The following is a 72,089-nucleotide window of genomic DNA, read 5'->3' as shown; positions in this document are numbered from 1 at the left end:
GCCTTGCAATAACAGTGCGTGGTAAGGGCCGATTTACGCTCAAGCCCCACGCTACACCACCGGCCTGCCCACACGCATGTGATCGGGTGAGAATTTGCACATTTCGCAGACTGGTACACATATTTCGGTTTACACTGCGTGTGTGAGCCCAGTGTATACCAAAATTTGTGAACCAGTGGGCGAAATGTGCAGTTTTCCGCATGACCGTACGCGAGCGGCAAGCGCGGGCTGGCACGGCTTAAGAGGAAGCTTTAGCTGGGGGTGCTCCTATCGAAATACAGGTAAAAAGAGTGTTGGTTTTTCTCGGCGACTACTGCACCAAATTTGACGAGGTTTCTTGCATTTAAATGAAAAACTTAAGATCTAGCTACTGTTGGTTGCGAATTTTTGAGTTAGGCTGTCAATGGTTTACTAAAGATTGGCAAAAATCTAAAATTTTCAAAAACGAAACTATCAAGTTTTCAACTCTAACTCCACAACGAAAAGTGAAAATACAATTATGTGAATTGCATCTAATAGCACATCTAAACCGGACGAAATTGATATGTTACACATGATTGTAAAAAAAAATTTCGCAATGTGGAAATACAGCTTTTGCAGAACCCTTGCAAACACTGAGATGTACTGTGGGGCTGATAAGACACCAAGGGGGTATCGATGGTTTAGATGCAGCGGTGAAGCCAGAGGGAAGTTTGTCGTTGTACTTGTTGATAGTTTTAGAGAATGATGATTGGTGCCTGTCTGAAGATAGTGCTGCAAGGTGGTGATAGGGGGCACGTGCAAAATGCCTGATGTGCGTTCTCAGGGCTTCCACCATAATGTGAGTTCGCATTGGATGGTCCCGAGCAATCGCAAGAGTTGCCTCTGTTGACGTGCATCTGGGCAAACCAAGGCAGACTCTGAGTGCTTGAGCTTGTACTGCCTGCAGAACACGAATATTTGTCTTGCAGGTGTTGTTCAGTACAGGTAGACTGTATCCCGAGAAAGAGAGCTCTGTAGAGTTTAAGCATTGCGCCTGACCTGTCGTCGCCTTTGCTGAAACAACTGTCTCTGCTTCTTCTGCACGAGAGGTACGCGGACAGTGAACACATTTATACTGATGGTTCCACAAACATCCAGTGTTCGTCCGGTGCTGTGGTTGTCCCAGCAAAAGCTATTACCATCAGCTTTAGGACTGACCACCCGACAACATCGACATCTGCTGAACTAGCTGCTCTTCGCGCTGCACTCCGTTTCGTCAGTCGGTAGCCACCTCGACAATGGTCCATCTTCAGCGACTCAAAGGCAGCCCTACAATCTGTACTATCAGCTCTGCGTCGGGGGCCATTCGAACAGTTCGTATTCGATATTAGATGCCTACTCCATACATCACAGGAGAAAGGACACCACGTGACGTTTCAGTGGCTGCCAAGTCACTGCGGCGTCACTGGAAACGAAGACGCCGATAATGCCGCTCGGGCAGCTTTTGAAGGCGCACAAGAAGAGGCCATACCGCTTTCACGATCCGACGCAGCTAGCAGACTTCGAGTGCTTGCACAGGAGATCACGCTCTCTTTGTGGTGCACACCAAACAGCCAGACCAACCAGAGCAACCGTCAATACCACCTGCCCTCTTTGATGCATCTCTATATGCCAACTGGACTCCGCCGAAGCGAGGCGACTCTGCTTTATCGCTTATGGTTAGGGGTGGCTTTCATGAAATCTTACTCATTCTGCATTGGAATGGCCGACAACGCTCTCTGCAATGTCTGTCCTTGCGAGGAGACGCTGAAACACATTCTGTGCGACTGTCCTGAATATAATGTTCAGCGACAGTCCCTGGCATCCGTTCTCGCGCACCTTGACACTAGACCATTGTCCCTCGACACGATTTTCACATGCCGCCGACAGAAGACATCGCAGGTGAAGGCGACGAAGGGACTACTTCGGTTTTTGAAAGAGACGGGATTGGACAAGCGGCTGTGACAGTGATATCACGTACAATGCCAGATTGATGGACTCTAACGGACGATGTGTGTGTGCTGTGCTATGTGCTCTCTCTCTCTCCCCTTCCCCATCTTTCATCACCCCCATCCCTCTCCCATGTGTAGGGTAGCAAACCGGTTACGCTAAACTGGTTAACCTCCCTGCCTTTCCTTCTCCATTTTTTCCTTCCTTCCTTGTAAACAACGTAACAAGTTCACGTAAGATGTAAAATGACGTATCTAATTTGTCCGCTTTGAATGATCTAATGGATGCCTTTTACCGAACCGCGATATCTTTTCTTGATTCAGAGCTATGAATTTGTAAACTTCGTGCTTCTATTTCTTTCAAACTGTCGAATATTTGAAAATCTTTTAAACAAAATTCAAACCCTAAATCGAAATTCCGCTTCCAACGGTCGTTAGAATTTAACTTTCTCTCTCAACGGCAACAAATGCCATTAAAATCTGTCGAGGGGTTATCTCAGAAAAAGGTTTTTGCGTTTTACATGTATTTGAATAGGCCGCGTCGGAGGTGGGCCCGAGCTAAAGCTTCCCCTTAAGCGTAAATCGGCCTTTAGTTACCAGCCCTGAAGCCGGGATAAAGCTGTCGAACTGGTGCGCGGCCTGCAGAGTACTCCGCTATCACACCGGTCAGGTGGCGTAGCGCAAGCAAATTTTCTAGAAGTGTGCTAACATCAGCGCATGCTCACGTAGTCCAGTAGAACCTTTAAAAAGATTAGTTCGAACAGTTAACCAACATATTTCTTTAAACATTTTAGTGGCACTCCGTCAACAATCCGCAATCGACTTGGATTGAAACTGTGATTTAAAACAAAGAGCTTGTTTCCTGAGTATGTCGTATATCGGCATTAATGTGTGTTGGAAAAATTTATCAATAACTCTCAAGTTACTTCCCATTCTGAATATTTTTCGCCAAACAGTACGAGCTGTGGACATACTGAGGATACATGGCCGTCAGAACAAAAATATTTTGATGATGTATAGTAAAACATTCTTGACACAAAAGCAACGAGCCTTTTGACGGAGTACTAAAGTTGTTATTTAAACAAAAGCTAAGAAGATATGTTAACGGGGCACTTAAATATTATATATATAAAAGTTAGTCTTTTAACGGTGTATTTGAAACATTCTTTACACTAAAGTAGGAAGAAAGTCTTTTCATGGTGTAGTTAAAATGTTCTTTATACAAAAGCAAGAAGGACGTCTTTAACAGCGTATTTAAAACATTCTTTACACAAAAGTAAGAAGAAAGTCTGCTAACGGTGTATTGTAAATATTCTTTATACAAAAGTAAGAAGGAAGTATTTTGACCGTGTATAAACAAATGTTACTAGAATGTAAATGTAAATAGACTGTCATTAATGTAGATAGAAAGTTGGTAGGAATTTCAAAGAATCTTAATGGGCATTTTTATAAGGGTTGTTATATAGGTTTACAGGCTAAGAAACTTAGTCACAAACTTATTGGAACGATATTTTTGCGCACTTGATTAGCTGTGGACGGGCAAGAACTGTTTATACTTAAGAGGTGTAATCATTCACAGGAAGGTATGCAACTGGCTGACTTCACTGCAGTTTTGATTTGCTTTTCTTTAGCATGTCGTCTCCTACTGTTTTACCTACACAAGAACAGGCTGTTTGCCTGCTTATCGCATTATTTGCACGAGTTTTAAATGATGTTGCGGGAGGCTGCATTGTGACTGTGCCACTATAGCAAGCCATAATTGTTATTTAACTCTATAGTTGATTGCCGCTCGAAGCAAGGGTTAATACAGGTGCAGTAAGGAGACAAAGTCCGCAACATATTTAAGGTTTATTGGTTTCTGTGCGGCAAAAAAAAAAAATAAAAGAAAAGAAAACGTGAATTATCCGTCTTAGAAGAGACAGCCTAGCGTGAAGGAAATAATCAAAAAGAAATTGACGACGCTGTTTATTCAAGCCACGGAGTCAACTATGCTTTCGTAGAAAATTCATTACGATAGCCTGCACGTTTGGCATGTCAAATGTAATAAGCAGGTGAGGCAAGGTAACCTTTCAAAATTCAACGGGAAATTTACGCGCGACAATAAAAGAATGAAACTAAATGGTGGCGTGTTCCCCGCAACGTTGAAACTTCCGGTACCTGGCGGTCTTGTCATATGCCCTTGCCGAGGTTGCAATTATTTAAACTTCTCCGCAGGCGCGATTTTTGTCTCCTACACAACAATTAAAATTGTGACGACCCCAAAAGGCCATTATGTCTCGTGGCGATCGAACACCTCGTAGTAATGGCAACTCGCAAAGGTGTGTAGTAAGTAATAGATCTATAATATACGAAGCAAACGTGAAAATGCACCTAATTTGCTAAGTTGCGTGTCAATGAACGCACAGAAATGTGAGAACGGAATCTGCGGTGCAAGATTTTTATTCTGCCTTCGCGTGTAGGCGTTACGTACCAGATTCTGCAATCTGGAGATCTCTGCGCATTGCACTTGTTGAGCGTGACGCCGTTCCCAGAAACAAAGCACGAATAATGTCTTGACCCAATTTACATGAAAAATCGCAGCGAAGAGCGATCGCTGCGATTCGTGCGACGTGCGACCAGCCGGTTGGTCGCAGTTGAAAAGGGGGAGGAGGGTCGGAACTGCTACTGCGATTTCCGTCTTATGCGACGGAAATAGCACGTTCGGTTTGATGAAAATCCCATCATTTGAAACAGGTTGAGAACCTCACCCAGTAGGGTGAGGTTCCCAGGAAAGCTGCAGATGAATACGAGCCCGCGGCCACATATTTTTATGATTCTCGTGTTTTACATCATTCGTTCAGGCTAAACGCAGTCGCAATCCTTCTCTGTGTCCACTGGGTGCACCGTGAATGCTGGTCGAGAACCTCGCGACATGGAAAAGTGCATCATGAGTACTGATATTGTTGCGAAAGGTGAGAAGAGACATTATGATTTCCGAAAAATTTCGCCTCGTTTTCTAAATATCATACCAGTATCCTGAATTTCATTTTTCCCAATAGCTTTCCAGGCGTTGAGTATAACGAAATAATGTTCCTTACTTGCCATAACGCATTCCGGTTTTGAGAATATGAATGAATATGATGTCCATCCATGAGCTCAAGAAGCACCCTCTGCTCATGACTAAGAAGTGAGGTCGAGTAATATTTGGAGGTGGTCTCCAGCCAGCAGTCAGCACACAGCAGTATGCAGAAGACAGCAGTCAGCAGCGAGCAGCCAGTGGCACATAACCTGTGGAAGAAGTTGTATATTCGCCAAGACAGCAGCACCTAGCACCCGAGAAGCGGGGAACAGCCATGCGTTAAAAAGCAGATGGCTTTATTCGTTCTTTAACAGTTCTGCTTCCTCTTCTTTTCTGGCTTTATCCTCGAGTCTTTTTTCCCTCCTGTCAAATTCATTGCATGGTTCCCTTGTATCTGTCATATCGTACATATAAGGCGTGCATGACGTCTTCAGGGTCCTGAAGCATACATTCTCATTTTCGTTTACATCGTCTGCCAGTCCCCACAATATGCACTTACGCTTTCCTGAAAAACAAAAAAGGGAACGGACGTGGCTGTGAGCTCAATAAAAAAGGAGAAGAAATCTATTTCTCCTCAGGGAGTGGCGCATTCTATGCACCTTAAGTGGATTTTTAAAATTTAACTCGTGGTTCATGCTAGTGAATCTGTACGCCAGGTGAATAGTTTCGTCAGTCTGCCAGCACACTGAGTTCTACTTTTCATCTAGTTACTCTTATTGAAAGCGACCTCTTGCAAAGATGAAAGCCAAAATCTGACCTGACCTGACGTCCAGAGGTCAAGAAGTATTGAGCCACAAATGAATATGGCTTATTCTGAAAATATTTTGTGCCAGACAAAAATATAGAAAAAGGACGGCATAAAAAAGCTACAAACGCTAATCTTCAACATCAGCCACTTTATTTGTAACAAAGTTTTCAGCGCCAATTTTCAGCTAAACATGAATGGCAGAGTGATACCCACGCGCCTAGAAGTATAAAATACAACGAGATGTATTTTATGCCGGCTGCAATAAACAAACCAGCACGTCTAAACGGCAGCAATAATCTTAACGTGTATTTAAATTTATTTTTGTACACCTTGTAAGTGTGCTGAACTGTCATGCTAAAAATATAAAATACAATATATAAATAAAATATAAAATATAAAAAAGAAACTCTACCTGGGAGCTTGACTATGGCTGGAAATCCCTTATTTAAATACATGGGACGTAAGAAGTCGTTTGACTCGGCAACCGCTGCACCGGTTTGGAGGAGGTTCCTTCCATTTGCGATTAATTTAAGAAGCTATGAAATGTACGAATTGGATATATTATTTAGGCAATCTATATTTCATAAAGAAGTAAGTTGCCACAACATTAAAAATATATACTGAGGAAAGGAACTAAGAACCCTATAGGTAAACAATAAATACGGAAACGACCATTCTGTATAGAGCATACCAGGTATTCAAAATTAAGCTTCATGGTTTTCTTAAAACTAGGCCCTGGGAGGCACGCGAAGACCCACTGTGCAAGTAAGTTATGTGGCGAGGGGTATACGAAGTGAGATGATAATTATCGGTGTCAGCTGCCGAATTAACTAAAATTAAATAATTAACTTTTTGTTGACTGCAGTAAGTGTGGGTATGTTTGCATAGAAAATTTGGAGGCAGTCGTGTTTCTACACAGTATCAGATGGAAGAATCCTAGCGTGTTTGTGCGCCAAATTTTAATTATCGTTCGGATGATTACGCATGCAAGAGAGTGAGGATCGGCGCAAAGCTCCTCTCTAGTGTGGCGCGGTTGTTGCATGCGGCGTTTAGTCTGACAAGGGGTGGACGCATAGGCAAAGATAACGATTCCCCTTCCCCCCTCGGCTGGTGAAATCAAGATATGACAGCGCGATCTGCCGTGCAGTTGTGGCTCTTGATTTCAATAAAACGTAAATAAATTATGGTGTTTTACGCGCCAAAACCACTCTCTGATTATGAAGCACGCCGTAGTGGAGGACTCTGGAAATTTCGACCACCTGGGGTTCTTTAACGTGCACCTGAATCTACCGAGTACTCACGTACGGGGCAGAAACCTGGAGGCTTACGAAAAGAGTTCTACTTAAACTGAGGACGGCGCAACGAGCTATGGAAAGAAGAATGATGGATCTAACGTTAAGGGATAAGAAAACAGCAGATTGGGTGAGGGAACAAACGCGAGTTAATTACATCTTAGTTGAAATCAAGGAAAATAAATGGGCATGGCAGGACATGTAATGGGGAGGGAAGATAACCGATGGTCATTAAGGGTTACGGACTGGATTCCAAGGGAAGGGAAGCGTAGCAGGGGGCGGCAGAAAGTTAGGTGGGCGGATGAGATTAAGAAGTTTGCAGGGACAACATGGTCACAATTAGTACATGACCAGGGTAGCTGGAGAAGTATAGAAGAGGCCCTTGCCCTGCTGTGGGCGTAACCAGACTGATGATGATGATGAATCTAAGGACACGGATGTTTTCGCCCCCTTCGAAACGCGGCCGCCGTTGCCGGGATTCGATACCGCGACCTCGTGCTCAGCAGCCCAGCCCCATAGCCCCTGACCAACCACGGCGGTTTCAATAAAACTTACAATAGTTGGCAATATCAGCAGCGACTTTATTTGCGTAGCCCCGGCAAAGACCATTCACGCTCGTGTAGTCACCATTAAGCACGCGCACTGCCCTCCGGCTCCTCTGCTCGCGTTCTTATCTCGGCATGGAAGCTGCCACCATCGTGGCAGGCTGCGCGGTCGCGTGTTACGACAGCGGTTCCGGGTTCTTCGATTTTTTATTTCGCCAGCCGAGAGTGCAAGGAGGACAGTTCTCATCGGGTATTCTACTCTCTCTTAGAAGGGCAGAGTGAACATTTCCCTCTCTCCTTGCTGACCGACTGAACAATGCATTTCACTCCACTCGACATTTTGAGAGAGCAAAACAAGGCTTTGAAGATAAATCGGCCCCTTTACTCCTGTGATACGCTCCCTAGTTTTTAGAGTGCTCTTGCGGCGCAGATTTCATGGTCAAGCAGTAGACATTAATCGCCCTCGATGACGTCTTCTACGTATGGCGGTGTTTCGGTGCCAGCGGAAATGATGATGTTAGAGCGAGCCGGGATGTTGACTTGGTTTTTAAGTATTCTCAAGGAACGCTGATTGTAGGTTCTCTCGGGCTGTGTCACTTGGTCTGTGGACATCCTTATCAACTTCGACTTTAGGCGAATGATTGCGCCGTGTTGATTCAGAAAGTTCATGCCGAGAATTACGTCGTGCGAGCACTCTTTAAGGATAACGAAGGTCGCAGTGTAAGTCCGGTCACGCACTGTAACTCTTGCTGTGCAGCTTCCAGACGGAGATACAAGTGTTCTCCAACTGGTCGAATATGAGAACCGTACCATGTAGTCTTGATTTTCTTCAGCTTGGCGGCGAAGGGTCCACTGATGACGGAGTAGTCCGCTGTTGTGTCTACTAGAGCTGTGATGATTGCGACTATGTGACCTTTATAACATTGGCAACTGAAACAGCGTTCGGAACAAAAGACATGGCCACACAGTTTCCTCGCGTGAGCAGGCGAATCATGTAGTTAAAAACATTGGCTTTGAGTATCCGCCGATGCACTTTTATAATTTGCCGAACGACTTATTTTTATCTTCGGAAATCTTTGCTATCTCCAACAGTCTTGACGGATTTTAGTTCGCTTGAGAACAAGCTGTTTGTTCACATAAGCTGGTGGAGGCCGCAGAAATATTGAGCTTTTTCTCAGATTCTGTGCTCCGTAAAATTTTGTGGTTGACTGTACGTGTTCATAAGGGTCTTGAGGGCAACACTGCAGTTTCTTTAGGAGCAGCTGCAAAATTGAAAGTAAGAACATTTTGGTTTCTTGTCAATGATTAGTGCGGATACCAGTACGGCCATTTCATAATCTATTTGCGACTAAAATTTTTGGTGAACTAATTTGGCCAGTGATCCTTTGATTTCACTGCCAGGAAGGAGAAACTATAAATGTTCCAAGATCCACTTAACGGTGATGTGGATGCACCTCCAGGTTCGTTTTACAGAAGTTATTGAAGTACAGTCAAACGACGTCTTAAAAGACAAGAAAAAGTTAAAAAAAGGTTTTATATATTATTAGGCTCTGAGCAGTTCCCAAGCTGCGACTGAGGATACATGTCAATTTTCGCCACTGCGTGTACCTCTGTAAGCAATCTTCCTCAAGGTTGAAAATGGGAACTAGATATGCAAGGCTAATTTATTTGACTAGCACCTGATTAGCCTGCTTGCTCTTGGCTCATCAGGCCTGGTACCACAGTTGACAAAACTAATTATTGATAATTTTTTGTTTGTTACACAGTGCAGTCAAACATGTGGCTATAGCAGGAGCAGGAAAGAGCAATGGCTATCACATATACATCAAAACTATTAAATAACAGTAAGGCATTCATCTAAAGGGCATTCGCGTACATTCCCGGGCGAAGAAGTCTAGCACTGAATAAATATGTAATAAATATGTAATAAATATGCACTGAAAAAATATGTACAAAAACAAGTCTGAACGAGAACAATATTTAGAGCATAATATTGACGATTATTTGAGGAGGCTGCAAATGAAATATAGTCCTGTGATGAACAACGTGGTGAATTTACATAATTGTGGAAAAACTTGAAACAATCAAAGCGGCGACGTTTCTGGAGTGTGATTAAGTTCAGGTTAGAAAGGTTGGAAGAAGGTAAAAAATACTTATCATGACGACGACAGATAGACCTAACAGCTTTTTTCTGTACTGATTCCAACAATTTGACGTCTTTTTTATGATGGGAATGCCATGTGATAGAGGGGTAGTCCAATATTGGATGCACTAGGATAATATAGATTAACAGTCTAGTGAGTTTTAGTGCGGATTGGAGCTGGCGCTGCAAATAACCGAGGCGTCGAAGAGCTTTTTTGCATGTTGAATGCACGAAGACCATGACATATCGTGCCGAAATAAAGTTTAATCATAAGGTCCACCGCTTACATTAGCCCTTATCCTAGGTCTCGGCAAGGGTTCGCCATTTCCATCCATTTTCATGCAGTTGTGGTTAGCGCATTTGCAGTAATATAAAGTGATGGGGAACGTTTGAACTTTGTTTTGGTCGTCGACCAGTAGGGAAACGTGCAGTGGTCACTGATTTTCAATTCTCTATCGCCACGACGTAGCACAAGACTGCCAAAAATAAGTTTTCGGGTACTGGAACAGCGAAATACTATCAAGTTGGCTTTGTTCGCAAATATTTTTTACGGAGTGCCTTGTTATGCGGATACGTTTACCGGTGCCCCCGGAGCTCGAAAAATTAGCCAATGACTGTAGTTAGGCGTTATTAGTAGCCAAATTACTGGCTTTAGAAAATTAGCTTGCTCATTTCTTTTTAACAGGGCAGTGCACCAAATTCAGCACCTCAGTGCTGAATGAAGTTGATTGTAACAATGATCCAATCGGCCGTTGGTGCAGATCAGGAGCCAAAAGCACGGTTGCTTTTTCCATCCACTGCAACGTGAAAATTTTGTCTGCTCAACATGGAAAAGCTGCTGTTAAGCGCCATGAAGGCATGAAAAAGCACCTTGAGGCGACAGCAAAGAAGACAGACTCAAATTGTGTGTTAGTAGCGCCGAAGGCAGAGCAAACCACAATAGATTTCTCACAGGGGAAGCCTCATGCCTCATTACAAGATCAAGTCTGTGAAGCTGAAGCCTTTTTTCGATGTCTGTTGTAACAAAGAGCATCCCGTACTGATGGGGCAACATTGCAACAAACATTTATACTATGTTTCCTGACAGTGACATTGCAAAAAATTTCAACTGTGGAAGGGCAAAGCTTTCTTATGTCACCTCAGATTGCCTGGGGTCTTACTTCGAATCAAAGCTTCTAACAGAGTTCTGTCCTCCAAATGTGTTTTTTTTTCTTTAATGATTGACGAAACTCCAAAGGCTGAGCAGCATGTGCAGAAGCTCGATTTGCTTATGAGATATTTCTCCGAAAGCATTCAACAGGCTGCTATTGAAGACGAACTCTTTTCACCTCGTCCGTGCCACTGGATATATTATTGTACAAGGCATATATGATGTCTTAACAGAGCTGCCAAGACAAGGGTTACCTTGTTTTTTCAGCGATGGCACAACTGTCATGAATAGTGTGAAGTCCAAGCTGAAGGAGAAGATGAACATAAATCTAGTCGATGTAGGGGAATGCACTCTGCAGAAAGTGCATAATGCATTTTCAAAGGGTTGGGACTCATTTTGTTCTGATGTTGAAGAAATTGCGCGGGATGTTTATTACTATTTTAAGCTGCCTGTACGTGCCGAGGGCCTCAAAGAACACAAAGAAACCCTTGGTAGAGCACCAAGTCTCTAACCGTTGGCTGACTTCACAGCACTCGCTAGCCCGCGTGGAGGAACAGTTTACTGCCTTGTAGTCCTTTTTTGTGGAAAATAGCACTGTTAGGCGGCGACCAGGTTCCCGGATCCAGCACGATAGACTTGCCGCCGGTTTTAGCAGGAAGGCCCTTTATGCAAAGGTGCTGTTCCTAAGAAATGTTGCAGAGCTCGTTGCCGGGTTCCAGAACTCCTTCCAGAGGAAAAAGCCACCCATACATATCTTTCATGATGAGATTCTGCGATTGGTACGACGAGTCATAGGTCGCGTTTTACGAAGTGAGGTGTTTTGCAACAAGAATGCAGAAGACTTGACCAAGCTCGACCTGGACGCGGGAACCCTCTGGAAGGTGCGGCGGAAAATTGGCTTGGACACAGAGAAACCAATGGAAGGTTGGGAAGCCACTGAGAAAAATATGTTCCGGCTTGGAGGTCGAGCATTCTACCTCGCTTGTTCGAAGGCACTCCTTCAGAACCTCCCTCTCACAAACAAAGTGAGCATGCATGCAGGGTTTCTTGCCTTACAGTGTGAAAATGCTGAACCGAAGGTTCGGTCCCTGTGCTATATTGCAAGGTAGCTGCCTCAGGTTCTAGGTGATGATCATGTGTCGTCTGTTGTTGATGAATGCCTCATGCTGGAGTGTGATGGTGATGACAGTGCTCTGCATTTGGAAGAAAGGGTGAATGACTATTGAGCAAGGATATTTTGCCTGAAGGTAACAACAAGTGAACAGAGATGCCCCTTGCTTTCTAAGCTCATAAAAAAAGAACTGCGTTCTCTACACAATCGCAATGCCGACCTAGAATGAACCTTCAAGGAAATCAAGCACCTCATAGATGGACGGAGCTCACTGAGCATTGCCAGTATCAATGGAATGCGTCATGTTAAAGTTTCCTATGACCATGATGTCACTAAGGTTACTCTAAGCCTTGACCTTTTGACGAGTGTGAATCAGTCACGAATAAAGTATGCACAGAGGATGAGTGCTGAAGAAAGCACAATCAAGCGGAAAGTGACAGAAGATGCTGCCTGCTAGGAGTCGGATTCCAGAATAATAAGAATATAGCTGGCAACATACAGGAATTCTATATGATTAACGAGAGGGTGCCAGGTCTTGTGAAACTTCAGAAGAGGTAAAAATTGAAGGTCGTACCGGTCTACGCCTCTACATCCAGTCATGATGACCAGGAAGTCGAAAGCTTATATGATGACGTGGAATTGGCGATGAGTAAAGTCAAAACAAAATACACTATACTGATGGGCGACTTCAATGCCAAGGTAGGCAAGAAGCAGGCTGGAGATAAGTCAGTGGGGGAATACGGCATAGGCACTAGAAATAGCAGGGTAGAGTTATGAGTAGAGTTTGCAGAACAGAATAATATGCGAATAATGAATACCTTCTTCCGCAAGCGGGATAGCCGAAAGTGGACGTGGAGAAGCCCGAATGACGAGACTAGAAATGAAATAGACCTTATACTCTGCGCTAACCCTGGCATCATACAAGATGTGGACGTGCTCGGCAAGGTGCGCTGCGGTGACCATAGGTAGGTAAGAACTCGAATTAGCCTAGACTTTAGGAGGGTTCTACTTAAATTAAGGACGACGCAACGAGCTATGGAAAGAAGAATGATGGGTGTAACGTTAAGGGATAAGAAAAGAGCAGATTGGGTGAGGGAACAAACGCGAGTTAATGACATCTTAGTTGAAATCAAGAAAAATAAATGGGCATGGGCAGGACATGTAATGAGGAGGGAAGATAACCGATGGTCTTTAAGGATCACGAACTGGATTCCAAGGGAAGGAAAGCGTAGCAGGGGGCGGCAGAAAGTTAGGTGGGTGGATGAGATTAAGAAGTTTACAGGGACGACATGGCCACAATTAGTACATGACCGGGGTAGTTGGAGAAGTATGGGAGAAGCCTTTGCCCTGCAGTCAATTTAGATTGCGAGGAACCGCTGGGAGGTCGCCTCGACTTGAGCTTCGGCTTCTTTTTCTTCTTCTTTTTGACCTTTATTCTGGGCTCTGGTGGTGGAGCTCGGGGCTGGGGTTGGGATGCGCGATACCGGGCCTTGCACACACGATACCCGATGACATGGGGACCAGCACACAATGGACACCTCGGTGCGCACTCATGGGGCGTGCGCACGCCGTCGACGAGTTTCGCGGGTGAGCCGCAAAGTCCGCACACGTCGGCTTTGGGGCCAGGGCAGGCGTCTGGGCGGTGGCCGATTGAGCCACAGAGTACGCAGGCTGGCACGGCCTTCTTATATTACTGGAAGGGAATCAGCATGGCGTCGTACTGGACGCATCGGGGCTTGACCTTGCTGGCAAAGGTCAGCCGCGCCTTGTTGGAGATGCCCAATTTCCGTATGGTAATTATTTCGCCGTCCCGCCAGAAGAGGCAATACCGAAGGGTGGCTTCAGTGCCGATGCTACGCACTGTGACTACGCAGAAAAACGAGTCAATTGCCATCAGCACGTAGGTGCCGGAATAGGGGCAGCGCACCGACCGGAGAATTCCCCGCATAATCTCCGATGATCTTATCCGCTGCTTGCGGTTCAGCGGTGTAAACTAGAAAAAGATTTTGCTCGCTTACAGGGACGATGGTGACGGTGCGGGCAGCCGCCGGCCCAAGGTGGGCGACAAGCGCCCGTCCCAGGCTGTTGTCCGGGAACGCAGCCGTAAATAAGAATGTCGTCTTGGGCTTCAGGACCACGACAAAGTCCTTTGGAGCCGGTTTCGGCAGGGGAAGCGCCTTCCAGGCCACCAGCTTTTTCCCTTAAGCGCCCGCTGAGCGCGTTGCAGGCGGGAGCAGGCTTTCTTGCGGAGTGGCGATGGCGTCTGCGGCCGGAGAGGCCGCGTTGGCGGACGCCACCATCACGGCGTTGTCGCCCCTTGCTCGGCAAGCCACCGTGCTAGCGAGCGCGGGGCTCTTGAAGGCTTGCTGCGGATCCGGCGTGCCAATCGCGGCCGATATGGTCGCCCACATCATACCTTGGGGGTCGTAACCCCTCGCATCGGAATTTCCTGTCGCCATCGGACGGAGATCGGTGCGGAACCGAGCACCCGCTTCGCCGCGGAGCCTCCGCGTCCGTGAGGCTTAGCGGCACCGCCAGCGTTATCGGGAGGTAAATTGCCCGGGAACAGTTTCAAAGGGCCCACCTTCTCAAGAAAGGTATCAACGGGGACCGGAATACATTCCGGAGCCGATGGGTTCGATTTCGTGAGGGTCCGATGAGGCAGTTCGGTGATCCTATCGAAAACCGACGAAACTGATGTGCTGCACGTCCGATCCGGTCGCGCTTTCGCCGCGCCATCTCCTGTCCGTAGAACAGACTACTTTGATTGTTTATTGAGTAAATCGGACCGAGCTGTCATTATAGAGGTGGTGATTACATCTTTATTGAAATTAATGGTGGGATATCAGGGTGGCGCCTGTTGGGGGCGACTACCACTGCCCAAGTGACGATATTCAGTTCTTTCCCGAGCTCCGCGGAAGTCCTAAGTAAGGCCTCCAAGGTAAATTTAGATGGGGCGGGCAAGAGCGCTGTTGGGGGAGGTGAATCCCTACATCCCCAGATGATGTGGTCTTGTTTTGCCAATTCGTTCAGGTTACACACGACTATGGCAAAATATGCGGTATGTCTCCGCGTTGCTTTCTGCCCCATAATTATTTCGTCTAGTGTTACTGTCTTAATTTCACATTACTGTTATCTCATTTGATGTTGTAATAGTTATGTATCTATATTTGCCTCTCTGTGTTGTTAATATTTATTTTCCTTCGTTTCGCTAATGTTCGCTATCTGCCAGGCGCTGCCACTCAAGCCCTTGGTGAGGCTTTGGTAGGCTTGATTTCGGTGTACGAAAATTTATGTAAATAAAAGTACTATCTACTACCTATCTACAATTGTGACATATGGGGTTAAATTTGCCAGTGGTGATTGCCAATGGGAAATTACAGGGGACCTTAGTTCAGACCATATAACGTGGGGTTACCGCTCAGATACGAGTGGTGAACTCCTGGGGTCATGGTCATCATCAAAAGATGTTCGCTGCTGCAATAGACGGGCAATTTAGGCGCCGAGACTCAAGGTCTCTGATAGACCTAAAACTGGCAGCTGCTGGAGGGAGCGTGACATCGACATCCCTAGATAGTAGGACCCCCCCCCCCCCCCTTTTTCAGTGATCAATTCCCTATCCTTTTTCCTATCATGTGTTTCCTGAGAAAGGTCAGCGATAAAACGTTGAAATTTGTCAACAGCGGTACATGTAAAGAGATTGTGAAATCTGCTGTTAACTCATTAACTTCGTCTGATAGGGCTGAGCGCGTGGGGCAGGTTCTAAAACGCCTGATTGCAACAGTTCACATTTACTATAGGAGTTTCTACTAGAAATAAAAAAAAAGTTTTCCGTGGTGGTCTGAATAATGTGAAAAGACATATCCTCTTAAGAAAGCAGTACGGAAGAGCCTTCCTCATAACCAGAGCCCCCTAAATAGGATTAACTATAAATTTTATGCGCTCTCCTTTAAGCGAACATCTGAGAAAGCTAAGGCTGATTATAACGCTAATGCAAACACTTACTTGTCGGACCCAAAAAGCATGAAAGCCCTACATAGTTCCATGTAGCACAACAAGAAACCTTTTGTCAGCCATATTTCAAACTCCGTTGTACTGACCCCGGTAAATGCAGACTATTCTTTTTTGCATAGCAAGTGGCCCTGCATTACGATTCCAGGCGCATTGCTCGGATGTGTTTAGAATGCCATCACAGTAGAATCACTTCGAAGATGTCAACTCTTCAGAACTTTTATCTTTCCTTGCTTGTGTGAGAAAGGCTGTTGCGGGTCATGATGCTATATCTGTTAGCATGCTCAAATTCTTTGGAAATAACTTTACGGGAGAGTTGCTAAATATTGTGAACACTTCCCTTGAGAAAACATGGCTTCCTGACGAGTGGAAGATAGCTAAAGTTATCTTGCTTCTAAAGAATGCCGGAAAGGGGTTTGATTTGGGCATTTGGCCAATTGCGGTAACTTCTAATATGGTAAACTTAATTGAAAGATATGCTTATAACCTTCTATTAGAGCTCATTGCTAAAGTAAAGCACAACTCAGATTGCATTTCGCAGTGGTTGCTCTACTTGATCCGCGCATCTCGATTTAGAAAGTAAAATACGGTTACCTAAAAGAAAGGAGTTTCGGCCCTCTTAACAATAAATGTTGCAAAAGCTTATGACAGCATTGGATATAGCATTCTACTGAATAAACTTGCTGCCATAAACTCTCGATCGTATATATCGCTTGGATCAAGGATTTGTTGCAGGCAAGAACATTTGTCTGCACACATGGACAACATCATTCTGAGTGGTTCTCCCAGACCAGAGGTGTGCCTCAGCGTTCAGTGCATTCCCCACTATTGGTTATTACACTAATCTGTGATATTCCACTTATGCAGGATGTCACGCTGTTTGTGTATGCGGAAGATATTGCATTCTTGCCCTTAGCGAAAGCTGCGATCGTATTTAAATGTTCTTCTGCTCTGGCTAAATAGCTTGTGCATGGTCCTTAACATTAACAAAAGTGCCATTCTTGTATTCCCTACGCATCAATCGGTTTCCTTATCCCTTGTGTATCAGAATCGATTTATTCCGCAAGTAGACACTAAAAGGTCTTGGGAGTCATTTACAATCCTGACCTAGATTGGCGTCCTCATACAAAAAACCTTGTGAGAAAAGGTGATATCGCTCTTGTCCGATTGACGAGAAAATGCAACAGGAAATTTGGTATGCGTATAGGGATGCTCTACTTTTTATTTATCGCGTTTGTGTGAGAGCCATTCTTGAATTAAGTTGTGTGCTGATATCTGGCTTTCCAAATTATAAGCTGCAGCCTTTATTTACGATAGAGAGACGGGCCCTATGTCAGTGTCTTGGCATTCCTAAGTTTGCTGCGAACTCAGTGCAGTATTTAGAATAAGATATTCCAGATTATGCGTCGAGACTTCAGCTGCTAACAGTAAGAACTTTTATTAGAGCATACAAGCATGTTCCTGGGACAAGTTACCCAGTGTTTGTCGCACAACGATCACTAATTTTCGATTATATGAGGCCAAGATACAAGCTCCCACAAGTAGTTTTTACGCAGAGTCTTTTAGCAAATATAAACGTTCACTTACCATTAGTTCAATGTGTCACTTCAATAAAAACATGTAATAATTGTAATATTGATAACGTCTTTCCAAAGAATTCTAAATTCATAGCCAAACAGACATTACTCGGACTCTGGAATGAGTATCTGGGAGATTTTACTTCATACGGTGTCGTGTCTACGGACGCCTCACAAAAAGTTGAGAAATCAGCGATAGGCATTTGCTCTGAAACATTTTCATGGAGCTTTGCTTTCGGTCTTCCCGATTACACTCTAATTTACGTGGCCGAATTCATGGCCATGTGGTTCGCCGTATAAAATAATATTCCGAAAGATACGTCACACATAACATTACTCGCAGGCTGCCTGTCATTTCCGATGTCGTTTGAAAGCACAAATAATTCACTATTGCACAGATAGAAACACTTTTTAATTCCGCATCATGTTAAACAATTTCGGATTTTGTGGATGCGTGGACATTGTAACTTAGCACTTAATGAGATTACAGACAACTTGGCAAAGACAAGGCTTGGTGGGCCAGTGAGTTTCTTTATACCCCACCTTACTCTGCTAGCGGTAACAAGATTCCGAAGGTGACAAGAAGTCCTAGGTAGAAAATATGAGCCTCCACCCTCCCCCTTGCTGCACCGGATGGCGAACATTTACCGTTCCCCTGGAATTTCCGATCTCGTCTCTCTCGGCAATGCTAAGTTTCCATTAGACAATTACGACGTCGGATACTGCAAGTAAACATGAACATGAGTAGGTGCGGCTTCGGACCATCAAACCTTTGTGCATCATGTGGTGGTATAGAGTCACTAGACCATTTCTTCCTCTTTTGCCGAAAATTTAATTCCGAAAGACCTACTTACAGCAGCTCTTATCGCATATAGGTCTTCCTCTCTCGGTGATTAGCACTTTATCTTTTGGCGCAAGTACGCTTGGCCGAGTCCGAAAGGATCCGAAGTGTGTCAGATTGTACATGAGTATGTCATTGCGACTGGGAGACTCTCATGTTAAGCCCATTTTTAACATTATTAACACTTAATCGCGTCATTTTCGTAATACAGCATCTTTGTCAAAAGTGGCATGGCCAATATTCAAGAAACGGGAAGGGAATAATTTATATTCACTTTGAATTAAATGGGTATAATAAAGATGAACATGTTAACAAGATGCAAGTAACATAGCGCAGTAAGGACAAGGGACAAGTCGAGACAGAACAACCGCTAACTTTCAACAAATATTTTATGGCGGATCCTGAGAAATATATATGTATATCTGATCTGATATCTATCGAAAATCTAATCTGCAAGTCAAGCGCGTCGGCTTTTATATACGAGTCATCGAAGTTTCCAGACTAAGCGGTGGGGCACGCATGTCTTTGAGACAGTTCTACACAATTCGCGTCACACACACAATCGGATTACGCAAGCTTCGGTAACAACAGAACCATCGATAACATTCGAGAAACTTGCGATACAAGCGGGTGCATCCCACTCTGAGCGATAACATTTCTTAGGCGGTGAAAAGCGCTCACCCGTAATAGATAAACAATTCCACGTGTGAATGCACCCCTCTCAAACAGCATCCTCGCGATGCTACAAATATAACAGGAGAGCTAAACAGAAAATGAAACTTATGAAACAAAAGTTAGAAAAAAAAGAAAGAAAGTACAAAATAACACGGTCCCCCCAATCAAAGAAGGTCTAAAGTTCATCTATGCAAAGCTACAAAGTTCGTTAGCGCTATTAGAATGGCTTAAGTCGCACAATATGGACTATTTCAGGTCATGAGTGGCGCCGCTGTGATAGCGAAATGCCGTCTGGCGCGACTACATCATCGAGTACGCCAATGCGTCGAATGATCTTATAGGGTCCGAAATAGCGTCGCAAACGCTTCTCGCTGAGTGCTCGTCAGTGTATCGTGGTCCAAACCCAATCGTGGTCGCCGGGCTGTTACTCGACGTAGCGTTGTCGAAGGTTAGTGTCGGCTGCCGGCCATCTGCTGGTTCTTGATCCGCAGGCGGGCGAGCGGTCAGGCTTCTTCGGCGCGCTGGTGATAGGTGGAGACGTCAATATTCTCTTTGTCGGAGACGTGCGGCAACATGGCGTCGATGGTTGTCGTCGGGTTCAGGCCGTAAATCAGCTTGAACGGCGTGATCTGTGTTGTTTCTTGCACCGACCTGCCATAAGCGAAGGTTACGCACGGCAGGACCACATCCCACATCTTTTGCTCTTGTTCAGGCGCTCCGTAAGACCATTCGTCTGCAGGTGGTAGGCAGTAGTCCTCCTTTGGCTTGTCTGGCTGTATTGCAGAATGACTTGGGTGAGCTCTGCTGTAAAGGCTGTTCCTCTGTCGGCGATGGCGACTTCTGGTGCACCGTGTCGCAGCAGAATGTTCTCGACGAAGAATTTTGCCACTTGGGCTGCACTACCTTTCGGCAAAGATTTAGTTTCGGGGAAGCGGCTGAAGACCTTGGTGGCGGACGTGGAACGTCCTTACCAAAGACGTCACGAGAACGTGATCTTTTTAGGTGAAAGCAACTGGTCAATAAACCCAAGTTGCCTTAACCCAAAAAATATCACGTTCTCGTGACGCCTGCGACGGAAAGGACGTTCAATGTCAGCCGCCAAGGTCTGTTAGTTGTGGCGCTTGCTAACACTCCCAGGTTTCTACTAGGACACATAAATACCCAGGAAAGTGGATGAGGAAACGGCGCCGTGGTAGCTCAATTGGTAGAGCATCGCACGCGAAATGCGAAGGTTGTGGGTTCGGTTCCCACCTGCGGCAAATGGTTTTTTCATGCACTTTAATTTCCATTATTTATCGTTTCTTTATTTTCATTTATTAAGCACAAGTAATTTCCCCTGTGTTGTCCTTGGTGTCAGTGTTTGTTGGCTTCTCATGATATGACAAATAAAATTCGGGCCCCTCGGTTAACCCCTTCCTTCTCGTTTTCCACTTGAACTTGATATGACATTTAGTTAGATGTGCCAGCGGCTCAGCGATGTGAGAAACATACTTGACAAAGCGCTTGCAGTAGGCACACATGACATGGAATCTACGCACTTTCTTCGTATCAATGGGCTGCTGGAACTTTGCGATGGCAGCTGTCTTCTGCTGGTCGGGGCGCACTGCAGACTTGCTGATGACGTGGCCCAGGAACAGAAGCTCATCGTAAGCGAAGCGGCACTGTTTTGTCTTCAGAGCGAGCACTGATGACTTGATGACCTCTAGTGCTGTCGCAAGCCGCCTAAGGTGATCGTCGAAATTCCCGGCAAAGACGACGACGTCATCCAAGTAGACAAGAGAGGTCTGTCACTTGAACCCTGCTAACACCGTGTCCATCAAGCGCTGGAACGTTGCAGGCGCGAGCAGAGACCGCATGGCATGAGCTTGAACTCATAGAGGTCGTCTGGAGTGATGATACTGTTTTTAGCGATCCCTCTCGTCGACTTCTATTTGCCAGCAGCCAGTCCTGAGATACATAAATGAGAAGTATTTTGCATTGCAAAGCCTATACAATGCATCGTCTATCCGTGGGAGGGGGTATACGTCCTTCTTCGTGATCTTGTGCAGTCTCCGATAATCGAGTTAGAAACGTAGGGTGCCGTCCTTTTTCTTCGCTAAGACCGGCTTCTTCGCTAAGACGGGCTTTTCGACGGCTAAATGATGTCGTCGCGCAGCACTTTGTCGACTTGTCTTAAAGCTTCACGTTCTCGAGTTGAAACGTGGTAAGGACTCTGGCGGAGTGGTCGAGCGCACTCTTGGGTTATATTGCTGTAATTTGTAATTCGTGTTTGTGGAGTGCTCGATGACGTCGAAAAGCAGTTGTATAGTCGGAGAAGACTTCTGCTTACTGCTTGCTGCTTACTCAGGGATATACTTGTGTTTCTGTCGAAGTCTGGTTCTGAAACTGTGGTCGCAGGAGTAGATGCGGCAGAATGCAGGAGGACAATCACATCGCTGGTTTCGACGATTTCCTCGAGGTATGCGATCGTCATGTATTTGTTGACGTGCTTGAACTCCTAGCTTAATTTAGTGAGCATCACTTTCACTTTTCCTTCATGTAGTCGAGCGATGCCTGCTCTGACGCAAATTTCACGATCGAGTAGTAGGCATTGATCGCCCTTAATGGCGCTTTCTACGTCTGCGGGTGTTTCGGTGCCAACGGAAATGACAATGCTGGAGCGAGGCGGGATGCTTACTTGGTCTTCTAGCACACTCAAGGCGTGGGGATTACAAAGGGTCTCCGGCGGTATCACTTGATCTTCAAATAGCGTTATCGACTTGCACTTCAGTTCGATGTTTGCCCCGTGACGGTTCAGGAAGATCATGCCGAGAATGACGTCTCGTGAGCACTGTTGGATGATAACGAAGGTGGCAGGATAAGTACGGTCATGAAGGGTAATTCTTGCTGTGCAGATTCCAGTCGGCGCTATAAGGTGTCCTTCAGCTGCCCGAAATTGACGGCCGTCTCATGCAGTCTTGACGTTTTTTATATAGGTGCCGAACAATCCACTGATGACGAAGTAGTCGGCTCCTGTGTCTACTAAAGCGGTGACTGCGTGGTCGTCGAGGAGCACGTCGAGGTTGGTGTTTCTTTGTCTTGCCTTGCAGTTAAGTCTTGGCGTCGGATCACGGCTGCATCGGGTTGACGTGTGGCTCGTATGTCGTGTCTTCATGTCCTTGGTTGGTGCATTCTTTGCTGGCAGGCTCCATCGGGATGGTGGCGTATAGTTGTTGTATTGTCGAGATATTCTTTTCGGCGTCTTCGTCGGCGGCGGAGGATCTTCGTTAGTTCGACGAAGCTTTTAGTTTTCCGTATATGAGCTGATGGACAGGCCAGTTGGAAGTGGTGACGGTGGCGGCGGATGACAGAACTGCGTCGTTACGGTGCCCTGGTGCGGGCGTGGAGGATTACTTTGACGGCGGGTGACGGCCACGTAGATCATTGCTTCAGGCTGGTCTTTTGGCGATTCCGGCTGCCCTTCGTGAAGTCCCACTGACCACTGAATTTCTTCTCGCACTACGTCAGCGATCGAGGGAACCACAGGCTGCGATTTTGGGAACATCCTCTGAAGCTCCTCTCGCGCGACTGCTCTGATGGTCTGGCGTAGGTCGTCGGTGCCAAATGGTTGAACTTCGGCGTTGTTCTTTGGGACCGTGCGTCAGTTGTACTGCTTGTTGCTAATTTCTTGTGTTTTCTCGATGCTTGTGACCTTCGAAGCAAATTCAGAAACTCCATTGAGCGGGTTGCGTATCAATCCGGCAAAGATCTCTTGCTTGACGCCCCTCATCAAGAAGCGAACTTCTTTCTGTTCTGGCATGTCGGGGTTGGCGTGCCTGAACAGGCGAGCTACCTCCTCCGTCAAAATAGCGATGCTCTCGTTACTAAGCTGCGCTCGGGCTTCTAGGAGAGCTTCAGCCTTTTCTTTGCGTGCGACACTCGCAAAGGTCTGCAAGAAGCCGTTGCGGAATAGGTCCCATGTTGTTAGGGTCGACTAACGGTTCTCAAACCTCGTTTTAGTTGCGTCTTCTAAGGCGAAGTATACACGCCGCAGCTGGTGAGAGTTCCAGGGGATGAACGTGGCGATTCCTTCGTAAGTTCCTAGTCAGCATTCTGGGTATTCAGTCGATGACCCGTGCAAGGTTGGTAGGTCCCGAGGTTGTGGCACCAGAATGGGGGACTCTGGGGCAGCCATTGGGGTTGTGGCTGCCCAGCATCTGCTTGGTCGTCTCAGGTAGATGCCTGTGCTCCGGGGGCAGCTGTTGCAGTCGGCGGCTTGCTCGACACTGAGGGACGACGTTGGTGTTGATTTTGCGGTCCGGGCTTGGATCGGAACTGGTTGGGGGCGTCCGGTACATGACCTAACTATCACCTTCACCAGATGTCACGTGGTAGTGGCGGTGAGCAAAACTGCGAACGGCGAGACTAGTGTATTATGGGGCGAATCTCCACCCACAATAACAGGCTACACTAAAACCACAATGATAGCGGCGAATACAATCGGCGATCGTCGAAAATCTATTCTGCCGGTCAAGTGCGTCTGCTTTTATACACGAGTCATCGAAGGTTCCAGAGTAATCTGTGGTATCCGCGTGTCTTCCAGAAAGTTCTACACAATACACGTCACATATGCAATCAGATTACAAAAGCTTTGGTGACAATAGAACCATTGATACCATTCGAGAAACTTCTGACACATGAGGGCACGTCCCACGCTGAGTGATAGCAATTGTTAGACTGTGAAAAGCGCTCACCCGTAAAAGATAAGCAAGTCCACGTGTCAATATATATAAACATATGAGGCGGAAGGTACACTGCCAGGTGCCCACTATGCCACAAATTCGAACTATTTTTTTGATAAAGCCACTGACAGCCAACTGGCGCAATCAACGCCTGCCCGCGCGATCTCGGTATCTTCTATTATTTCCCTAGTTAAGCTATGGCGATGGCTATACACGACAACAGTCTAATCAAGCACAGGACGGAAAGGTGGCTCCACGTCACATTTTTTACAATGAGCTCCCTGTTGGCCGTCTGTAGCAATATGGTTGACTTTTTTGCTGTTCTGTTGCAGAGGCACACTCAAGCACCTGCCGGTCTGACGAATGTAGTGTCTACCACAAAAAAGTAGAACTTGGTAAAAATTCTCTTTTTCCAAGTGACGTAGGCATCTTTGTGCTCGATTGAACAGTCTGGTGTACGTAGATGTGTACGCAGATGTAGGCTTCCCCGTCCGCATCCGCAACTCAGCCGAATGCAGGAAACGGTCGTGCGACGCACGCAAGCGGGGTCGCTAGCGCATCCCGTGGTCGTGCACAAGATGTTCCCAACAGAGCATGACACTTTATGCCCTTTTTGCAGACGGTCAAAAGGCACTCTAGCACACATCCTTGCAGAGTGCACTAAGCTCAAGAACCCCCCACCATCCCTACCCCCACCCTCCCCAGCCCCAACCCCCCCGAGCGATGGGAGACCTTGTTGTCCAGCCCCGACCTACCGACCCAGCTCGCGCTGCGGCTAGGGGCCAGGAACTGCTGGACACATATGGGACCTGAGAATAAGGTTCCACCCCATCTGGTGCCAGCGCGCACCAACCGTCACTAAGGGCTCAGTACAAACGTTGATTCTCTCTCTCTCTCTCTCTCTCTGGTGTACGCGTTCTCGTAGGGCAGCTGAAACTGACGAAGAAGAGGCCTTGCGTTCGGAAGCGCGACAATAGAACACGCTGGCGCTCGACCTGAGCCGCAGCACTGTCAGCCGCTCCTGAGACCCTGCTGCACCATGGTTGGCCGGCCTAAATAAACGATGGCTATGGCAGATACCTCTTAGAGCCACTTTCCACAATGCTATTGAATTTTGGCCCCACGAAACGTCGTATCTTCGACTCGTGCCAAATGCTCGAGTGCTTTTATTAAATTTGCCTTATTTAGCACCAAAGGTCGTATGTTCGACTCCCAGTGGTTGTGGGTTCGACTAAAAATGGTGGCAACATCAATTTAGGTGCCCTTGAATTTCGGTCCCACCAAATGTACAGGGTGCGACTCGCCTTAATTAACACAAATATCGTGGGTGCGGTTGCCCTAATTAACTTTAATTAGCATTGGCCTAATTAACACCAAAGGTCGTGGGTTCGTCTATGAATGGTGGCAACGTCAAATTTGGTGCCAATAAATTTCTGTTCCCCCACAGGTCGAAGGATCGAATCCTAAAAAAAGGTGGTGGGTACGAGTGCCATAATGAACTCTGTTCTAATTACCGGCACTTTAGTTAACTTCGCCTTAATTAACACTAAAATTTGTTGGTTCGACTTCAATGGTCGTGGGTTCGTCCATGGGTGGTGGCGACATCAATTTTGGTGCCTATGAATTTCCCACCAATGGTTGTGGCTGTGAGTGCCTTAACTCTACTTTAATTAACCTCGCCTTAATTAACACCAGAAGTAGTGGGCTCGACTCCAGCCAATAGTCGTGGGTTTGTCTATGAATGGTGTTAGCATGGATTTTTGTGGCACCAAAAGTAGAGGTTCCGACTCCCTTCAAAAGTCGAGGGGTTCCAGTGCCTTAATTAACTTGGCCCTAATTAAAACCAAAGATCGTGGGTTCCAATTCTACCATAGTCGTGATGGGTACCAAAAATATTGGTTGCATTGAATTTTTGTGTCGTAACGCTGGACGGTCAGTTTTTCGATAACGCCGCACAATAGATTTTTCGACCCATGAGGCACTCAAGGCTTTCGCCCCGAAACTTTGCCATTAACAACGTTCTTCACGAAAACTATTTTAAAATATGACACAGTAGTTTCGAATGATTTTCATATATGCGCATGTTTCTTAAAGTACTCACCGTTCACCTTGTGGCCAAACGCTACAACTAGGCAGTCGCTTTCCGCGGCCAAAACAGAGTACGAACGTAGTAACTCAATTGGAGGATAGTACGCTGGCGCTACAAAAACATAAGGATATTTACAGGTGACTGAAATAGAAAGATTTGTGTTAACGGATTGATTATAAAACACGAGTTTTAATAAGTATTGACTCAGTATTATCAGTCGCATATATTGCACGAGGAAGTTTGAAACCAAGGAAACAAAGGAAAAAAAAAAGGAATGCCAAAGGTCAGCTAAATCAATGCCTGGTAAGTGCAACACAAAACAGCGCTATCTGGCCCATTTACGATGGCGACGAGGACAAGAACGGCAAGAAAAATTGTGACTATTTTGAAGAACGCCGACAATGTCGCTCTTTTCTCTTGAAGCCACTGTAGAGCATAGGAAGCTCCATTTATACCTGGTGTTCAAAATGAAGCTTTACGGTTTCGTTAAAATTAGGCACTGGGAGGCACGCGAAGGCCACCGATGCAAGTAAGTTATGTAGCCAGGGGGACGCAAAGTGAGATAATAATTATCACTGTCAGCAGCCCAATTAACTAAAACTGAGTAGTGTTTCTTGACTGGAGTAAGTGGGTATGTTTCTATTGAAAAATTAGAGGCAGTCGGGTTTCCACACAGTATCAGTTGGAAGAATTCTCCTGGCGTGTCTGCTTCGAGATATTTGATTCCAAATTTTAATTGTCGTTCGCATGATTACGCATGCAATAGAAAGAGGATTGGCGCAAAGCTCTTCGCTGATGTGACGCGGCATTTGGGTGCGGCGTTTAGTCTGACAACAAGGCGGAGGCAAAGATTACAACTGTTCCCCTTCCCTTCTCGGCTGGCAAAATCAAGACATGAAAACGCTGTGGGCCATGAATTTGTTGCTCATGATTTCAATAAAACTTGCAGTACTTGGAAATCAGCAGTCACTTTATTTGCTTAGCCCAGGCAAGGATCATTCTCACTCGTCAAGTCACCATTACGCATGCGCAACACCCTGCGACTTCTCTACTCGCGCCATTATCTCGGCATGGCAGCTGCCGCCATCACTGAAGGATCCGCGGCGGCGTGCTACGACAGCGGTTCCGGATTCTTCGATCTTTTATTTCGCCAGCTCAGAAGGGGAAGGGGAACAGTTATCATTTTTTGCCAGTGCGTCCGCCCCATTGTCAGACTAAACACCGAACGCAACAGCCGCGTCGAATCAGGGAGGAGTTTGCGCTGATCCTAACTCTCTTGCATGCGTAATCATGAGAACGACAATTAAAATTTGAAGTGAGATATCTCTGAGCACCGACACGTTAGAAGAATTCTTCCAACTGATGCTGCGTAGAAACATGACTGCCTCTAAATTTTGAGTACAAACATTCCACTTACTGCAGTCAACAAGATATAATTATTCAGTTTTAGTTAGCTGGGCTGCTGACAACGGTAATGATCATCTCACTTTGTGTCCTCCTGGTCGCATAACTTATGTGTACAGATGGTCTTCGAGTGCCTCCCAGTGGCGAATTTCAAGAAAACCATGAAGCTTAATTTTTAACACCCTGTAGTTTGAAGACACCTTCTTCTTATGCACCTTGAACTATTTTTGGTGCTAGACAGGAAATGAACAGAGGGATCCCTATTACAAAAACTAGCGTTTGTCACTGCCTTCCAGTGTGAAACCACAGCGTTTTTTGAGATTAGATTTCACTGGAGACGCTGGCGCTCGCTGGGAGTCAGTGGTACACCGGTAAAAGCGCAGGATCAGGCTTGGGCCACATTGAACGAGACACTGTTTTCATTGCTATCACACTTGGGCGCACTGACTTGGGCTGTACACAGGCTGGTTCTCACTGCATTTCGCTGACTCGTACTGAAAACTGCGCTGGTTGCGTTTGTGCCTCACTGGTTCCAGAATATTGTGTATTCGTGAACAAAATTGCGCAAACGCAGATAATGCCTAATTCTTTTGTAGCTTGTGTGCAAAGGATGACTGCGAGTTGTCGCCGTTATCGCAGTGTTGTGGAGTCGACACGAAAAGTTGTTCAGACGTGTTCGAACGACCCCAAGGATATAAGCCTGCTGCTGACTGATATTATCGCACCGATAACAAAGCTGAGGCGATGCGTGCGCTTTGACTTTCCTTCGTTTACTAAAACGTAATGTATAAAAGGTAGAAAATGTATAAAAGCCTTCGCCCGGCACCGGCGACAAGGTTGTCCTCTTCTACCGAAGCTTAGGCTTAGCATACCAGCCGAGTGCGTCTGCACGCGTCTGGGCTCAGGAATCAAGAACTTTTACAAGGATGAATCAGACTGTATTTCAACTTTAGCAATGGTGTTCTTAAGTGAACAATTTTTTGGTATCTACACTATCAGCACAAGAAGCCATGAGCGTCGATGTGACGCGTTATAAATGTATGTGTATGTACGGTCGCCGAAGGCTGGCACCGCGTAGTTCACACTTATTGTAGCGTCTCAGCATACACCGCACGATAGTGAGCCCATAATCCGGCATAGCACTGAACACTGGACTTAGCAATACAGATATTTCGTAGTGATTCAAAACTCTCGATAGGCGTAATTTTTGTGCATAAAAGTACTTACACCCCATATTAGATGTAAGGACCTGCTGTATATTTTTCGTAAATAATGCTTTCGTCAATCCTGTGCCAACAATACATTGCGTTCAATTTCCTTCGCCAAGCAGTTATGCGATAAATAATTATTGATTCTATTTTCTTATGATCTATTTGTCCTAGGTTTATCTCCACGGGGTGTTCTTTGTATTGTATTTTTGCTGCTATTGCTCGAACGCAAATGCAAAGTATCTGGTGAATACTCAAATTTTATTAGGGCATTCTGAACAGGATAATTGTATCAGGAGGTAGCAGAAGAAAAAAGTAAAAGAATGCGGCACAAGAGGGCGCTTGGTCCAATCGCAACCCATTTTTTTCTGCCTTGCCTACGTTACTCGCGCTACAAATGCTCTTTAAAGATATTCACGGATCAAGTACACTGCGTTCACAGGTTTAAACCTTCATGGGAACATCAAGTAAAAAGGACATATGGATTTCACGTGCTAACTAAGTTAAATTAATGCATATTCAGATGTGCTAATACGGTGCGCCACTGCAGAGAGTGACCGATACCGTAAATTCATAATACTTGAAAAGCACTTCCTACCTGATTGTGTAGGCTGGAGCGTGATTACTACGTCCTCTTCAGTACAATCCACTCCAAAATCGACATAGTGTCGCCTAGAAATTGGCATGTGCATGTAAGATCATTTATTAGTTTAATACCTTCAAAGCCTGAAGGCGTTATAGAAGTAAGTGGGGAACAATTATTTACAGTGAATAATTTGTGAGCATTATACTCAATGAACAATAAAAAAATAATGCGGCTGCTAAGAGTATCAATAATATTCAACATTAGCTCTAAATGCAGTTACATCGGCCCCTTTAGCGATAGTTGTGGGCAGGTGGTTCTAATCATTCGCGACACTTGAAATAAAAGAATTAAAAGAACTTTGCATGGGAAAAAAGAACATGTACTTTGTGTTGGTGATCAAATCTGTTCGATACGTAAGATTACTTCGAAAGAAGATCATGTTCTAATTGCAGATTTGATAGTTCTTATAAAACGAAACGAGGCAGCTTCATACATGAACAGAAAGGTGGAAGGCTTAAAACAGTTTTCATTGACGATACACTAGATGTGCATGCACAGTCTGAAGGAATGAAACATGCACTGCGATTTTGGACAGATTTCAAACTATTCATAAGGGTGTCAATACCGGGATCCCACACAGAACTTGACATACTCGAGCGTCGAACGACCAAAAGTTTTATAAAGGAGTTTTAGGGGTGAAGGTGTCTTGGATGTGTTTCTTCGTAGACAGCCGATCGTGCGATTGACATTGTTCGTTATGCAATCATAAGTCTGCCATGAAAGGTTAAAGGCAAAGTACTTGTTCCCCGTTTTCCCCAACCTCCCACCTCATCTCATCGCTAGCAGGCAATGCTTGGCTACACATACGGACGACGGCGTCGGCCCGCTTAGCTCGCTTAGGCAGCTTATAGTGCGACGCCCCGGTATTAGCCGCGAGAATTTGGAGTGGCGCCCTCTCGCGAGTGACGTCACGGCCAGTACGCCGCTCACTCCGGCTCGCTCGGTTGCCGCGCGCGCTCGTTCCCTTTGTGTATGCTTGGGGTATGGATGGCTCGAGCCCTACTTGTTGAAAGATACGTTTGCTTCTTTCTGCTGCCATGCCTGCTCCACAGTTCCTTCTTCAAAAACGTGTGAGTCAAGAAACTTTGCGGCTTGGATATCGCAAGCTATGCAGCGTTGAAGGGGTCTAGTGTTTTGCAAGGCGTATATGCGTCGTGTCTATTCATAAATTTTGCGTAAAAAGAGTGTCTGCAAATTCAACACGCGAAGTTGCGTATAATGCTTCGTTAAACACTTAACATTCCCTTACTACATAGCTATGATAGACATTGCATTTTATATTGTTGTGGGAAGGAAGAAGCGTGCGTCTATTTACAGAGGGCTTTTAATGGCTGAGCAAGGAAGCTTAGAGCAGCAATAATACTAAACTCTTCTTCGTCGTCTCCAAGACTACCATCCGCGTCCTCTTCTCACAGGACCGTGACATCACCCCCGTCGGAAGAAGCACCTTATTGATGCGGCTCATCAGTCTGAGAAAGGTAAGGTTGGAGACTGCTGACGTGGAGGATGTGAGAGAGAGGTGAAGGCACCGTGGCATTCAGCGGAGACACTTCATATGTGACAGAGGTCACCTGGCGAAGGATGCGCTAAGGGCCATAGTATCGCGAGAGGAATTTCTTCCAAAGACCAACACGCCGAGTTGGATACCAAACTGGTACAAGAGGACCTGGTTCGTACTTCAGGCTGTGATGGCACTGGTCGTAACGGCCCTTCTGGCGCGTTTGTGAAGCAGAAAGACGAATGCGTGCAATATGGCGTGCTTGGGTCGCTGTGGTTATGACATCCCGAGTGTATTCTGTCGGCGAGTCGAGTGTGGTCGAAAGGAAAGTCTCGAAAGGCAAAGTCGGCTCACCGCCGCAGAGGGGATAGAAGGGTGAATAGCCAGCTGCGTCGTGGCGCGAGGAATTGTAGGCGAACGTGACAAATGTTAGAGAAATGTCTCAGTCGCGATGATCGGAGGAAACATACATTGATAGCATGTGAGTTAATGTGCGGTTCAGGCGTCCGGTAAGACCATTAGTTTGAGGATGGTAAGTGGCAGTAAGTTTGTGTTTAATAGCACATGATCGAAGTAGGTCGTCTATGACTTTGGCAAGAAAGTATCTACCGCGATCGGTGAGAAGTTGACGAGGTGCACCGTGGTGCAAGATAATGTCGTGAAGGAAAAAATCAGCGACGTCTGTAGCGCAGCTGGTCGGTAGGGCTCTAGTAATGACATAACGGGTTGTATTGTCCGTAGCGACGGCAATACACCTATTTCCGTCATTTGTTATAGGGCATGGTCCGAGGAGATCAACGCCAACTCGAGAAAAAGGGTCGGCCGGTATATCCAAAGGCTGCAGCAGCCCGGTTGGAGGCACAGCTGGTCTTTTCCGGCGCTAACATGACTCACACGCGGCAACATAGCGCCGGACGGAGCGGTTGAGACGGGGCCAGAAAAACCTCCGCCGAATTCGGTAATAAGTCCGCGTGACCCCAAGGTGTCCAGCGGTGGGAACATTGTGCTGTTGCTGCAGTACAATCTGTCGCAGATGAGGCGGAATGACGGTTAGGAGCTCGGGCCCGTTGGGGTGCATGTGCGGCTATACAGGATGCCATTTTGTAGTACGAAAATGTGAAGGGATGGGTCAGACGGATCAGAGAGCAGGCGTTCGATAATGTGGCGCAACGACTCATCGCGTCGTTGTTCAGCGCCAATGTCTCGCAAGGAAGAGAGCCAAAGAACGCAGATCGGTGCGACATCCATTAAAGCGTCTGGTACATCGACGGGATGACGAGACAGGCAGTCGGCGTCCTGATGTAGACGACCCGACTTGTAGACCACAGTGTATGTGTATTCCTGTAGCCGTAGGGCCAAGCGACCGAGGCGTCCGGTGGGATGCTTGAGGGAAGAATGCCAACAAAGGGCGTGGTGGTCGGTTGTAACTGTAAATGGCCGACCATATATGTAGGGTCGGAACTTGCCCACCGCCCAAATGAGGGCGAGACACTCGCGCTCAGTAATCGAGTAATTGCGCTCGGCGGGAGAGAGGAGGCGACTGGCGTAGGCGATAGCGCGGTCGTGCCCACCTTGGCGTTGAGCTAAAACTGCGCCGAAGCCGTAGACACAGGCGTCTGTGCGGATTTCTGTTGGAGCGGAGGCGTCGAACAAAATTGGTGAGAACAGGAGGTGTGGTGAGCAGCGTGATGGGCTGCGAGAAAGCAGACGCTTGTTCAGAGCCCCACCAGAAAGGATCGTCTTTCTTCAGGAGGTCAGTCAGGGGACGGGCAACATGGGCGAAATTTTCCACAAACCTGCGGAATAACAGCAAAGGCCAATAAAGCTGCCAACACCTTTGACACAAGTTAGTACGGGGAAATTCTGCACAGCATGAACTTTAGCCGGGTCGGGGCGAATGCCTGACGAATCGACGAGGTGTCCGAGCATGGTTATTTGGCGGTGACCGAAGTGGCACTTGGACGAGTTGAGCTGCAAGCCAGCGGTGCGAAAAACGGAAAGGAGAGATGAAAGTCTGTCAATATGAGTCACAAAAGTTGAAGAGAATACGATCACGTCACCCAAGTAGCACAAACATATGGACCACTTCAAACCACGCAAGAGCATGTCCATCATCCGTTCAAAGGTCGCCGGGGCGTTGCACAAGCCAAAAGGTACTACCCGGAATTGATATAGGCCGTCCGGTGTGAAGAATGCGGTCTTTTCACGGTCCATTTCATCCACAGCAATTTGCCAATATCCCGAGCGAAGGTCTAAGGAGGCAAAATAAGTGGCACCGTGGAGACAATCCAGAGCATCGTCAATGCGGGGAAGTGGACATACAACTTTCTTGGTGATCGTGTTAGATGACGATAGTCAACGCAGTATCGCCAGCTCTAATCCTTCTTTTTGACGTGAACAACAGGAGACATCCACGGGCGGGAAGAGTGTTCAGCAAACCCTTTAGCTAGCATCTTGTCAACCTCGCTCTGGATAACTTGTCACTCATAGGGCGACATCCAGTATGGGCGTCGGCGAACAGGTGCTGCATCACCGGTATTTATACGATGCTTCGCGACCGCAGTTTGGCACAAAGGGCGATCGTTCAGGTCGAAAATGTCAGAGTAGGACTCGGGAAGGCCACGGAGCTCTGAGGCTTGTTGGGTTGAGAGGTCCAGTGCGATCATCCTTGTAATGTTGTCGGTCGGGGCGCATAATGAGCATTGGTCGAAGACGGCGCAACCGGTAGAGCGGAAATGTGGCACTTGTGCGTCGGTGACAACGTGGCAAGAGACATGCCTCGAGGAAGTACTTGTGGGCACTGTCCGAAATTTAGGATGGGAAGACATGTCTGATTGTGTGCAACAGAAGCGATGGTGTGTGGGCAGGAGACATTGTGAGAAAGAAGGAGTGAAGTCGCGGGATTAAGGACATAGTCTCCGTCAGGTACAGGTGGGCAGGCTAAAACAGGGATTCAGGTTGTTGCAATAGATGGCAGGCGTATAAAATCCGCGGGACAAAGCTGAGTTCGAGCTTGAGCAGGAAGGTCAATGGAAACAGGTAGGGGTAGGTTAAGTTGTACAACACCGGCGGAACAGTCAATCAGAGCCGAATGGTCGGCCAAAAGTCGAGTCCGAGGATCACATTGTGAGGGCGACGTTTGAGCACACTAAAATAACGGACGTGTGGCGACCGGCGACTCTGACATGAGCAGTACACATTCCAAACACAGCCCTAGTTTCACTGTCAGAGACCTGGAGCAGTCGAGTCGGAGCAGGAGTAAGTTCTTCACGCGCGTTCGAAGCTCCGCACTCATGATGGAATTTTGGGCTCCAGTGTCGATGAGTGCTGTAACGGGCAGACCATCCACGTCCAGAAGGTTCCGATTAGTAGGCAGGCTCAGCAGAAGAATTAAAGGCCGGTGTTCTAGAGCAGTGTCACCTCCAGGAGCTGCCCCAGTTAGATTCCCGTTGGATGGCGGCGACGGCAAGCTGGGGATGGAGAGCGACGCAGCTGGGGCGAATCGGAGCGGCGACTATGTGATGATGGCGAGCGGCTGGTCGCGGTGGCTCGAGCGTTGCCAGGTGCGTCTTCAACCTCGGTGGAGAGTGATGGCGGGCGAAGATTCAGTGGGGAGCGGCGGTAGGCAGGAAAGCTTAGTCGAGAGTGAGCTGGCCAGGAACTTCGACAATGGCGAGAGATGTGGCCCACACGTCCACAGTAAAAAACAGATGAATCTATCGTCATGTGTGCGCCATTCGGCTGGGTTGCGATAGCTCGCATACGGACCGTATAGGCTCGGGTGAACAGGGACAGAGGCAGCAGACGAAGAAAAGTCAGGACGACTGGTGGAGCAAATGGATGGAAGACCCAAATTGGCAAGTTCGTGGCGAATGACCGACTGAATGAGTGACAGAAGCGGCCCGGAATCGTCAAAGCACTGCGTCACTGGCGTGGCAGGAGACGCTGCTTCGATTTCTCGCCGAACGATACGTACGACGTTCTCGCAGGAGGTGGGATCACACGGTGGACAAATGTCTTCGCACGTCGATGAAGCTGCGGTATTAGGTAGACGAGAAAACTGTCGAACTATGCGGCGACTCTTCGCGTCTTCAAAGCGGCGACATTCGTTGATTATCTCATTGACGGCTGTTAAGTTCTTGTAAACAAGCAGGTTAAACGCGTTGTCCGCGGTGCCTTTTGAAACGTGGCTGACTTTGTCTGCCTCTGCCATATTGTTATGCACTTCGTGGCAAAGAGCGAGGACGCCCTGGATATACGCCACGTAAGGCTCAGTGGACGTCTGTACACGGGTCACAAGGTCCTCCTTCGCAGCACGTTGGCTGCCGACGGCCTTGCCGAACAAATCTCTAAGCTTCTGTTTGCACTGGTCCGAACTCGTAGTCTCTTCATCGTGTGTTTCGAACCAGACCCGTGCTGTTTTCTTGAGGTAGAATATTATATTGGCCAGCATAAGCGTGTTGTCCCACCTGTTGTGTGCGCTGACCCGTTCGTAATTCTGTAACCAGTCATCGACGTCAACGTTGTCAATCCCGGAAAACATGCCGGGGTCGCGGGGGTGGGCCAGGATGACCGTCGGCGGCGACGACGGGGCCGTGGTTGAACTCTCTCCTTCGGAAGACATGGCGGCCAGGTTACGTCTGCTGCGGAGCTCCGTCTTGGGCAAGTGATTAACCCGCACCTCCTCCAGTGATGTTACGGGAAGGAAGAAGCGTGCGTCTATGACAGATGGTTTTTAATGGCTGATCGAATAAGCGTAGAGCAGCGATAATACTAAACTCTTCTTCGTCGTCTCCAAGACCACTATCCGCGTCCTCTTCTTCCCACACCGACTGTGACAATATGAAAAAAAAAATCTTCGTATTCTTTGTCAACATGTTAACTGTGTTGGAAAAAAACGGCCCAGCGAAGCTGTGACCATGGTTCTTATTAGTAGGGTGAGTTGTTCTAGACAAATATGGCCACTTTCTTAATGCGTAAAAAGAAAGAGCCGTGCATTTCATATGAAAAATTTGCTGCTACTTTTACCGCTCTCTAAAACACGCCCCCGTAAAGCCAATTGCTGATGGCTGCAAACATGATGGCACGTCATGTAGAGTATTTGCATAGTTAATTCAAAACTACCATGGCAGCAATCTAACGAAAGAAAAATTTTGTCATTAAGATTGAGAGCCAATCAATTACAAGTGATGAAATCTTTCATGGTGGCCCTCAGTAGCACTTATCATCAATAAGGCGCACCCGTCACGCAATGGTAGCAAACGACTGTCGATATGGTCAGGCACGCATTGTTCGCGAAATTCATCAGTTCACTACAACTTCGAATTGAAACGCAAGTTTTGCACCACCAATTGCAATGCCTAATGCATAATCGAGATAACACAGCGCAGCTTAGGGTGCCTAGAACAGGAAAAAATTCAAGCACCTTCAGCCTCACCCTGTCTCAATCCAGCATTGTTTAATTATACAAACGCAGAACTATTCGCTTCGTAACTACATAAAAGGGAACCTCGAAAACCTTCATAACGAAGATACCACAAGGCCCACATATTTCACTTGATGTTTGATCCTCCACCGGGTAATTAGGATATTCTTACAGAAGCATAAAAGAAGAGAAAGGATGAAGAAAATCGCGAGACGCGGCTGCTACGTGTTGTCGCTGGTCAGTCATCTTAACTACATTGACTCTGCTTGTATATATATTATACATATAGTTTATATATCTCAACGTTCCCGTAACATATTGGTGGGAGGTACTGGGTACCATGGCTGGAAACAGAGCTCCACAGTGGACGTCGCAGAGCTCCACAGTGGACGTCGCATCACCCTCGCCACCTTGAAGGATGGTGAGCACGTGGGATGACCGTCGTTGCCGCCTCCAGCGTCAGCGTCGCCAGCTACGTCGCTGTCCCCTTCGGCTGTGGTAGTGCAACGCACGGATCCTGCAAATGTCTGCGGTGCCGACGGCGCCGACGTTGAAGAGTGAGTGGCTATATATGAACGTGTGAGCGGAATCAACAGATCGGACCCTACGCTTATGCTAGCTTACCTGTTGTTTTACCTAAGATGCACGGCAAAGGTGCACACGAAAAGAACGAAGAGGAGCTAACATCTTCGTGATTAGCACAAAGAGAGGCACAAAGAGAAGTTGACAGAGTTCTTTGGCAAACCAGCCAGCAGTAAAATTGCCGCAAAGCGGGAACCGGCCTCCCGTGCCCAATCCCCACCGGAGTCCTATGTCCCCGACATCCAGGACTTACTGGCGCTTTGTCGTAAAGTTGATCACGACATGACAGAACCTGAAAAGGTCGACCGCGTGCTGAAGGGAATTGCAGACGACGCCTTTTCTCTGCTCATGTGCAAAAGATGCTGTACAGTTGATGCTATTATCAAAGAGTGCCGAGAATTCGAGCAGGTCAAAAGTCGACGTGTCTTGCAACCGTTCGCCAGACTTTACAATACTGCCGCAACCTCGATGTGTGAAGATCAACCATGCGTCGGCATGAGAGAACGAGGTGCGAGTCGTTCGACGTGAACCGGATGCGATGGCGCCTACAGCTTTTTGTTCGCGTATATCCCCGATGCTACCCCTTTTTCAGCTCCCCTCGTACAACTCTTCGTTCACCAGGAACTTGAAAACATAGGTTTACATTCTCTGTGTGCTGTCGCCAACCCCAGAGCCAACGAACGCCCTTCTGGCATTTTCGCTCCACCCCGAGGCTTCTCTCCGGCTTATCACAACCCGACTGAGTGGAGAACCCGGACGACGAGCCAATATGTTTCAGCTTTCGCCGCATTGGTCATGTCGCCCGATACTGTCGCAACTCGTGGCACTCAACACCTCGCACGCCGACCAACCTGAGCCGTTTTGATGGAAATGCCCGCAATGTTTCGAACACCGCCGAGTCTAACAGCACCAACTCTGCTAGGAATACGTGGTACAGTCGCTCACCATCGCCATACGTATACCAGTCTCGTTCACCCGCATACACGTCGCCCATCTTCCCGTTTGCCTCCGCCAAGTCGCTTTTGGCCCCCTGTGGCTTTTAGCTGCACCCTTTGGAAAATTAAGAAACGCAGCCCTCCGAGGTGGTGCTGCGTTGCCTATTACTGCAGAAAATCCTCTGTCTGTGCCCGCAAAGAGAAGTGTAATTGACGGTAAAATAAACGGAGTACCTGTCCACGCACTCGTCGACACTGGAGCCCTAGTGTCTGTGATGAGTACTAGCCTACGTAGACGTTTAAAGAAGGTCCTCACCCCAGCAGCTACCTGAGTGCTTCGTGTGGCTGACGGCAGCGTGCTGGTTGTTTTTAGAATGTGTACTGCGCATTTAAATATAGCCAGCTGCCCTACTTCTGTTCCCTTTGCTGTGATCGACAACTGCCCTCACGAAGTTATCCTTGGATTTGACTTTTTATCCAGTCACATTCTGCTCTCATTAACTGCGCAACCGGCGTTCTTCAATTGGAACTGCCTCAACTCGCCGATGCTCCAAGTGTCGCACCACCGTACTTGTGCTCGCTTCATGATATGCCTCTGTCAATCGAGGCAGTCACATACGTCACTTTGACCGCACAGCCACAGGTTCCTGACGGTGAAAATGTGCTTCGCCTTATCGTCGAAGTGTTTTAAACTGGACCGTTGCTGTTCCGCATAGGCTGGCCATGGTTACTAATAATGATGTCGTTCTACTACTTCTGAATTTCAGCCTGTGCCCTCCAGTGCTTCCCGCTGGAATGTTCTTGACCAGCATTTCTAGTAGTTCCGAATGTGACATTGAGAGTCTCAATGCCGAGAGTGGGTTATTAGCACCAATTGCAGCTCACAGCGTTGGTTCCTTAACGGATGCCTTCGCGAAAATGATTGCACCTGACCTCACCTCTGCACAGGCTATGGACGTACATTTCCTGCTGGAATCGTACAATCACATGTTTTATTTCAGCGACAGGCCCTTAGGCCAAACATTTGCTGTTCACCACCGTATAAACACTGGAGACACGAATCCGATTCGTCGGCGTCCCTATGATGTCTTGCATGCTGAACGTAGTTGACTAGTTGCCTTCACCCAGAAAGACTACGAACTCGTCACGCCTGCGGCAGAAATGATGTTACACATCCACCACTAATGTTTAAAGTTTGTAAATGATGGCGCAGGCTAACGCTCCCAAGGTTAGTTCTAGTAGTAACACATAAATAGCGACTAAAGTAGAAGGGGAAGCGGCACCACGGTAGTTCAATTGCAAAGAGCATCGCGCGCGTGATGCGAAGGTGTGGGATTGTTCTCCACCTGCGGCAAGTAGTTTTTTCGTGCACTTTCATCGCTATTAAATGATCATTTCTTTAATTCAATAAGATAATACAAGGAATTTCCTCTATGTTTTCACTGGTGTCTTCGTTGGTTGGCTTTTCATTATATGATTAATAAAAACTGGGCCCCTTGGTTAACCCCATTTTTCTAATGCTGAATGTAGAGCCATCCAATAAGAAGTGGACAAAATGCTCCGCAAAAGGGTCACCGAACCATTAACAAGCCCTTCGACTTCGCCTTCGTACTTCCGAAAAAAAAAGATGGTACCTGGCAGTCTTGCGTCGATTATCGCCACTTAAATGAGATCACCGCAAATGATATCTACCCGCTACTACGCATCGATGACGCCTTGGACAGCTTGCACGGACCTGAATACTTCTCGTCTATTGGTCTTCAATCCGGCTACTGGAAGATTTCAGTTGATGAAATGGAGCGCGAGAAGACGGCCTTCATCACGCCTGATGATTTATATCAGTTCAAAGTCGTGCCCTTTGGCCTATGCAATGCTCCTGAGACATTAAGATATATTTACAGGGTTAAAACAATCAGAAGTATATTTACAAGATATTTACAATAATTGCAGCAGCTGAAAACATGGTAGACAGCGCGCGAAGTCCAGAGCGTCGTCTTCTTCCGACCAAGATTAAAACGTCTTCTTCGTCACCATGTAACATGACCCCCGGCGGCTGAAGCACCGGCTCGGTGCTGGTTAGCAGGCGGGCGAATGATACAACTTAAGACGCGCGACGTGGACCACGTCGTAGCGTTGCTGAGCCACGGTTGGCTCAAGAGGGGCGATATCGTACGTGACGTCAGTTACTTGACGAAAGACACGGTAAGGGCCAGAGTAGCGTGAAAGTAACTTCGCCGAGAGGCCAACGCGTCGCGACGGCGACCAAAGGAGAACCAGGGCGCCCGGTGTGTAAAGGACGTCACGATGGCGGGCGTCATATAAGCGCCGCTGATTGTCCTGCGACTCCACAAGTCGACGTCGGGCAATATGGCGTGCTTCTTGTGCTTTGAGTATGGCTTCAGGGGCGTGCTCGGATGTGGAATTCAGACCAGCAGGCAGAACGGTGTCGAAAGGTAGTGTAGGGTCGCGGCCAAACAAGAGGAAGAATGGGGAGTAGCCTGCGGTATCATGGCGAGACGAATTATAGGCGAAAGTAACGAACGGGGGCGCAACGTCCCAGTCGCGATGGTCAGCGGAGACATACATGGACAGCATGTCAGTAAGGGTGCGGTTAAGGCGCTCGGTTAGATCGTTCGTTTGTGGATGGTAAGCAGTAGCAAGTTTGTGTTTAGTCGCGCACGAGTTAGAATGTCATTGACAACTTTAGAAAGAAAGTAACGGCCTCGGTCGGTGAGGAGCTGTCGAGGGGCGCCGTGGTGAAGGATGACGTTCTCTAGGAGGAAGTCGGCGACATCGGTTGCACAGCTTGTCGGAAGAACCCATGTGATTGCATATCGGGTGGCGTAGTCTGTTGCTACAGAAATCCACTTGTTTCCCGGAGCAGACGTAGGAATAGTGCCTAAAAGATCAACACCTACACAGAAGAATGGTTCTGATGGTACATCATGTGGTTGAAGGCGACCAGCAGGGAGTGGGGTCGGCTTTTTGCGTCGTTGACAAAGGCCACACGTAGCGACATAACGGCAGACGTCACGGTACAGACCAGGCCAAAAGAAGCGCCGACGAACGCGGTCATAAGTCCGTGAAGCCATACTCAGAGCACAAGAAGCACAGTCAGACGTATATTTACAAGATATTTACAATAATTGCAGCAGCTGACAACATCGTAGACAGCGCGCCAAGTCCAGAGCGTCTTCTTCCGACCAGGATTAAAACGTCTTCTTCGTCAGCGTGTCACAGTATGACGGACTCTCTTCTGCGAGGCTACAAATGGACCACGTGTCTTTGTTACCTTCACGACCTTATTGTTCTTTCTTTCACGTTCAGCAGGCACCTTACCCGACTCGCCGCCATTCTTGCCGTCTTCCGAAAAGCCGGCCTCCAACTGAACTCCACGAAATGTTAATTTGGGCGACATCAGATTACCGTGTTGGGACACCTCGTTGACGCATCCGGTGTCCTGCCAGATCCGGAAAATTTTCATGCAGTACGCAGTTTCCCCTTGCCACGCTCTGCTTTTGACGTGCGCTGCTTCGTCGGCCTGTGTTCTTACTTTCGCCATTTTGTTAAAACTTCGGCGACATTGCCCGGCCTTTGACACATATTCTAAGAAACACGCCATTCTCATGGGGCCCGGAGCAGGCTCACGAGTTTGTCGCTCTCATCGTGTTTCTGACCACCCCTCCCACACTTCCCCACTTTGATCCATCTGCACCGACCGGAGTCCACACTGACGCAAGCGCCCACGGCATCGGCACTGTTCTCTCGCATCAGCAGTATGGTACCGAGTGCGTGATAGCTTACGCCAGCCGCCTGCTGTCACCTACCGAGAGAAATTACTCCATCATCGAGTGGCAGTGCTTGGCTTTAGTTTGGGCTGTCGCCAAGTTCGGGCCATATTTGTACGGCCGCAGGTTTTCGGTTCTGCTGACAGCCTCTGCTGGCTGTCTTCCTTTCGCGACCCGGCAGGACGGCTTGGGCTCTTGGCTTTGCGGCTCCAGGAATTTTCATTTATTGTCAACTACAAGTCTGGACGTCTGCACAAGGATGATGACTGCCTCTCTCGTCATCCCGTGGATCATCCTGATCCTGCTGCGCATGATCCGGTGATCTGCGTGATGGCTTTACTGGCATAACCGACATGCGCGCTGAACAACAACGCGACGAATCCTTACAGTCCACCATCGCCGGAGTGCAATATGGCAGCACCGACGGTAAGCGCCGCATGTTCGTGCTGCATGACGGCATCGTCTACCGTCGCAATATCAACCCTGACGGCCCTGAGTTGCTCCTTGTCCTTCCTTGTCATCTGCGATCCGTCGTTCCTGTAATAACTTCACCATGCAGCGACGGCGCGACACCTTGGAGTTTTGCGTACATACGATCGCGTAAGACGCCGGTTCATCTGGCCGGGTGTCTACCACTCTGTGCGTCGTTATGTTGCAACTTGCGAATTGTGTCAGCGCTGGAAGAAACCTTCCCTGCCAGCTGTCGGACGACTCCATGCAATTGAAGTTCAATCTGAACCTTTCTTTCGCGTAGGCCTTGACCTGCTTGGCCCTTTTCCGACCACGACTTGAGGGAATAAGGGGATCGCCGTCGATACTGGTTACGCGATACGCTATGTGATAACAAAGGCGTGCTGACTAGTTGCGCAACAGACGTCACCCATTTTCTCCTCCACGATCTCATTATCCACCACGGTGCACCTCGACAGTTACTTACAGACCGTGGCCACTCGTTCTTGTCTGGAGTTGTCGATGGCCTCCTCCAGTTTGTACCACTGAGTAAAAGCTGTCCACCGCCTACCACCCACAAACAAACGGTCTTACGGAACGTCTCAACTGAATACTCACAAAGATGCTGTCAATGTACGTTTCCAACGATCACCACGACTGAGACGCCACGCTGGCCTACGTGACATTCGCGTATAACTCTTCCCGGCATGACACCGCAGGATATTCACCTTTTTATCTTTATTATGGTCGGGACCCCACATTGCTGTTTGACACCATCCTCCCTTCTGTGCGACATGTTGCAATTGAGTACGCTCGTGAAGAAATCGATCGCGCTCACTTGGCGCGTCAAGTCGCCCGATCTCGTTTAGCCTCGCAGCATATGCAAGAAGAGCGTCACGACCGGTGCCATCGCGATGTTAAGTTCACCACAGGTGGTTTGGTGCTCCTTTGGTGACAATGTCGGCGGGTCGGCCTCTCCCAGGAGCTTCTCTCTCGCTACACAGGGCCTTATGAAGTCCTACGTCAAGTTATCGAGGTCAATTACGAGATCTCGCCGTTACGGTTTGATCCATTGTCAAGTCCGACGCCTGTTCACATCGTGCACGTTTCGCGGCTGAAGCCAAACTTCGCTCGCAATTCTTCGCCTAACATTAGCCCATACGGCACTTCAGAACCTGGGGATCCTGCTAAGGAAGGATAAAAGAAGAAAAAGGAAGAAGATTGCGAGACGCTGGCTGCTGTGTGTTGTTGCTTCTCAGCCATCTTAACTACATTGACTCTGCTTGTATTTTGTTTAGTAAAAACAGTCTGTCTATATTCCCAACATCCCCATAAAGATATCTTCTTTATGTCGCATACTAGAATGAATGACGCTTCGGGTTCTTTCTGGCTGCAGCTATGCGGCCCAAAAACATATTTCACTGAAAGATTTGGGCCGAGCAGCCTCAGTAAGTTCACCAAACAGGTTCCTAATGCGTATTCCTCAAGCAATAAACACCAGTAAATTGCTAAAGTGAGTTGAATGTGTAGCCCGGAAAAGGGAATTTATATTCGTACATTCCGCTTCGTATTCTGCAAACAGCAGTAAGCCTCAATTAGCTTCAAATTGCCGCCACTTAAACACGTGAATAAACGCGTAATTTGGCAAGCACTTAAAAGAGAATGTGGTGCTGGTAAAATATAAACTGCAGTTTTAGTTGATTCCTGGTGTTACTGCCGAGCGTTTCTGTCAATAAGTGCAAAAATTCGATATTATGCTAGGAAGTACTCGTCGTGAGCAAACCTGTTTTACGGATGAAAATCATGGTAACTGCTGCAGAATTCATATATAGCCGGCGTTTGTGACATACTTGTTGCACCGCAGTAGGTAGGGTATCATAACTGGATTCTTACACGATATATTCTTGCGGTTGTCGATCCGTGCATGGCAAACTCGCAATTGGCTGGTCTGCGCTTCTTCGGCTAGTACTGTCGCGTTGCCGTTTAGAACTGTATTGTCGTCTAAGAAATAAGCTCTTTGATTACATTTCCGCGAACCAAGACATCATAAAAACATATTTAAGACAACCGCCATAAATATACAAGATGAGGGAATGAGGGAGAACAAACTAATAAACTGCAGGAGGCGCTCTGAACTGCAGCAGACGACAGACGCGAGTCCGTGCCCTTGACGTCACGTTCGCAGCGCTCGCAGCGCTCGCAGCGCCCCTGTAATTTGTTCTCGGGGCTAATAACGCAGACCAGCTACCATGTTTTAGGCACCCTGGCCACGTAGGAAAGCGACCTTTATTGTGATGCCCGAGTCTGAACCACGAATCCTAGAACCATATCTCAACAAGAGCAATTTAAGGCGAATGCTCGCTGCGCTGCAGTTATCTTTTTAAATATCACCCCATGAATTTTAAGTCGTCTACCAAAGTGCGCCATGAAAAAAATTCCAGCCAGCGGAAATGAACTAGATGGTCCATAGAGCGTCATAGCGTTGACGGGACTACACTCCTCAAGTTTAATTTGGCAAAAGCAAGTATTGCTCAGCGATCGGTAAAAAAAAAAAAAAAAATTCTTCCCACAGAGATATTCCGACTGCGTAGTCCCAGGATTGGCTTCGCCGCAGTAGTCGATGTCCGGGATTCCTGTGTTTTGCTCTAGGACTGGAGTTTTCTAACTATTTTAAATTCAATTCGATGCATAACCTAAATTCCTATGGCATTACCATGTGGGCCCCATTCACTCCAACGTATCCCAATGCATTTATGAGAGAGGATGCCGGTAGGTAGAATAATTTACGTTAAAACCTCCTACCTATCTCTGCTACATAGACTACCTCTCTATTATATTGGAACATGGCACAATGTGCCAAACAGTATTATTAGTTCGTTTGACGTCTCCCACTTTGATATGACGTTATTGTTTGCTGCCGTTCTAGCGAAATTATTTACCTTCATGCCCCAGTTTACATTGAACAGGATAAACTTTAAACTACCTTATTTAGAAAAGGATTATGGGCAGACTGCTTTATTATTATAGCCGTTATTTGTGACATTTTCACGGAGCAATATTTTGAACTTAGGGAACACGGGTAAAAATATTGAGAACGGAAAACAAGAACATACACGTCGTGTCCTTTTAGCTTCTAGTTAGTTCTGACGTTTTTTTACCGCGAAATAAAAAAAAGTCTCAAATAGAGAACGCACATCAACTAGTCCTTCGTTTCTAGCTCTACAGAACGAACATTTCTCGAATCGCTTTCTCGCAGTTACATCATAACGTCGGATGCGAACAAATCTCTTAATGAGAGACGTTGTCTATTGCCGCTTTGTTGTACTGTAGCCAAGGCAATTTTGAATAGTTGATTTGGTGGCACCACCTATTGTACAAAAGCGGTAGTAGCTTAGTACAGGACGTATGTTTTCCGCTTGAGGAGCATTTAAAACAAAGCCGTTATTCCAGTTACAGTAATTGTTATCTTCACCCTTGTGTGTTAAACTTCCGCAACTTAATATACAAGCCCTGTTTTCAGTCATAGCCATCCCTGAGTCCAAAACATTCTCCCAGAATTCTCACAGGACATTCTCCCCGAATTCGCCTCACTGGCTTCACGTTGGCGCCCTAATACTTTGCACTGTTTTAGTGACACTGATATGCGCTTATATTCACTGATGTATCTTTGTTAAGGCTTTATAAAGCTCGTCTACTCTACAATTTCCTAAAGCTTTGAAGGTTTAAGAGGCGTAGGGGGAAGATACAAGAAATGTGTTCTCTCACACCCAGATACATACTTGTTATGAATTATCAGAACTGTAAAGTATGAATGAAACTGCAAAACAAGAGGCGCCGCTCAAATAGAAAGTCAAGCAAAAGTTAGATGAAGTAGTTGTGCAGAGAATATCCTTGGTTTATGTCTCAAGGAGCCAGTTCATATTTAGAAAGAAGTCTTTAGAACGGAGAAGCATAGGCAACGAGTTTGCACTTTTGAAACTCGTGATTGGTGGCGAGGTTACGTCGCAGCTGAATACTTGCTGAATACTACGTAGGGACCTCGCAAGCCTGGAGAAGGAAGATTTTATTCTTTGCACCCTTGGACACGGAGAACTTGTACGCCGGATGTGGATGTACGGCTTCAAGCCTGAGGCGCAAAGGCTCCGCATGTACACTCTAGCAGGTGTTCAGTTTAAAGGCCTTCATGCAGCGCAACCCAGAGCTCAAAAGCCTGGGTGTGTAACGCCATGTTTTAATGGCATCCATGAATGCCAGGTGAATGCAGACGCGCCACATTCTTATCGACCTCGACAAGCTGGTTGGAAAAGAGCCAGAATGTCTAGCTCAAACATCGACTTACTAAAGCAACTCTCGAAGGTATCGCACTTTTGAAGCCTTTTATGCTTGCCACATACTGAGATGCGTCCTTCTAACCATGTTTAGCTCTTACCAGGGAAATGCCGCCAATGACGCTACAGAGGCCTTCTGATGAAAAATGAAGGAGTCAGCGACTGTGGCAGCATAGCAGATTTTGAAGCAGGCCAACTCATAAAGTGAACGTAATGGTTATAAGGGAGTCATTCACTACGTCATAGCTCTTAGCCTCGATATCATCAATCTATAAATCATACTAACTGGCCCTAATGGCTTTATTTTCGCTGTTTGGTGCTGTGCACCTGAGCGACGAAAAGGAGACAGTCATTGCGGCCAGAGTTAGTTGGGCGTGCGTGTAGGCCAGGACACAATGTTGTGAAGTTTTATATGCAGTGGCATTACTAGCGCCTGCGCAGTGCAGGCGAAAACGACAAAATCTAAGAGAGACTCGACCACCAGCGCCATGCCTAGACCACCGCATAGTTAATCGGCCGACGCTGTCCGTACACCGGCCTTGAATGACGTGTGACACCATCCGCAAACGAAATTACGCGTGTACGCTTCACACATAGTCGGGCGCACAACCAATCAAAGGAAAAAAAAAATATGCGCACCCACTATCTAAGGCTAGTGCTCTATATCAAAACAAAATAAAATAATTCCGAGAGAGATATATAAATGAGATGCGAAAGGCAGGGAGGGTAACCAGAAGATAGATACCCTGTTTTCTACCCTCTAATGGGGAAAAGATAAGGGGAGACAGCAAGATAAACGAAGAATAGACACACGTAGAGAGGAACATGAAAAAAAGAAATGAGTCCGAAGACACCACGTTGCTATGCCCATAAGGTTAGCTGAGAATAGACGCAACCTAGAGCTTGGTTGTTCAAATTATCTTCCTTTGGTGGAATAAAAGTCACAAAAATGGAAGAAGTAATTGTAAAAATATCAAAGTAACTTTCGTGTTTACAGGTACTTACGTAGTTCGAACTGCTCTGTGTAGCAACATTTACACATACATACACATACATCGCCGTGCCAAATAATTTAAGCGTAAAGATAAGTTCTGTTATGACGCTTCCTTTAGTGAATTCTTCAATTTCTTTTAAGGATTGAGTGACGCCAATTTACCAAATCTACAAATACTTTTCTGCTTTAGTGCTACCGGGTATTTGTAGCGCAGCCAAAAAGGAAACGTTGATTTTTCCCCGTAAAAGCTCTGTGACCTGACAGTAGCCATATAATTTTTAAACATACCTTACATTCTTAGAATTACAATATCATTTACTGGTACAATCCATTTTTTAGAACTCTGGTGCGGAGCGTTGTTTACATGCTTGCTTTGGTCATTTTACTCTTATAACGGCGCCGAAAAAGTTTCTTTAGAAGAGCAGACTAATCCACGTTTAGGGGTGCAAATGTTACGCGCATGCTGATTCAAGCATACAATGATATTCTGTGGTGAGTACACTTATCAGCTATTGGCGGTCGTAGGACGGTCTTGTTAATCTATCGAGAAAAACCTCTAAACGTTTTTTGAGTTTTTAATCACTTTATTAATCACTTTAAGTTTGCCTTTATGGAGTCTTAGAGGCTTTTTAGTTACCCTTTACTAATCATTAAGGGGTTGCGGCAGCGTCCCTAGCGTAACTATCTTTCCGGTCATGATGGAATGTAGACGGATCTAACTTGCAAGGTTATCGGCGGTTGCAGGCAGCACAAGTTGAGTCCCTCCACTTTGCTTTAAAATCCAGCACGTAGTCGGTTGACAAATTGCCATATTGCAGGAAAATAAGGTACCATAATAATTCTAAATGCTGTTACATCCGGATATGCATACAAAATGCTTTTCTAAGCGAAGCACTAATTTGGATGTTGGAATTATTTTAGGAAATCCGGAGCTATCGGCCACTTGATCATTAGGCTATTGACTTCACTGCATGGCCTAAACAAACTTCACTGCCAAAAATAAGACGACAAACGTCTAGGAAGCAAGTTACAGTTAGTTTATGCTGATACAAACTTTTTAGTGAACATGGAAGGCTGCGAGAGAAAAGCTTCCATATTCCATATTCCATATTAGCACTGATGATGTAGCATACTCTATTATCACGGAGGATGCAGGCGTCATAAATGACAATGCTTTAGAGTTGTCTGGCATTGAAGAGGTGACATTTCTTCATGTACACTTAAAACCAGACATGTCGAAAAAAAGGAACTCTTATGCTTTCATTATGCAGAGTTCTCACGTGGTTCGTAGACTGAGGCTGTTCCAATGAGCTTTGCGAAACAAATCTTTTGGGCTGCTTTAAAACTGCATTAGGTGGTACATGGGCAGTCGTTTTTAGTGTAGCGTACCTATAAAACTGCACTATTCTTATGACGTAAGACTACACACCAAAATGGGGACAGTTCATAGCTTAGTTACCATTATAACAAATACGTAAAACTTACGCACCTTATTGCCAATGTCTTGGTGCCAACTCTGAAAAAATATGAGGAAGTTGAACCTCGCGGTGGTATCGATATTGCAAATTGTTAAACTTAGCACTGAACGTTTGAAAGTAATAAGTTGTACATATACAAAGTACACACTTTTGAGACCGAATAACTTTGCTAAAGTGTCCCTACCTCTACTTTTTTTTAAACTTGATATTGACATAATACGAAAGCAGCTGAAGTAAGACTAGAAAATACAATAGTAGAGAAAATTTTACACTCAAGGAATAAATTTTCTAGCAACTTTTCTTTTACATCACTGAGACCACGTTCAGAGGAAATGGTAAAATGAGCATATGTACATGCATGCGCAATGCTAGCATTGTCAATAATTGATTGCTTTAATTTGCATGTATGAAATGTTAGTAGAGTTTTGGTAGCATTCAAGCTTGTTCTAAGCTGATGTGCCTGAATATGTATGTATTGCGACCTGAAATAAAAACGACAGCACGATGCGTTCCAATAGTGTGACTTGAGGACCGAAGCCAGACTGCTATCAAGGCACGTTATTTAAAAACAATTCGATGCGTAAGGGAGGCAATATTGCACGTTGTGAAATCGTAAACGTTGAGAATATTCAGGGTTTTAAATAACACTTCGCCCTTAATGTGCGCATTATGGAGTGCTCCAATACGAAGAGCGCTTTTTTGAAATGAAAACACGAGTCACAAGTGAGCTTTTTATTGCGAGCCCTGGTCACTATGTGTACATATCGAGAGGGAACAAATGCGCAATGAAGGTTGATAAGTATGTTGGGGGTGAAACAGTTTCGACAGCACGTGCAAGCAATATGAAGTATAGTTAAGTACAAAGTGCACATGGGAACCTTTGTTTTAGACCTTTGGAGATATTAACTTTTTCCCCACTCATCCCTTCTAATTCAACGCAAGCGGTACATTCTAGGTGAACATTTCTCAAAGTCTGTATGCAGTCGTTACGTACGCCATCTCCATCGATAATATCTCATGAAGTTGTGCAGTTCACGTTATTACGCGCACCGGTAATGTTAAAAAAGAAAACATATATGATGGTCTGCTTTCTTCTAAGGCAATTTCCCTACACTGAGTAACAATTAAAGTATCATGGTGACACCTATAAGTGTTCAATACGTCGTGCAGTTCTGCTAATATACCAATATCCTCTGGCAATGCTTGCAATTTTAACTTATTTTCTGAACTGCTTACCTGTATTTTGCCGATGTAATAGCCAACATTGTTTGAGTGAATTCTATCTTTTTCCGCCTTACTTCTATAACTTAAATTCATTCTACTTTCGCGCCAACTGTTTGGTATTTGTCTGTCTTGTAATATTTTTTCTACTGCTTTTTTAACAGAGCTTCATTACTTTTCGGCCCTAGTTTATTTATCAGCCTAACGGGAACCTTGTCTAACCCTGTGCTTGTGTGTTGAGGAATTTCCTTATCCGATTTTTTACAGTTGACATTCTTCAGCCCTAATTCATGTGCCGCCTGGTTCTCGTCCATGCTCTGTTTTATCTCAGAATTTGCCTCGTGATTGCCTTAAATGACGCGACTGTTATTTTTGGATGTATATTAGTGTCGCGACTCCTTACAGTAATTTTTGGCGTTGCATATATTGTATTGTTCCAGACTTCCTGCCTAATAAGGGTCTATGGTTCCCAAATATTCAAGGTGCGGCGTTCTTTTCCTCGCTTATTTCTGACAACCAACGTTCACTTTGACCTTTCATTTTTTTCTTGAACACTATGCGATCTATTTACTTCTTTCTCCCGGTATGTTTCCCATTTTCTCTCTACTTCATCCTGCGGCAACTGCACGCTTTTTCGCTCCCTGTGCTCTCGTGATGCTTTCCGTTATTCATCGATCGCGTCCTGTATTTCCTACTTCCACGAGCTTTTCAGTCTTTCTTTTCTTTCCAATAACCTTGTTGCTTCTCTGTATCCATTATTTCTGTCGTTATTATTCTTCCAAGCTCACTATATTCCCACTCTTATATTCTGCCATGTATTTTCTCGACATTTATGACAACATTTCTTAGTTATGGAGCGTTAAAATTGGAAGAAGCCATCCTTGGCTCTTGATCTCTTTGCCGAACAAATATTCCTTTTTCAAACGATGCGTTTATGGTCGCTTGTCATGCTGCTATCCCATTTCTTGTAAATTACCATTTTCCTCAACCTATGATAAATTCCTTGTTTTATTAGACATTAATCAGTGGCTGGTTATCTATATTTAGAGTCCCATGCTATCTGGCCATAACATGAAGCTCCGTATTCGCAATACGAGGCCCACATCGGATGAATTGATGTATGGATGAATTTTATGAGCATCCCCTTTCGTGGGTTGCGCCACAAAGCTCTCGCTATTATACTGCCTAATGTCCTACCAAGGTTAACAAAAGAAAAAAAAGAAAAAAAAGCAGGATGAATTTCCAAAACCAAATTTCTCACCTCCTATTGTGAACTTTGTCTTTCTACGTCTCTGTCTTTGTTCGTTTCCCTACTTGTTCCCCAGAGCTTCCTTAGTTTTTGGTCCTAGTTCATTAATCAGCCTAACGGGAAACTCGTCTAGCCTTCCAACAACCTTCCAATCGCCTCTTACTAATCTCTATTGCGGACATGTTTACTTTTCCCCTGCTCTCGCTGAACCCAAGGGCTTAACGTAGCCAAGTGGTGCCTAAATCGACCGCTGGGCAGATATCTTCAAAGTCTAATAAAACATGCTCCATCGTTTCCCTAGCTTTACCGCAGCAAAAACATGCTTCTTCTTCCTCCTTGTCTCTCCTTTTATAGGTGCGTGTTCTAAGGAATCCTGACTTCGCTTCGAAAAGCAATGACCTTCCCTTGGAGTTATCATAAACTGTTTCTTTCCCGATTTCATTTTTTACTCTTAAGTAGCTACTCATGGCAGGTTTCTTTGCCATTGTCGCCACCCATGAGAATATTTCCGCCTCTCTGACTTTCCACTTGACGTTCTTTGTTGCTGTATTGCTCACCCTACGGGCTGCATACTTGCTGGTAAGCTTCCTAGTTTTTTCCTCCGCTGTGAATCAATGCCTTTCCTGTACAGATACTTCCACACTCTCCCAGCCCATTTAATTTCTTCCATATTCCTCAGTATTTCTTCATAATGAATTTTATTGTGAGCTGAAGTTGCTTCAAAACTTGTCCAGCTCATACCCATATAACCCTGCAAAGTTTCATTTGTAGACTTCCCGTGAGTGCCCAATGCGAGGCGACCCACTGACCTTAGGTTCCCATCGAGTCCTGCTTGTACCCCTGATTTCAAGCAAACAACCGCATTTGCGAAACTAATTCCTGGAACGATTACACCTTTCTACATACCCCGGAGCACCTCGTACCTATTGCATCCCCATAGCACTGTGTGCTTCATTATGGCTGCATTTCTCTTCCCCTTTACAGTTATTGTTGTTTGTTGTGTTTCCATATATCTATTGCCTTCGTTTATCCATATACCAAGGTATTCAATTTCTTTTACCCGAGGTATTTCCTGGCCCTGTATTGCCACTGTCTGTTCAATGTTTTCATTGAATACCATAACACGTAATTTTCTAACGCTAAATTTCAAACTTTAATTCTCGCCTTCCTGTCCCCAGATATTAGCCATACGTTGCAAACCGCTTTGCTTGTTAGCTAGCAACACAATGCCGTCAGCATAAAATAAACCTGGAAGATGCTGCTCTACTACTGTACCCGCCTGTTTGTATGAGAGATGAAACCCGGCATTGCTTGCTTCTAGCTACCTCTCCATCCGCACCATGTGTATCATAAACAGCAGCGGACATAAAGGGCACCCCTGTCTCAGTCCCTTGTTGGTATGAACTTTCTCCTCGCTTCTCATCCCTTCCCATTCAATGCAAACGGTATTTTCTAGGTAAATCTCTCTCAAAAGCTGTAGACAATCGTCACCTAAGCCTTCCACTTCCAGAATATCCCCACATGTCGCCTAATGTAGCCTATTGCATGGCGACCTCGCTTTCTTGATTTCCTCCTTTTTCTGTTATTTACGGCGATGCTATACTGAGGTTCCCTTAGGGGGACCTCTTCATTACTACCTACTCTGACCTCTTCAGTGCCCGGCGGCCCCCTAAATAAGCAACAGCGCGGCCAGGAAGTCATCAGCCCACTTTTCGTCCAAGCCTGTAATGGAAGTGGGTCGCGTCTAATTCAAGACCACCACACCTTCTCACTTCCCTGCTTGACAACATCGAAATATTTCTCTCGGCTCATTTTCCATATCGCCTCACTAGCAGCCAATACAGCTCTTTGTACGTGACTGCCACGTGCAGGCACCTCCGGCGCCATGCACACCACGATCTGCACCTGAGGGGATAGTTCGCGCAAGTCGTCTACCACCTGCACCAATGACTGGGCTAGTCCTGTCCCATTCTTGTTCAGGACGTCATTTAGCCCACCTGCTACTATGACAAGGTTCTGCACGTGGGCATTTTCCGCGACGTTTGCTTTTGCTCGCTCCATAGCAGAAGCCCGTGTCCGCCCTGGAAACGTCCCTACCACTACTCTCTTATCGTCTTCCACCCTCTCCACGATTGGTTCTGATCACCTAGCCAAGTTCCGACGATAATCACAATTTCACTCTCTCCTACCTCTCCCTGCTTCCCTTTGTGATTTTCCGCGTGATTAGGACTTGACAAGGGGCATTGACCGCTGCGCGCCTGCTTTTTCGGCATGGCGGCTTCAACGCAGGTGCCGCTCTTTCCAGCTACCCACACCCCACGTTGCACGCATTCCACGCGCTTTGCTGACACTCCCTCTTCTGTCACGTCGGGGGACTGCCTTCCATTGTCAAGCCCATTCTCGTTCACAAGACGGCCATGTCCAGCTTTTCCTCGGCTGCTTGAAGTATTTTCAGGCGTAAGCCTTTAGTGGCTCATTAGTGTCCACGCACAGTCCATGGTCGATGCAGGAAAGCGGAGATCAATCACAGCCGGTGACACTGCGCTTACATCCCATGCTCGTGGTCTCGGCGGCGTCCTTTCTCGGTACAGTTCGGACAACAGCAACAGAGGCAGTCATAGATAGGCTTTCGCTTGTCGCACTTTAGCTCAGCAAAGTGCCCATAAATTTTTTTCCGCTATCTTCCGTGCATCACGCTCCATAGTTAGCTGATTTTTGAAGTCTTCGACCTGTTCGACAAGCTGACTCTGGAAAGTCTTCATTTTCTTCAGCCTAGCATCGACATCAGGGTGTGTGCCGATTGACTCTATTCCCTCTCCATTCTTATCCGTCTTCTCGTCTGCCTTGAGGGACCCCCCGCACACTGCACGCTTTCCTGGCTTTCTTGCTATGTATTGGTTTGTTCTAACGCAAATACTATAGTACTATAAGAATACAGAGCAGGTGCCTTTTAGTAAAAACCGATACTCACAGAATCTAAATCCTTAAAATGCTGCAATGTAATTGTCACCAGTGCTTTATATGCAATCAATGCCACGCAGACTTAAGGTGGGACACGTTTTCGCACGTGTTCAACCACGCGGCCACGCTCTCATTTTTCTACCAAAGCAATATTCCCGATTTCAAAGCACACAGAGTAAAACCACTAATAGCTATTAATTTTGCCACTGGCAAGCTACTATTTAAAGGCTATAAGACGCTATAAAACAATTGCACGTGCTGAAACACCTGGCGCGAACGGACGCTTTGACTATTCTGCCAAACCAAGTGTACACGAATCACACCAGCACACACGAAAGAAGAGAGTGGAAAAACGAAAACCACACAATTAATATTTAAAGGCTAAAAAATCAGCAAATTAAAAACAGAAGCAAGCTCGAAGCATACGCAAGAAACCTATGATCTCATCACCGCCACGGAGCCCTGAAATGCAAGTCCATTTACCACAATACCTCACGCTGCTACTCACGCTACTACGCTACTATCCCGAACTCGGGCACTCAAGGCCATCTGGTGGAGGGCACGACAGTTAAATTCGATGGAACCTAATGTCGCTATGGCAGAGGGTGACATCGACAAGTAAACTAGCATCCCAACATGATCGCGGCCAATAAGACTGATTTTTAATATATCCTTATTTGCTGACAATTTCTGCGTGCTCTCGGCATGAAGATGTATTATTTGTTGTCACTTTCATGTTCACAAGCATTCTACAATCCACGCAATTGACCGTTTGTTTTCTGCAAGTCGTTACAAAACAGCCGTATCCCATATACGGCACATTCGTCGGAAGTTAGCTAAGGTGTTGTCTTTAAAACAAATTCTGGGGTTTCAGGTGCCACAACCCCGATATAACTATGATGCACGTGTGAAGAAGAAGACGCGCCTCGCGGCACAGACACATCGCCAACGCGCGGCTCGGCTCCGCTCGCGCTGTTGATTACTGTCGCCTTTTTTTGGACAGTGCTTCGGGCTGTCTCGCCGCTCCCGGTCGCTGCGCTTTTGCCTTAGGAGCCGCCAATAAACCTCTTCTCAATTGGTGGAGTTGCTGGGACTCAAACCCCGTCGCGTGTAACCCTGGAGCTGCGTTCAAGAACGCTATCGCCCGCCATGACCGACAACTCATCCCAAACGGCGCCGACGCCACAGTCCGTCACTTGCACCGGCGTTGCACGAATACGTAGTCGCCTATGCGAGTCGCACGCTGACGAAGCCTGAGGCCAATTACAGCGTGACCGAAAAAGAGTGCTTGGCCTTAGTATGGGCACTTGGCAAGTTCCGACCATACCTGTACGGGCGCCCATTCGACTTGGTCACCGATCACCACGCGCTTTGTTGGCTTGCCAACTTGAAAGATCCCACTGGCCGCCTAGCCCGTTGGGCATTACGCATCCCGGAGTACGATATTCGCGTCGTATACCGCAGTGGGCGCACACACTCCGACGCCGACGCCCTGTCTCGTTCACCGTTACCTCCAGACTCGGCCTGCGGAACAACTTCCGCACACTCCATCTCATCTCTCGACATGGCCTCCTTTGCCACCGCACAACGGCGTGACCCGTGGATCGCTTCTCTTTTCGACTATCTTTCTGGATCATCGACCATCCCTGTATCCCGAACCCTCCGACGCCAAGCAGTTCATTTTGCCATTCGTGACCAGCTGCTCCACCGACGCAATTACTCTCCTGAAGGCCGTCGGTGGCTTCTGGTGATTCCCCGCAGCTTACGGTCGCAAATATGTGCCGCTTTCCACAACGATCCACAGTGTGGCCACGCCGGAGTCTTCAAGACGTACGAACGAATTCGCCACCGCTACTACTGGCGCGGCATGTACAATTTTGTACAAAAGTTTGTTCGGTGCTGTCTTGACTGTCAACGCCGCAAATCGCCGCCTTTACGCCCGTCTGGTGCCTTGCAGCCGCTCCCGTGCCCTGCCACACCCTTCGATCGCGTCGGCATCGACCTATACGGCCCGCTTCCTATGACGCCAGACGGCAATCGGTGGATCGTAGTTGCTGTTGACCCCTTGACACGCTACGCCGAAACTGCTGCTTTACCAAGTGCTACGGCTCGGGATGTAGCCTTTTTCGTTCTACATCGCTTCGTACTTCGACACGGCGCACCTCGAGAACTCCTCAGCGATCGAGGTCGCGCTTTCCTCTCCGAAGTCGTCAAAAGTTTGCTCTCGGAATGCCGTATTATTCATCGGACAAGCATGGCATACCATCCCCAGACTAACGGACTCACAGAGCGATTTAACCGCACACTTGGTGACATGCTGTCGATGTACGTGGCATCTGTTCATGGTAACTGGGACCGCATCCTTCCATTCATCACGTTCGCGTACAACACCGCGATCCAGGCCACTACGGGTTTTTCACCTTTCTTCCTTCTGTATGGCCGCCAGCCTACGCATACCATCGACACGCTCCTTCCATACCGTTCGGACGCCTCCGAGTGTCTCCCTGTGTCCGACGTCGCCCGACAGGCCGAAGAATGCCGCCAGCTAGCGCGCTCCTTTACGGCCGAGCAACAGCAGCGCCAGAAAGAAAACCGCACCGACACGCTTCCGAACACCACCTACGCTCCAGGCGTTCTTGTGTGGTTGTCTGTGCCTTTCCAGACTCCGGGGCTTTCCTCGAAACTCGTCCCAAAATTCGAAGGGCCTTACCGAGTCTTGGAGCAAACATCTCCGGTTAATTTTCTAATTGAGCCACTGTCACCACCTGAAGACTTGCGCCGGCGTGGACGTGACATTGTCCACGTCTCGCGTCTCAAACCCTACCACGACCCTCTCTCTGCCTCCTGATTCTTAAGGCGCCAGGATGGCTCTTTTTGTCCGGGGGGAGATTGTGAAGAAGAAGACGCGCCTCGCGGCACAGACACATCGCCAACGCGCGGCTCGGCTCCGCTCGCGCTGTTGATTACTGTCGCCTTTTTTTGGACAGTGCTTCGGGCTGTCTCGCCGCTCCCGGTCGCTGCGCTTTTGCCTTAGGAGCCGCCAATAAACCTCTTCTCACACGCTGTAGTGGACACGCAAGATTAATTGTGATCACCTGGCGTTCTTTAACGTGCAGATAATCCTCGGTACACAGGCGTCTTTGCATTTCGCCCCCGTCAAAATGCGGGTCAAAATGCAATCCATGCTCACTAACCTGGAGAGGCAAAGCAGAAGGGTGGGTCTAAAAATTAATCTGCAGAAAACTAAAGTAATGTTTAAAAGTCTCTGAAGAGAGCAGTTTACGATAGGTAGCGAGGCACTGGAAGTGGTAAGGGAATACATCTGCTTAGGACAGGAAGTGACTGCGGATACGGATCATGAGACGGAAATAATCAGAAGAATAAGAATGGGCTGAGGTGCGTTTGGCAGGCATTCTCAGATCATGAACAGCAGGTTGCCATTATCCTTCAAGAGAAAAGTGTATGAGAGCTGTGTCTTACCAGTACTCACGTAGGGGGCAGAAACCTGGAGGCTTACGAAAAGGGTTCTACTTAAATTGAGGACGACGCAACGAGCTATGGAAAGAAGAATGATGGGTGTAACGTCAAGGGATAAGAAAAGAGCAGATTGGGTAAGGGCACAAACGCGAGTTAATGACATCTTAGTTGGAATCAAGAAAAAGAAATGGGCATGGGCAGGACATGCAATGAGGAGGGAAGATAACCAATGATCATTAAGGGTTACGGACTGTATTCCAAGGGAAGGGAAGCGTAGCAGGGGGCGGCAGAAAGTTAGGTGGGCGGATGAGATTAGGAAGTTTGCAGGGACGGTATGGCCACAATTAGTACATGACCGGGGTAGTTGGAGAAGTGTGGGAGAGGCCTTTGCCCTGCAGTGGGCGTAGCCAGGCTGATGATGATGATGATGAAAATGCGGGTGCGGTGGCTGGCATTTCATCCCATGACCTCATGCTTAGCAGCGCAACGCCGCGGCCGCTGAGCAACCATGACAAGTGAAATAAGTGATAAAGAACATACGCTTGTAAATGTGTACTGTGAACACCTGTAGAATGCTAGAACAAGGTTCCCTCCACAACGAAGCAATTAGGGCATCCCCGATGGCTAATTTGTTACTTTACAACGAATGCCCTTAGTGCGCTGCCCATTACTAAGCTGAAGTCAGTACTTGCACTAGCGACGCGCTCGACGAGCTAAGCGACCACAGCGAATAGTTGAGTCCTGCAGTAGAGCTCGTTGAAGGGCTAATTTGTAGGTCGCTTGTTTCAACACAGCACCCGGTGTGAAGGCTGTTGCGGTGTGACGGCGATTTGCAGGTTGAAGACGGCGTGAGTTGGTCGGAACTGATGGCCGAGGGCATTGTGGAAGGCATAAGTGACGAATAGGACGTGAAAGTACACGAAGACAGCAGTGTTGCAGAGCTTGCAAACGAATCAATAGCCCTGAAAATATAGGGCATTGGAGGCATTGGACGCTTTCGAGCTTTACTCTGCGGGGACCACGGGTTATGCCACGGAGCATTCTGTGAACTTTGATCCCATAGCATCGGTCGTACTCACACGCTCTATCGGACAAAGCGAACGGAAGAAAACTTGCCGTATTTTTTTCACTCATTACCTCTCGAATTCACCTGAAATAAAGCTTTTATTTTCCTGGATAAGCTTAGCCTGTTCTATCGGGAATGATATTGCACGTGGTGTTTGCTACGAAGTGTGCTATATACCGTCTAATTTTTTGAGCTTACGAGCATTGCGTTATAAAGGCGTTTGACTGATATTCACCAAGCAAATCACTCAAGAAAGCACGGAAATGCGCGTCAGAGATTCCGAGAAAACTGCAGCCACTGAAGCAAACATGCCCGTCAGAATGCCACCCATCAGTTGTCGTAGTTGCGAGAACCAACTTGTATGTCCTGCAGAACAATGGCATGTTATTCAATCTCACTATACTCTTGTGCGCGGGGTAAGTTTTACGTCTGCAAATTTCCTAACTTCATCCTCACCCACGTACGGAGCACCCGTCCTTTCGTATCCTCATACGGTTATTTGCCGTTTTTTCATGGCTTACGTCACTTGCTAAACTCAACTTGAGCCAAGTAATATGAATGATAATTTGCCGAACGCATACCGCTATATTAAGTCCTACTAAAGATAGCATTTACATTCATTGCCAACTTGTTTCCCATACACCAGATTCTCCAGCTGAACCTTTTACTAGGTTTCGAATGATTTGGATCACATCTGTAGTGAGCGCATAGCAGCAAATCAATATTTTACGATTTGCAGCGCGCGAACGTTAATAATGCAATAGAGTGCAAGAGGGATCACAAACGCTGCAAATGATTTGCAGCTTTAGGCTTAACAGAAGCGCCGGTTTGTCGGACCACACGTGCGGGCTGGTCATTGCGCCTACTGTAGTCTTCATGGTTCCTGCAATTGGGGCGTCCATCCCCAACCTGGTTAATGCCGCCTGGTAACCGTCAGACCTGCGATCTGGGTCAAGGGGCCACACCATGGCGAGCGCTCGTGGCCACAGCACTGCGAGTGAGCCACATACGAGGCGATTTTTGGAGACAAAGTATGCAGCGCACCACCGTCGGTTCAAGTGACCAACAATGAGCACCTAGCTGGCTAGTATGGTAATGCCGTGAGGCCCGTGAAAGTCGTTTCTGCCACTAATATTGTGTGAGACATTCTCATGCGAAAACATTATGGATAGATGGCGGTGGAGTCGTGGCAGCAAACCCATGAGCAGATCAGCACGATCTTCATGAAGACTGTGAAACGCCGAGGTGTGACAAGATCGGCTAGCGCGAGTGGGGACATGGCAAAGTCGTCTAAACTCATCTCTCTTCATGTCAGAAGCACGTCTTCAGCTTTAGTCCTGCTGTCACGGAATATGTAGACACGGCGTGTTGACTAATTTGTTTGAACTGATCAGAAATAAACGTACAAAAATTGGGGCAGAAAGTTTCTGCTGGGGAATTGTTATATAGTCTGATGCATATTGTGGATGACCTATTAAGCTTATAATCTTGTCCTTGAAACCAAAGCCGTGGTATTGAGAGGTAAGCTAGTTCAAAGAAGACCACGCACTCAATGACAATCCCCCCATGCAGTAGACTCATTTTACCACCAATATCTTGTGTTTGGTAAACATAAGAGTCTGTACATGATACAAGTATACCCTGTATATTTTAATTAGTTAAGCTATATGAATATTCCTCCAGCAGGCAGTTTCTGTCCCAATTTGTTTTTCTCTTCTTCTGCTTCCACTAGTTTTCCTCTTCCTAACGCAATTTTTTATTCAATTTTCATAGTTGAAATCTTCTCATTCCTTCTTTTTCTTTTTATTCTCTTATTGGTGGTGGTGTTGTCGTTATCGCTGAGTCGAAGAATATTTAGCATGGGTCGATACGGGCCTAAGTACGACACGTAGTTGAATGATTTGCAGTTATCTCAACCAGGCACGTAAACATGATCGATGACACAGCCCTGCCTAGTCGCCGGGACGCAGTCATCTGGAGCAGCTGTCAAGCCAAATCTAACTTTGAAAGGCTTCGGCAAGGATCCGTTTGTTGGCTTAGATACGTCGACGTTAAACGCTTCTGCGCTAGTCATCGTCATATTCTTCTCCTTGGATTTATCGTAACACGAAATGCAAGCATTGAGAGCATACGGTATCAGACTAAACGACAGAAATGTCTGTATTTGGCCGTTGAACCGGGCGTAACCTCCCCCCCCCCCCCCATATATGGAAACCACAACTGTGGCGACGCTTCTGTAATTGATGTCGGTCACATTAACGTCACCGGTGGGCAATCGTGTTTTGTCCTCTTGCGCTTGCGTATCGAAACCGTGATGGTACCTGGTGATTTGTTTCAAAAAACTAACGGAATTAGCCAAAATGCACGTTGTCAGACATAGATGGCGGCATTCGTTTCTGTTACATCATGAATTCCTGGAGATCTGGCCGAGGAATGCCACGCAAGAAAACTAAAATGATTTGGAGCACTACGAAGTAATCGCTGGCATGTTACTGCTATCTGTGAAAAGAAATACAGCAATCTTTACATTCTAAAGGTACTAACATATGGGTCATAAACATGGAGGCTAACAAAGCAGCTCGACACCAACACAAGGGTGGTACAACGAGCCGCGAAATAAAAATGATAGTCATAAGAATATGAGGTTGGAGGACAGCAGTGCAGCCTAGAGGGCAAATGGCAAAAGCCGACGTTCTACTTGACATTAAGAGGTAGCGCATCGAACGCAGAGGACCAAGAACTGCTGCACTGTTAGACTCACAAGGTATAAGGTAGCGTGAGCTTGCGCAAGGAATGCCTAAAACGAAGTAATGGTAGACGCCTTCGTCTTGCAATGTAAAGAGGTTAACGAAAATGGTGCTAGTGAAAATATAACTTACCAGCAATTAATGTTTACGGAAACAGCGCCGCAAATTCAAGTACGCCAGGACTGAGGATGAAAAGAAGAACTGGTACGCAAATTTGTGCAGAAACTATGGACAATAACTGTCAACGTATGCAAACGCTCGAAGAAGGTTATTAACTTAATTGAAAGAATGGTAGCCTTGATGGTACATATTTATTCCATTGAGAATATTTAGGCAGCGTTCGTTGTTTTATTGCGTAATTTCCCAGGAAACAGAGCCGTTAACCAGTATATCTTTGGCGGTAATGCAGGTGATGGCATGTGCTTCTCAAAAAAATTGGAGGCTTATCGAGGTTAAGCCCAGTGGATGCTTCGCATCCACTGGGCTTAACCTTAGCGTATCCTTAGCGTTTGGAGGCATCTTGACCGCATACACGCCCGGCGCAAAGACGCTGGCGCGGTTGCGGGCACAGAGACTGACGCGACGGCGGGCGCGCGCCGCTTCATCCCTGGCGTGACGTCACATATCACGTGATGCAGCGATGGTGGCGCCGCCGCCGCGTCGCGCGCGACGGCGCGAACCGAAGCGTGGAGGCCTCCGCCGGGCGACGTCCGACGGCGCGATATGAGGCCCCATCTGCAGCCGGTGTGACGTCATCACGTGACGTCACATCATGTCATCTCACTTGAGGGTCAATGGTGGCCACCGCCGGGAGGCGACCGACGGCGCGATATGAGGCCCCATCTGCAGCCGGTGTGACGTCATCACGTGACGTCATGTCACGTGACCCCACTTCAGGGTCAATGGTGGCCACCGCCGGGCGTCGCGCGAAGGCCCGAAACCTTCGCATAATATCTATCGCAGGTAGCCGTGGACAACAAACGCGTCCTAAAACGTGGGCACCCTTTGCGATGGCGCCTTTGTTCAAACGCCGAAGGCCAGCCGCCGACCGCGAAAACGCACGGAAGAGCCAAAGAAAGCGATTTCCTTTAAGGCAACAAGGGAGGCGAAATTTTGAATGAAGCTAAACTTTTTTTTTGCATTGACAGACTTTCACATGGAACGAAGCAGTCGCTACATTTCGAAAACATGATTTGCCGAAGGTGACCTTTTTTGAAACCTAGAAGGGTAGTGGCTTTATCTAGTTGGTTTTACGAAACGTTATGTAGCGCAGCGCGAAGCAAGACAGAAGGACACGGAAGGGACGAGGACGAGCGCTTACTGTCCCCGTCCTTTGCCTGTCCCTGTCTTGCTTCGCGCTGCCCTACTTAATATTTTCCGAAATGTAGGGAGCAGCCGGTCCCCCCACCCCGTTTTTTACCTATAGCGAGAATTCCACTGAAAAAGAAGCGCTCAATTATTACAACTCTATAGGGTTTGTCAACGCTTACATCAAAACAACAGAAAATGTTTAGCAGCCTAGTGAAGCCTAAAACACTGCCAATGTTAAGCGTTCACGTTACCTAGCGCACGCTGTTTGCATGTGCGCATGACACAGATTGATTTGCTTCTGGTCTGGGACATACAATTTCCAGTTGGATCAGGTGACCAGATAAAAAAAGAGGGTTTCACACGCGTCACGTGTACGTCAATCCGTGTACAATTACAGCCTACTCGTCTTCTCCAAAGCTGGCGCAATTAGCAGCGTGCATGAACGGGAAATTATCGATGTTTGCTGGCAGTGGTAGGCGTTGCTTCGTACATCCGCATCAGCACATCATATTCCATGTGCTCTTGTCTCAGAAAGCTGTTTGTGCAAACTGCGGTGGGAACGTTCAGCTGTTAGAAAACACAACTAAGCTCTCTGGTGTCGCTACCACTTCGGACATCGAAAGTAGCCCCGATGGATGTTGCTCTCAGATGATGGTAGCATTGTTGGTTGATGGTAGCAATGTCCTGAATTCATTCTAAATTTCGCGAGGACGTCAGCTCATTCAGGGATTGCGCAACATTGACTAGCATTAATTTAATTTTGCCGATAAGGGTTAATAACAGGCCGCAATATTGTGTCCCGAAGACTAGACAGCCAACGAAAAAGAAAAAAAATGGCAGTTTCGCCGGAAGGGCAAACCACTGCCAGTGATAGCCAGATTTAGCGCTGCGACTCCTGCGAAAATGTTGTAACTAGGCGCGGACGCACTAACTAGGACACGACATACGCGGGTACCCCAAAATTTCTGGCACCCTGAGGTAGGGTAAGCGTTGGAACGTTGGGTTGCAAGATTGGTCCTAAGATGTTGTTAAAAAGGTATAGGCTTGTAAAGCTTCCCGAAAACCTTTTAAACTGATTTCTATCGCTCAGGACAAGAGAAAATTTGCAAATATTTATTTTATTAGTTTTACTATTCTTTGTTATTATTTGGTCATGTACCATTATCTCTGAATGTGCTGAAGCAAGACTGTTGAAAACGCTGACGTGAAGAAGAGTGGAAGAAGCAGCGAGTGAATAGATCTTTGTGCGGCCTCTCACTGCAACGCGAACTAAGGAGCGAGAACACAGCACACACGAAGCTATAGGGCCTCGGCGCACCTAGGCTCTGTTCCCATCGCAGATAGCCACATACGAAGCCGCTACCGGGCTACAACGTCCCCCTTCACCCCCGGCCCCCGGTGCCTTGCACGCGGCAGGAGACAGTGCATGTCCTCCCCGATTTCCTCCTTGCGCGCGTGGGATTGAGCCACTATCGTCGGCTCACCCTCGCGCTCTTTCACTCGCACGTAGAGCACACGGCGGGCGGCAATGATGGTGTTGTTCTATGACTTGGATGGATGGATGGATGGATGGATGGATGGATGGATGGATGAATGGATGGATGTTATGAGCCTCCCCTTTGGAGCGGGGCGGTGGGTTGCGCCACCAAGCTCTTGCTATTATATTGCCTAATCTCCTACCCAAGCTAAAAAAGAAAAATTTGTTATGAACTGCCACACCCACATATCTTGACCCCCAATTGCGAACTGTGCTTTTGTACGTCTCCGTCTTTTTCGTTTTCCTACTTTTCTTTCACCAATCTTCCAATCGCCTCTTACTGATCTCTATTGCGGACATATTTACTTTTCCCCTGCTCTCGCAGAACCCAAGGGCTTCAAGGAGGCCAGTGGAGCCTGAATGGACCACTGGGCAGATGTCTTCACATTCTAATATAACATGCTCCATCATTTCGCTAGGTTTACCGCAGCAAGCGCATGCTTCTTCTTCCTTCTTATATCTCGCTTTGTAGGTGCCCGTTCTAAGGCATCCTGATCTCGCTTCGAAAAGTAATGAGCTTCCCTTTGAGTTATCATAAATAGTTCGTTTCCTGATTTCATTTTTTCCTCTCAAGTAGTTACTCATGGCAGGTTTCTTTTCCATTGCCGCCAGCCATGGGATCACTTCAGCCTCTCTGATTTTCCGCTAGACGTTCTTTGTTGCTGTGCTGCCCACCCTACAGGCTGCATACTTGAGGGTAGGCTTCCTAGTTTTTTTCCTACACTGTGAATCAATGTTTTACCTGTACAGATACCTCAACACTCTCCCAGCGCATTTACTTTCTTCCATATTCCTCAGTCGTTCTTCGTAATCTTACGGTGAACTTCCCTCACTTAAAAACTAGTCCGGCCCGTATCACCCTGCACAACTTCATTTGTAGCCTTCCCGTGAGCGCCCAATGCGGGGCGACCCACTGACCTTTGGTTCCCATCAAGTCCTGATTGTACTCCCGATTTCAAGTAAACAACCACATTTCCGAAAAGTAAGTCCTGGAAGCGTTGCACTTTTCCCCATCCCCCGGAGCACATTGTACCTACAATATCCCGATATCGCTCTGCACTTCATTATGGCTGCATTTCTCTTCCCCTTTACTGTTACTGTTTCTTCCTGTGTTTCCGTATATCTATTGCCTTCATTTATCCATATACCAAGGTACTTATATTCTCTTACGCGAGGTATTTCCTGGCCCTGTACTGCCACTCTCTGTTCACTGTTTTCATTAAATACAATACCTGATTTTCTAACACTAAATTTCAAACCTAAATTGGTGCCTTCCTGCCAGATGTTGCAAATCACTTTGCTTGTTAGCTAGCAACACAATGTCGTCCGCATAAAGTAAATCTGGGAGTTGCTGCTCTATTACTGTACCTGCCTGTTTGTATGAAAGATTAAACCCGATATTACTTCCTTCTAGCACCCTCTCCATCCTCACCATGTACATCATAAACAGCAACCGGGATAAAGGGCACCCCTGCCTCAGTCCCTTGTTGATATGAACTTTCTCCTCGCTCCTCATCCCTTCCCATTCAACGCAAACGGTATTTTCTAGGTAAATCTCTCTCAAAAGCTGTAGACAATCGTTACCTAAGCCTTCCCCTTCCAGAATATCCCACAAAATGTTGCAGTCTACGTTGTCATAGGCTCCTGTAATGTCTAAAAAGGCCACATACAATGGTCTGCTTTCTGCTTTTGATATTTCAATACACTGAGTAAGAACAAACAAGTTATCATCCAAACGCCTACCTATCCTGAAGCAATTCTGAAGCTCTCCCAAAATGCCATTATTCTCTGCCATGCTTGAAGCTTTAATTTGATTGCCTGCATTGCTAGCTTGTATATTACCGATGTAATGGTCAACGGTCTATACGAGTGAATTCTGTTTTTCTCCCCCTTACCTTTATAAATTAAATTCATTCTACTTTGTCGCCAACTGTCTGGTATTCGTCTATCTTTTAAAGTTTTTTCCACTGCTTTCACCAGAGCTTCCTTACTTTTTGGTTCTAGTTCATTTATCAGCCTAACGGGAACCTCGTCTAGCCCTGTGGCTGTGCGCTTAGGAATTTTATCTTCCCCTTTCTTCCAGTTTAAATTTGTCAGCACCAGCTCCTTTTCCATTTGGGTCTCTTTCATGTTTTTTTTTCTTCAAGTACAACCTCGTCATTGCCTTGGAAAGATTCGGCTGTTACCTTTTCGGATGCAATTTATTGCCGCTTCTCCTTGCAGTCTGTTTTCATCTTCATCTAGGATATGTTGTTGTATTGTTGTCTTGCCTAATAACTTTATGTGGTTCCAAAATATTCTAGGTGCGGCCTTCTTTTTCTCACGTATTTCTGACAACCAGCGTTCACTTTCACCTTTTAATTTTGCTTGCACCAGTATTTGAACCATTGACTTTTTCTCCCGGTATATTTCCCATTTACTGGTTACTTCATCCTGTGGCAACTGCGCCTTCTTTGCCTGCCTGTGCTCTCGAGATGCTTTCTGTCGTTCGGCGATCGATTCTCTTATCTTTTTGTTCCACCAGCTTTTCGGTTTCTTTTTTTCCTTTCCAACGAACATGTTTTTTCTCTTTCCGTATTTCTGTCGTTATTACACTTAGAAGCTCACCGTATTCCCACTCCTGACTTGGCCATTTGCCAAGTCCTTCCTCAACTCTAGTGACTGTATTTGCTATTTGTTCAGCGTTCAAATTTGGACTGGCCATTTTGCTCACCTTGCTCTCTTTCCCAACTACATATCCCATTTTCAAAATGATGCATTTATGGTCACTCCCTATGCTGTTAAACCATTCCTCATCGATGACCATTTCTCTCAACTTATGATGAATTCCTTCTGTCATCAGACAGTAATCAATGGTCGATTGCCGGTTTCCCGCTTCCCACGTGATCTGTCCTTCACACTTAGGCCCTGTATTCACGATCACGAGGTTATGTTGCTCGCAAAGGTCCAGCATTGACTTCCCATCATTGTCGGTATAGCCATCTAAATCCTGTATGTGGGCATTCATGTCACCTAATAGGACAATTTCAGCACCACTCCCGAAACCCTTAATATCAGCGCTTATGCAATCCACTAACCCTTTATTCTCTGTGCAATTTTTTCCGGTCCACAAATACGTAACGCCCAGCCAAGTTTCTTTCCCACTCATTGTACCTGATAACCAAAGATGCTCTTGACATTGTGAATTTACTCTTTTCCATTTGGCTCCCTGATGGATCAGAGTTCCGACTCCCCCTCCCTTTCTTTCCGACTTAGTTCTGTTGCACCCTTCCCAAACATAATTCTCAATAACTGGCGGCTCTTCTGAGTCTCTAAGGTGCGTTTCTGTAACCGCATACACCCCTATTTGTTCTCTCTGTAACTGCTCCTCAATCTCTGCCCACTTTTCCTTTCTTCTGCCGCCCTGCATGTTTATGTAGCCTATTGCATGGCGAGCTCTTTTTCTTGCTTTGCTCCTTTTTCTGTTATCGACGGCGATGCTCATCTGATGTTCCCCTAGGGGACCTTCTTCATTACTATCTACTCTGACCTCCTGAGCGCCCGCGGGCACCCCAAGAAAGCAACAGCGCGACCACCAAGTCGCCAACCCACTTCTCGTGCTAGCCTGTAATTGAAGTGGATCCCGTCTCGTTTAAAATCACCGCAACCTCTCACTTTCCTGTTTACTTCGACAACCTCGAAGCCTTTCTCTCGGCTCATTTTTCATATTGCCTCATTAGCAGCCACTACGGCTCTTTGTACGTGACTGTCACGTACAGGCACCTCCGGCACCGTGCACACTTAATCTGTACCTGAGGGGATAGCTCACGCAAGTCGTCCACCCCCTTCGCCAAGCCCCCTTTCCTGTTTAGGACGTCATTTAGCCCACCTGCTACTATGACGAGGTTGCGCACGTGGGCATTTTCCGCGAGCTTTTCTTTTGCTCGCTCCATGACAGAACCCAGTGTGCGCCCTGGAAATGTCCCTACCGCCACTCTTTTGTCGCCTTCTACCCTCGGCACAATTGCTTTTGGGCACCCAGCCAGGTTTGAATCGCCTGCAATAATCACCCTTTCACTCTCTCCTACCTCTCCCTGCTTCCCCTTGTCATTTTCCGCGTGATTCGGACTCGACAAGGGGCATTGTCCCCTGGGCTCCTGCTTTTTCCGCGTAGCGGCCTCAAGGTAGGTGCGGCTCTTTTCAGTTAGCCCTACATCACCCTGCCTGTGTTCCACGTATATCTCTGACCCTCCTTCGCCTGTCGCGTCGGGGGTCTGCGTTCCATTGTCACGCACATTCTCGGTCACAATGGCGGCCCTGTTCAGCTTTTCCTCGGCTGCTTCAAGTCTTTTTTCAACTATCTCCCGTGCCTCACGCTCCCTGTTTAGCTCATTTTTGAGCTCTTGGGCCTGTTTGAGAAGCTCTTCCTGGAAAGTCTCCATTTTCTGCAGCCTAGTATCGACATCACATTGTGTGCCGGTTGATTCGATGCCCTCTCCATTCTCACCCGTCTCCCCATCTGCCTTGAGGGACCCCCTCCCCCGTACTGCCTACTTTACCGGTTTTCTCGCCATGTATTACACGCCTTTTTGCAAATACTATAATACTATATCAATGCAGAGCACGCGCCCTTTAGAAAAAGCCGATTCGCACAGGATCCAAATCCTCAAAATGCTGCAAATCAACTCTCACCACAGTTTCAAAAATAATCAATGCCGCGCAGACCGAAGGTATGACACGCTCTCGCACGCGCTCAACCACGCGGCCATGCTCTCACTTTTCTACCAAACACATACAGTAAAACCACTAATCGCTATTTGTCTTGCCACTTCCAAGCTACTATTTAAAGACTACAGAGACTCAACGTCCCACCCGGCTGCACGTGTTGGAACACGTGGCACGAAAGGACGCTCTAATCATCCTGCAAAACAAATGTACACGAAGCACATCCGCGCACCCGAAATACGAGAGACAAAAAAGAAGGAAAGAAAAGGAAAAGCCCCAATTACTATTTAAATGAAAAAAAAAAACAGCAAATAAAAAACAGAAGCAAGCTCAAAGCATGCACAACAACTTATGATTTCGTCGTCGCCACGGAGCCCCGAAAAGCACGTCCATTCGCCACTAAATCCAAACCAACCCCTCCAACCAATCCAAACCGTTTCCCGTTGTACAGCGCCATCTGTGGTCGCATACTTTAGTTCACGAGGCCACCGCTACGCTTATTTCCGTTGCACTGTGGAAGGTATAGTTTCCCTTCTCTAAGTTTGTATAGGTGTTCTGTGCTAGAATTACCGGACTCAGATCAGACCGACCAAACAACTACCGCCATTTGTAGTAAACGATGATAAATAGCTGAGGCTTGGCACGGCCGGGCTAGAGGAGTTCGGTGTTAAGTGTGCGTAAACTCACGGCCAGACAGGTAGGACAGCGTCCCCGATAAAGTTTCGCCAATTTCGCTCTGGCGGCATTGCATTCCTGCATGACTTTCCGCAGCATCTACATCACGGCTACCACGTCGCGTTCTACTTCGTTCTACTTCGACGCGTCCTATGTAGAGACGCACGAAATATCTTGAAGATAATGCACTACCCAAAATGATCGCTCGAGCATATCGCCCTTGAGTAGAATTTACTTTTGAACGTTACCTTTGGATGTAAGAAAATACGGATGTCAAAAAAATACTGATAGGTAAGTGACTGTGCAGTTGAAATGTAGCTTGTGCAGCTTCGTCAACTGCAGTTTACTTCTTTGTGCGTGTTCGTTGGTCTGCGCCGCACATGTCTGCTGCGCCGCGGGGCACGCGGTCGCCCTGAAAGCTGGGACAGCAAAATTGTGTTCGGCCTTCCTCTACTCAGCGTTGCGTACTGCACAGCCATTGCTCGCGCTCGAATACGTATTCAAGCACCCGAAGGCCACGCAACGAATCGACATTCTTGCAGCAGCTCAAATCAAGTTCTCAAGAGGGAGAACGCACGTCGAAAGAGACGTCCGTCAACTCGAAAATAATGAGAGAGCTAATGCGCCTGGCTGCCTAGGCGTATCATGGCGGAACTGAGAGATCAGTAGTTGCGTACGTATCTTCAATATTCGCCATATCCGCATCGTTACCGCTTTGCCAAGTGCATGCGTCGTTTGCATAGGCGCTATTTAATAGATGCTAATAACAAAATTAAGCAATACTAGCCCTCCGGCTTTGCCAAGATTACATCGAGAGTATAAGCTAGGCATTTATAGTCAATTTATCCCAAATTAAATATCGTTACACTTAAACCAGCATCTTACTCGGCTCACCCTCTCATGCGCTCCCTTGCACTTACATCACACGGCGTGCGGCCGCGCTCTTCAGCACTTGGACTTTATACGGAGCATCATGGCGACGGCGACGCGGACACCAGCGGCAGAAATACGCATGAATTGTCCATATAATTGCTATTACAATAAAAGTGATCGTGTTGAGTGCCTGCCTAGTGCTTATTGAATAAGTCGGTTATTTGGTTATCAAACATAGCTGTTCAAGTAGGCATTACTCAACGGGCCATTTACCGCCTAGCAATGCGTAAAAATTAGGTAACGGCGCGCAAAATTTACAAAAGAAGAGCACGATTACATTAATTCAATATTCGATGGTAGAAAAATAAGGAATGTGTTTGAATAAAACGATACGAACCTAGTTATGTCGACGCCTACTGTTACTAAATAAGGAAGTAAACAATATGTACTAAATGCGCAGCAGGTCTGAGGCATTCCCAGTTTCATTAAAATGCATTGAGTTAGGGATAGGTACACAATACAACGCTTTCACAAGTGTCTCGCTCAAATGTATTGTGACAAGTTCTTAAATTTACTGCTTCCATTAAAGCAAGTGGCGGAAGAGTCTAAACAATAACAGTGCCTATTTGGCAATACTGATCGTTTTCAATGCTTGCTTGACCACTTACAATAAAGCAACTCAGGGGTGGGATTTGTGTTGTTCTATTTCAAATCAAATCAAATCAAATCTTTATTTTTCATCAGGTGCTACAGATGGAGGGGCTACGGAAAAAAAGCTGCCACTTGGCGGCTTGACGAGTCCGCAGACCGATATATAAGGCAGCGTCTAGACAGCACCAGAGCATAAACAAGCGATAAACAAATCGAGACACTTGATCAAAGCAAATAAATAAAAAAAAAGTCCTGAGCCAGATCAATCAAACATAGTCAACACAAAAGAATGAAAAAGCAATAAGCGTATCAGGACACTTGATAAATGCAGAAGAAAAGAAAAAGTCTTGAGCTAGATAAAACAAACACCAGAATAGCTGAAATCAGGTTAGTCAATGAGCAAACAGGTCTCTAAGTTTAACAGTGGAGCAACTAAATAAATCAAAATTCAGTGACTGATAATAGTTTAAAAGAGATGGCAGAGAGAAACACAAACGTTCCATACCAGAATTCAAGCGTGGTACAGCAACCTTCCAGTTTTCTCCACGTCTAGTATTGCAACATTTCTCATTTCTTTCTAAATGTGCCAAGGCATCGAGGCTATGAATATTTTTTTTCTCTTCATATTTAAACCGAGCACTCAAACGGTAGCGGTACAGCTTGTGAGCTGTAATAACATGTGCCCTGTGAAAGAATTCTGCAGTGGTTGCATTATAACGAGCATTGTATACGTGGCGTAGATACCGTTTTTGCATATGGAATATTGTTTTTGTGTTAGAGAAAGTAGTTGTGCCCCAGACAAGTTGGCAATAGTTCACGTGTGGATAGAAAAGAGAATTATAGACTAATATTTTTGTTTTAGTAGGAAGCATGTACCGGAGACGACCGACTACACCGGTTATTCGAGCAAGTTTGGCTAATACAAAATTCACATGCGGTTCCCAGGACAGATTGGTAGTGAATATCACACC

This window comes from Dermacentor andersoni, unplaced genomic scaffold, assembly GCF_023375885.2.
Source record: "Dermacentor andersoni unplaced genomic scaffold, qqDerAnde1_hic_scaffold ctg00000039.1, whole genome shotgun sequence".
NCBI lineage: Eukaryota > Metazoa > Arthropoda > Arachnida > Ixodida > Ixodidae > Dermacentor > Dermacentor andersoni.
Note: the sequence above shows the minus strand (reverse complement) of the source record.